The following is a 72,089-nucleotide window of genomic DNA, read 5'->3' as shown; positions in this document are numbered from 1 at the left end:
AATCAACCACTTTCTTTTATAACTTGTTGCAAGATTACCTTGCACACGTACAAACAAATAACAGAAAAGCTACAGACGCTTCAGTGAACAACCAAAAGGCGGGCGTAGGCATTTTCTCGCTTCCGCTTGGCTGGTCATTCTCCTTGAGCCTGCCAGATTTGACACCCGTTTTTGAAGCCGAGCTTTTAGCAGTGTAAGTGAGGTTACTACAACAGACTCCCTTTCGGTCTGTACTTCACTTACAGCTTCATCCGATTCGGCAACACTAAAGACGTTTCTAACATTAGTTCGCCCACAGTTGAGTTCTCTAGAACTATTATGGGCACCTGGCCACTGTGTCTTACATTCAAATGAAATGGCACACTCATTAGCGCGAGTATACTGTAGTGCACCTAAAATGCTGGTTCTTCCAGTAGTGGCGCAGATAACAGCATTAGACATAGAAAATATTCAATTCATAGAGATGTCAATGAATCAATAACATGGTCAGAATATCATCACCTAAAATTTTCGTGGAAAATACAGTTTTGCCCATCAAGACAGTCAGAAGTAGTGGTCACGAGATTATGCTGCCGTGTACCTCCATTAAACTAATATTTACACAGGACTGGTCTGACGTTATCGCCTCTGTGTCCGTACTGCCAAGAAATAGATATCACTATTTTTTGGTATGTCGGCGATACAAATTGTTAAGAAAAAGACATCCAGAACTTCCGCTTGCTAAATTAGGGTTAGTGGTGTCATCAGAAATCATACCATCTTTCGGTGCGTCAATTATAGGAGTCAGCCACAGGGATGTGTTTGATGTCGTTTGCGGTTGCAAACAATTAACAAAACAAATAACTTTTTTATTGTCCTTTGTTTATCTTTCCTTTTTTTCATCGAATATGTAACACTTCAAAAGAATAGGTAATCGTTTCGGCACGCAATTATTGGCCGAACCCCCAGTGTGGTTATGAGCCATAATATGAGGTCATCATCATCATCAACTTGCGCTGAAGGAGAAGTCATGCCACCAGCCTGAGCTGCCTGGTGTCACTTTAGAACCCCGTCTACCACAAGGCCAGTGTTCCTGCCTGAGCTGGTAGAGCAGGTTCGTTGTTTCTCTGCCTGAACCGGCGCGTTGGACTGCTTTGCGAGCATCCGACGTTGGCATGTTCCAGTGCAGACGGGCCTTCCAAACGGTGTACCGTGTGGTGGGCAGACGTCCCGACCCAGCTGTCACGACCCAGCTGTCACGAAAGTTGCTCGTCGTGTGCCGGGCCTCCATCCTGGCCTCCATCCCTAGCGCCAACCGCTGCTACAGATTCATCATTGCAGCTGCTTGTGCCGTGTATATGTGGTACCGACACGAGAACAGACATCATCCTACAGTGACGCTGTGCGTGGCTGTCTAAGCGACAAACAGCCATGATGTGAATGGCGTGTGTTATCGTGTACGTTGCCCTAGTCCCGTCCCCGTGTCATTAAAGCCTTGTTGTGTTCATTGTGTCATCCCTGTTTGTTTGGGGCAGGGGCCCATATCATCATCAGGATGGGTCAACTAGGTAGTTCGTGGTCGAATGAGTAGCGCATCAGGCTGATGTGCTGAGGTAACAGGGCTCGAAACTAAACATCGAACCAACTTAGGTCACTGAGTATGCGGCAATGTGTACATACGTGCCTCTGTTCAACGAACCTCTTTCCCAACGACAAGGGTTGCTGCAGAGGCGAGACTAGGTAGGTATCGCTGTTCGACGAAACTCTTAACGCCGACTTAAGAGCACTGGTTATGTGCCGCTCGGTCTGTGCTGAGGGAACAAAGTACGAAACCAACCGTTGTACTACTGCGAACAAGCCGTAGCTTCAGTCGGCTGCAACAGCTCGATGATGAAGACAACTCCGTCGGCAAGCAGCGATGCGCGTTAGCTTCTTGGAGTTTGGCTTTACTTCTAAGCATACGAAAAACCGCCTGCTTCTTGGCCAATCCCCCTTAGTGGGTATGCGCCACTGTCTGGGACACAAGACAAGACAAGACAATCCCCCGTAGTGTGTAAGCGTCATGGAATAATGAAGAATCAAGCAAGCAAGCAAGGCATCGCGCGATGCCAACCGACATGTTTTGCCAGAAGAATGATCTTGCCGCCGAGAAAATGAACAAGGAAAGCGGCATAGTCGCTTTGCCGTGCTGGACTGATGTGTCTTTGCCACATTGGCCATTCGGCAAAGCAGTAACCGGAGCTCAAATAGGAGGAAGAACACTGTCCGCAAGCGGCGCGGAACCAATGGCATAGTTACTGGCAACGGGAGGGCAGCGACACGCGCCACTACCACTGGATTCCCAGCATCCATGCCATCCCTGATTGGTTCCCGCCGACCAAACTTCTTGGGCATTTATTTGCTGGACATGGGCATCTCATGTCTCACACCGATTCCACCTTCGTGCTTCCAATTTGTGCGCGTGCGGCGCGGCGTGCGACGATGTGTCGCACTATTTCATCTCCTGCCCCCGCATGGCGCACATAGTGCGTCAATTAAGTGACGAGGCACGCGTTCAGTCTCTGTCACCCGATTGTTACTACGCCCTGTTGACTTCTCGACCTTCGCAGGCCCTTCTCTTGCAGCTTGCGCATCTCGCCATCCTTTCTGTCTCTTCTTTTACCCTTACCACTTTTCCAGATGGCTCCTGATTCCACTCTTTAGCTTCATTTTTACTTCTCTTTTTCCACCTCATCTTCCTTTGGCATGTTGGTTAGTGTCGCCTGCACTATTTTAACCTACTATTGGCCGGGTTTTCCCGTGTTAGCTGACTGGCTGCATGCTTCATCTTTCTCATTTACTTTCTTCTCCTGTCCTTCTTATATAATTTTTCTCCCTTTTCCTGGTCATACTGTTGTCTCCTCGTAACCACTGGCCGTTACTCATGCTTTATATCTAGCCATGAATGCAGACCAAGGCGTCGGCTCGATCGACCTACCTGGACGTTTCCTGCCGGAGCGCTTTTCCTCCAATTCCAGTTGGGATAGCTTACGGTTCCCCTTTTCATTTATATTTAATTGGCCTTTCTGCATGCTGTGCCTCTCTGGTGGTGCGGGCTTCCCCATTTTATTTTTTGTTTATTTTTATTGTTTCGGGACATACCAAAGCAAGCAGCAGCGCGAACTTGTTATACCGAGGTTTCGGTTTTCGAACCAACCTAATTCGCCCTCAGGGGGCGTTGTGGTAGTTCTCCAGAGCCTATTTAAGTGGCCGCTCTCTGAATAAAAATGTTCAGTTCGGTACCTGCCTGCGTGTATGTGCTTCAGGCCACCGTCCCGGCGTGCCCAACGTGCCCGGCGTGGCGTTCATGGAGGCCACATCGACATAACGGTTTGGCGACGAGGATTTACCCTTCCGTGCGGGCTGCACATCGTCGACTGCTGTCATGATGCCCAGATTTACCGATTAACCATTTTGCTGCAGCGGACGCCAGATCCTACGCTGCAAGTGTTGCACCTGCGCAACGGCTTCCGTCTCCGTTTGTGACATAACAGTTTGGCCACGAGGGCAGTCGACTTCCATCGAGCCCAGATGTAAGTGAGGACTCACAGTGTTGCTTGCAACGATAACTACGTACTCATAACTGCTTCCTACTACCTTTATTCCGATCATGCTCCTCACAAACTTTCATTCTTAACGAGTTGCTTCGACGCTACTGCTTTCCTGTTTCGTTGCCATCGCGGCGTCATCTGCCTCACTTCGTCTCCGTTCTCTTGCCTCCTTCCTTCACCATGAATGCTGCAATACCCCCCCCCCCCCCACACACACACACACACACTACATTCTTGTCATGTCCCGGCACGCCGGCGATTCCCTGGCCTAAACGGCGACGCGTTTTACAAGTCTATGTCGACGCCGCCGCCAGGGATGCCATGCCGGAACACAAGAAAGCGTTACTTCTTGACGCTTTAGGGTGTAGGGCGTCAGCATTTATTTCCGAGTGTTCGAAGAACGGACGCGGGCAGGCGCTGAAGAGGGAACCGGCGACACCGAGGCAATTGCGGCAGCCAACGTGCAAAGGAGCCAAGTAGACCTCAATACAAGTAGGTGACTCAGGTAAAGTTCGATCATATAGGACAGGTATGACGAAGTACAAAGTTCATAGGACCCTTTCAAATAAAAAAATAAGTCGGAACTCGTTCATAATTAGTGATGGAAAAGTGTGAAATGCTTGAAAGTTACTGCGAATACTAACCAGTACAGAGAATAACCCATGCGACCCGTACAAATATTATTGCTACGCAGGGTTAGCTCACTATTTTGGCTACCCACTCTCGGATCAACAGCCTGTCACTTCGCCTGACGTAGCGCCTCCAATTAATTTCTAACAGTCCTGTGATACTAGCAGTGAAACTATAGCATCTCATTATGATACTCAAACTAAATAACGAGAAGAAAGGGGGTTAACCAAGGGACCCGATTTTTATTAGTCATATCATAAGAAGCCAACAAACTGACACCAAGGATAACATAGGGAAAATTAATTGTGCTTAATAAATGAAATAAAGAAACGATAAATTTATGGGAATGAAAGTGGATTAAAAAAAGGAAAGTTGCCGCAGATGGAGAACGATCCCACAATCTGCGCATTTCGCGTGAGATGCTCTACCAATTGAGCTACCGGGGCCCGTTTCTCAATCCACTTTCTTGGGTATTAATGTTTCCTAGTAGAACCCTGGAAGTGTTCGCCGGCGCCACCACTCACAGGCCTAGGCGGCGGATGTGGAACAGCCTTTCTGCCGCAGGCGTCACGAGAACGTGATCTTTTTTGGTGAAGGCAACCGGTCAATAAACCCACACATGCTATCTGAAGGCATCAATGTTGCCGGATTCGAGACTCTCGATATGTACTAAACGAGAAAACAGGGGGTTAACCGAGGGACCCAATTTTTATTAGTTAAACATCAACTAAAGAAAGCACAGCATACCCTGAAAGTGTTTTACTACTTTTAGAGCCCACGGCAACTACATCGCGCGACGAGGAGGGGGAACATAACGGGTCTGCGATGTCAGCCGAAAGCGGCAACCCAAATACATGTGATCCATGTACTTCTCTTAGCACGGAAGTCTCTATTGGTTCCCCTGAGCAGGACGCTGCCAGGGCTTCAACGACAGCTCCCTCCCCTCCACCGGCTGCAAACCGGCCAATGTGGATAACCGTCCTAAACGCCCAGCACGCCAGCCGAAGCCTCCAGCATGAACCAAAGACTATCCAGTGTAGTTCCATGACTAGGCCCACAAGCCGGCTAAGCGCCCATATCGAAGCGTGCGTTGTATACTTTCTGTATTGCTGCAACGTTTATTCGTTTCCTTTTTTTTCATTTTTGGTAAAGGTGTTTCCTGAACTTTACATTAAATGTGCTATCTGTATGCTGTGATTTTCACTTGTTTGTTTCTTGTTTTTTTTATTATTATTATTTCTTGGTGAATGTGTCTTTTGAACTTTTATATTCAATGGACAATAACCTCTCTGGCTACCATGATCACAAACTTAGTGTTCCTGACGGTTCTGCTGAGTGATGTAAAGACAGATGATAGTCAATGTATAATGAGTTTTTACAGAGTAAGCTGTAGTAGCGGCGCTGGGATAGAACTCTGCACCGCAGCCAGAAACTCCACGGGGAGTTCATGAGAGCAGCACAACACGCACACGGACATACGATCGAACTTGCACTGTCGAACTCTGTTTAGTGCGGAGCTGCCTTTTCTCATTACTTTATTCACTGCTTTCCTTTCGCGCTAGGTCCGCGCACCGTACCTTTTTCCTCCTCCTCTCTCTCTAAACATCTCGCCACATCCGGCGCACTGGGCGCCCGCTGACTTCTCCCCCTTCTTTAGCAGAAATACATTAGATCTTGTTATTGAAAAGCTGTGTCCGGCTCGTTCACCACGGCTGTACACTATTATGTACTCATTCCAATGGCCGTTTTCGTTTTCAATGTTGTCCGCTGCCGCCACCACCGCTGTCCGTCGCAGCTATCGCCAAGCTCCTACCCAGTATGGGGGATAGGCCAAAGAATGGTTGCATTGTCTACAGGAAGAAAATAGTCACACGCCGGCGCCATACACCCATGAAATACATGTTGCATACCTAATTAACTTAGACAAGCTAGGCGACTGTCACCGCACCGTCTCAAAAGGGATGCCAATAAATCATCATCACCTCCATTAGCACCGCAGCCTCGATACCTATGTTTACACTTCGGTACACTTTATGGCACGTCCTCGCAAGCTACAAACCGCTACTGAAGAAGCGAATCGTACAACGCGCGCGGCTACAACCATGCAGTGATATCCTGTTTCGGTTTCGTGATCGTTGTGATCGCTAGCGCCACTGAACGCCGAACGCTGTAAGTGTACCCTGCTGTGTTTACCTTTCCTTTTTACTGGAATAAGATCAGTCTTTGTCTGATTCCCGACGTGAGCAGTACGTCTGCTCTTCAGGGGCACTTCGCATCCCGGCCGTTAGGCCTCACGCTATAGGTCGCGCATCCGGCCGCCCTTTCCAAGCAACACCTCACAGGCAGCGTCGGGCTCAGCAGACCACTGTGCAGAGAGCAGCACAAGCCATAGGTCGACGCGGACGGCGAGCTACCACTGGTGGCACAACTGTGGAGTTCTGGTTCGCCTTCAACCGTCTCCAGGTGAGTTGCCGAGCTCAGGAAGACTTTTTCATCCCTGCGTCGACATTTGCCATCTCGTAGGCCACCACAATTGACGTGGCCACCATAAAAGATACTGACCCGCATAGCGAGTGGAGAGGTGGGTGACGAAGGCATCGACGTGGACATCCAACCACGCGGGGGTCACGACTAAGTCCCGTGCCAAGCTGTGCCCTGCTGAAGAGGACCATCCCCTCCCTGAGGTGTGGAAGCCACGGCAATGATCAGAGGACGTCCTGATCAAGTACAGACGCTGGGACGCTGAGGATCACCGCATCGAACACATCCCTACCCATGCCGTGCGCAGCGACATCAAACTGCAATCAGACTGGTCTATCACCCAGCCAAACTTTAACACCATAAGTTTCGTGAACACGGGATTTTACAAGTTCAAACACCCCATCCGCCACCAGGTGATCGGAATGGACCAGATGTTTTGGCCCCGATCCAGTATGTAGCCTCTGAGCGCATCTTCCAGGGGTGGCACCTTATTCATTCTCGATCATGCATCCCCGTTGACGCATTCCTGAAAGGGGTTCGCGGATAGCAAATGAATAAAGGAAAATGCAGCTACATCCAGTCGCTTTTCGGTGGCGGAGTCTGCAGCCCGGCAGAAGCAAGCGCTATCTTGACAATAGCAGTGGGAGGCCAACTACTACCCCCGTGACAGGCGAAATGATGCTATACCGCCGGCAGGCACGGGCATGCTGGGAGCCGCAGATTACGACGTGGCCTTGGGTAAAGCTGCTTTCAACACGTGCCCCAACCCGATGATTGACTTGTTCCGGTTCAAGTACTAAGACAGCGTGCCCCGAGAGCTCGCCCCATTCATGGTCACCGAGCAGGCCATGGCGAGCCCAGACTACTTGAAGGGTAGTGAGCGAGCCAGCCCATCAGACAGGTTCTACGCGCCCTACATCTACGGAGGAGAGGGACCTTACAACTACGTGGACTACGTCAACATCGTAGACGTGATTGAGAAGAACAGGCTTATGCACCACTCAAACTGTTATGCCCTGACGTCCTACAAGAGCGGCGAGCTTGAACATGGTGCTACACGACCGGGATGGGTCCCAGTAATTGTGGTCCGAGGCAGCGACGACTGGGGTCAAGAGCGCCTGATGCTCGACATGGGGTTCATGACCCTACCCATTCGTCTCCACTGTGTAGTCGGGTTGACAAACTTGCACCAGCCATGAGGTGACACCACTGCTATATGATGCCCCCCACGCTTCGATGTCACTGCTGTTCGACGGCGTGAATGAGCGTTCAGCTGGCGTGCGCAGATCCTTGAGACTCTTCGGGACGATCGGCGGTTTCGCAGCATCTGTGGTTTTCTCTGGCGCTGATGCTCGACGTCGCGGTGGAGTGATTTCACGCCAAATACAATGCCCTCTCTAAAAAAAAACCTTCGCAGTGTTACGGTACGTGGTGAGGGCCCGAAGTCATGGTGGACACCCCAGTTAGGCGAGGCGCATGATGGCATGATGAGTTTTTCTTTTTACGGAAGCACCGATGCTCTTCGACCCTTTATGATCTTAAATCGTTCCTGACGAGCAGCTGGGTGGCGTTTCGAGCGCACGCTGGGGACGTATCGGCCCGCCGTTCGATAGGAAGCCCGCAGGGTTCTACGAACACCCCTCTACTATGAAATATAGTCATTCCCTCCCTTCTCTACTTGCATCTTCCAGAGCACGCGCACATCCAAACGTATCAGATGACACTACTGTCCTTTCCGCCTCATCGCGATTTCAACTACAGGTTCTAGCCGAATCTGTGCGCACCTTGGTTTGTAATTGGGCCCGTCAAAACAAGGTCAAAATTAGTCAGGTCATTTGTCTTCTTCAACAATAGGGAGACTGGCTCATCCAAATGGCCTCCGTCCATTCAATTAGACAGCGCCTTCCTAAAACACAATGACCGCATCATGATGACAAACTGAACTTCCACACCCATGTTGATTCTCTCAAGACTAAAGACGAGGTATTGGTCACGCGAACGCTCAATTTTATTCGCATGCATTTCACGATGCATCCAGTGATCTTACGCCGTTTATACAGACAGGTTCTCGCACCTGCAATTGCATACGCGTCCCCCCGTCTAGTGGCCCGCTTTCCCAATGACGCATTTTACCACCCGCGAGCTGTCTGTACACCGCTCCATTCTTATTGCTTTAACGGGAGCCTGTCATGCCACTAGAACATCGGCGCTCACGTTCTGGCTAACTTTCCACTGCTTACGGTGGAATTCGACAGACTAAGTGCAGAATTCTCCCTGTTCCCGCTTAGACAGGTAACACGCTATGGCCAGAACATTGCGCCCGGACGATATCGAACCCCCATTCGATCACTAGTCGCACCAGCCACGAGAAACCTGCTAATTTCAGTTCGAGCACATCAGCCTGCTTTGGCTACTCGAATTCCTCGCGTTCCCGGCTACTATCTTTACACCGACGGCGCCTAATCCACAAGCACTGCGGTGGGTGCGGCTTTCGTCGCGTTCGACACGCACTGTCTTTTCTCCGCAAGTTTCGGGTGACGCATACTACTAGCGCTTACAGTGCTGAAGTCATTGCCTTCGTTGAGGTGCTTGCATTCGTGTACTTTTTGGCAAATTACATACTCCGTCAGCGCGAAGTGCAGTGCAAGTACTGGATGCTCTCGATCAAGTGTTTGCAACTGTCGAGTAAGCCCCATGGCTCACCAGCAGCCTCCTTCTTAATCGCGCAACGACCACTGGGCCTTTGGTCGTCACAGGTGTCATCAACGCAGATCACCAGCTATGGAACTCCACTTTGGTGTTGCGGTGCTTCACACCACCCAGTCATCACTTCCTCTTTTCTTCTTTTTATTCCCCTTTCCCTCATCCGAGCGCACGGTAACATACTGGACGCTCGTCTGGTTGACCTTCTTGCCTTTCCTCTCTTTACTCTCTCTCTCTCTCTCTGAGCGCCACAACAGATATACACATTTATACCGATTGCCTGTCATTTCTGACCGCCCTTTCTACCCTCCGCGTCACCTGACGTGCATGTCTGGCCATGTAATACGATGCTTCTCGCGCGCGCCCTCGAGGGGATCGGATTTACCTGTGTCACGTCCCAGGCCACAGGGGCGTACTTGGTAACGAGCGCGGAGACCGCGGACTTACTTAGCCAAAGCCGCGCCTCGGTGGAATCTGTGCGTTCACCCTTCTTTCAAGTCGCACGTAACCAGTGGCACAGTTCTTGGCAACGCGAAGGAAGGAGCCCCACCCTTTATAACTGGAACACACAGCATATACGAAATCGCAGGTAGGTTTCCAGCCTAATCGTCTCCTGGTTCACCTTGTGCGCGTGCGGCGTGCCTTGCATAGACGAGCCGCGCTACTTCATCTCGTGCCCGCGCACATGCTTATGTCGTGTGTCAGTTGCGCGCAGCCGCACATGCACTAATCCCTCTCACCCGATAACTACCCGGCGTTGCTCACCACTAGGAAATCGCGCGCCCTGCTCCTGCAAATTGTGCATATTATTCTTCTCTCTGTCCCTCCCTCTCCTTCTCCTGTCTCTTCCGTTTTCCCAGACGCGCACTAACTCCTCTCGCGCTATTCTCATTTCACCTTCTCACATTACTTTCGCATATTAGTTTCGCGCCTACTCCACTGTTTAACCCAACTGTCGCGGGGGCTTCCCCTTGCGAGATGATGATGATGATGATGATGAATAAGAAGAAGACGCCTCAACCAATGGCACAAACCCACTATGGGGGATAGGCCACGAATCGGGTGGTAATATGATTGAAAAATAAAATAAGTTAGTTAATAAATAAATAACACAAAAAAGCGAAATAAATGAATAATCCAAGATACAAAATAAACTGTTAACAGATGAGATAAAGTAGTGATCAATACGACAGTCGGCCTTGCCGTGATAGGAATACTAACAAAAACTTGTTACTGCAATGCATAAAGTAAAGGATGTACTTAAACATGAGCAAGTTAAATTTTGATTAGTAATATTAGTAAGATTTTTAACTGTGAATTTGTGCTTTTACTTTTTAAATTTTCTAAATTGAAGTAGAAGTAAATCAATTGTGGAAACTGCGAATATTATTAAGGTAGACTTTTTGTGTCGCATAGGAAATTATAAATGGCTAGGCAAACGCACCTGTGGCTGCATCCTAATACCGTTTCTCCAAGGAAGAATATAACAGCACTGCTTAAAGGCAATCCTATATTTTGAAGCGCAATATCTAGACATCGTTTTCGATGAGTAGAAAACCGCCCACACGATAACGAAAAATGATCCATGGATTCCGGCTCCTTGCAGAGGTAGCATAAAGGGGGCACCGCCAGACCACATCTGTGCAAGTAAAAAGTGTTGGAATACGGCAACGCAGTCTTGTAAATGAAATTTCGAATTGCCGGTTACGACACCATCGTCGGTTCCAAGAATAATTTAGAAGCATAAAATCTGTAGATTTTGCTGATGACAGGGCTTTCTTGCCTTCGGTCAAAGAAAACTGCCTATATCTAGCTGCATTATGTGCACAGTTGCTGGCAGGACAGATATGACCGGCCCTGTTAAAGAAGCTCGTGCTAAGCAGTCGGCTATTTTATTAATATGAATGTCTCGCTGGCCTGGGACCCATACTGAATGAACTAAACTTAAGCGAGGCGGAGCCAATGTGTAAAACGTGCTCAATGCTGTCGACTTTGTAGACGCTCTAAGTGTGCTGCATACGGATATGAGAACCAGTGACGATAACTTTTGTAGTATGAAGGGGTAATTTCCGCTAGGCAAGAACGATTGCCCGAAGTTCGGCCTGAAAAATTTATGTGCAATCTGGTAGGCGAAGTGAAAAAGACCAATCGAGGGATGGTGAGTAGATTCGCACGCCTGCCTTCTCTTCACACGAAGAAGCATCAGTCGCTATTACATTTATTGGGAAACGGGCCAAATATACTTGTCAACGGTCATTCAAATATGCTGGGGGCAGAAATTTCGCATTGTTCGGGGAATGGTGCTAACTGCATACCTCATTCTCATCGTTCCTTTTCTTCTTTTCCTACACTCTGCCTTCCTTTTTCACTACCTTCCCCGGTCGTTTTTCTGCTGTCACCTTCTACTTGCATTTCTTAGTGACAATCGATTCGGCCTGTGCCTCTTACGCAGGGTACCCTCCTAAGAAGGCACTTACCTGGATGTCTTCTGCCACGCCCGCTGTATGAAAACCCAAGATGCGAAACTACATCTGGCCTACTGGAACCAGGAGGGTGCAGCTACACGCATGGGTCGGTTTTCGGAGCCACCTGCTCCTTCTCACGCAACAATAAAGGGGCAGCACCGTGATGACCGCATATCACCGCCAAAGCTTTCATCTTTTATTTCTAAATGGCAACTCCTGTTCTTTCGATTTATAATTGGTTTCTGCCCATTACACCGATAGGGGATATGAGTCACATCTAATTTTACTTTCGGCCATTGCGCCGCTTCGCGGAGTCTGTACGTATGTTCAAGCAACGGTAATATATGTCGGCGTGGCCGCTCCTGATTGGTGTATTGTGTGACCTGTGCAAAGAAACTGTTGGGAAACAGGCGTCTGCGCTTGTTCCCGCTCGGTACTTGTATGCGGTTGGAACGTTCTTGCCAGCTTGCCCAGGCCAGCCTTTCAGTCTGTGTCGAGCATGACCCAACATTGGCCAAAGCCAGTCCTGTTCGCAACCGCTGATTAAACCTGTTCCAGTGCGCGCCATGACCACCAAGCGGCACTGCTGCTGCTTGGCCGGGGATGCGTAGTCACCGAGTGAGTTATTCGACGCGTCATCAGGTGCTACGCTTTTCACGACCATACGCTTGTTGTGTTTTTGTGATCTCTATGACAACGAACGCGACATTCTTCAGAGGGTGTTACTAAGATTCTCGGAACATGACCCCATGCGTCGCAGGCTTACAAAGCGACGCGGGCACTGCTACACTGCTACAAAGCGACTGGCCTCCATGACTAATAGGCGTGCAGTTATGGACATCCGCATGTACTCATGCCGATAGTGCCTTCTTCCCTCTCTCTCCTTTCTTTTCTTCCCTTACACTCTTTCTCCTGTGGAGGGTAGCAAACCGGACGTGCGTCTGGTTGACCTCCCTACCTTTCCTTCCTTTTAATCATCCTCATCCTACGCTTGTTTCGGCATAGGACGCAACCGACCGTGCGGACGACGGTGGTCGCGACGGACTGTTTGGTACCGTAAGCGTCACTGACAGATATCCGAACCTTTTCTACGACGTTACTCTTCATTGAAGTCCTCTTGATTGTCATATATAAGAGGCATGCGGAGCAGAAAGGAAGAAGAGGACGATGTGCACCTATCGGTCCGAACGGCACGAGCCCTCGACGCGGGTGACCCGAGCGGGGATCGAGCGAGAAGCGGCGCCGAGCTGGGAATTATCGACGTGACTTTGGACCAAGAAGGTTGTAGCGTTAGCATCGCACTGTTGACGGGAGCCATGGACGTTCGGTCAAGTCCGTGACGCTGGCGGTCCAGGGCGGGGCCGTCGGCCTCGGCGACGTTCGAGCGAGGCTCCTTAGACTTGTTGCAGCCTCTCACGGCACTGCCGGACACTCCAGGAAGGATCCCCCTACATAGGCAGACCAGCACGTACGATAGTCACCGGGGCGTCTCGTCGGCACTCGAAGTAGAGGCGGAACCCGGAGTTAAGCTTAGCCGGTGAGGCCGGGGGGCCACGTCACCGACAAAGTTCGGGACACCGGCATCAGAGACGGACGAGTTGACTGGCCAACACCAAGGCAGCAACGTTTACGGAGTCGGCGAGAACAGACTTGATGAAGATCCCACACGCTTCGGATTCGGAAGATACGTGCGACGACAAAAGTCAGTAAGAACGGTCCTTTCTAGTAGTGTCGCAGCCATAGGCTAGGGTGGCCTGACTACCAGGGCCTAACGTAGCCGGTAATAAGGCCATGCTTAGTGATCATTAAGTAAGTTGCATAAGTGTTAGTATTTCTTCATTGTGTTTTAGTTTGAGTGAGTTTTGAGTTTGTGGTAGATTGCAATTGAAATGTGTTTGCTGTGCTGCTCTACGACCCCGAACCCCATCTCTCGTGGCATCCGCACGCCCCCGAGATCCGTGACACAAGACAAGTGGCGAGCCTGCCATGATCCGTTCCAGGATACGTTCCAGGATTTATTTCAATATACGTTCCCGGAGTCTATTCCGGCCTTGTCACTTTCTTGGTGGTTTAGGGATGGAGTGGGAACTTTTGGCGGCAATAGCTAAAGATTTAAACCTGTCGAAGGACGAGACGATGACGTTCTTCGGGTATGCTCAGCAAGAAAATGAAGAACAACACGAACGAACGCGCGAAGAGCACAAAAGAGAAAAATAAACTTTGGAGCTGAAGATAAAACTAGCAGAGATGGGCGCGGGCTTTCGTGATGGCACGAGTACACCTGGATCGGCGTCATTCGAGTCACCTTCTTGCAGGCCCTAGAAAAGTGATGACACCTTTCGATGAGCGGAGGGATGACCTGGATGCTTACTTGCATCGGTTTTAAAGGATAGCAGTCGGGCAAGGCTGGGAGAGGAGCGAGTGGGCTAACGCTTTAAGCCTGTGCTTAGTAGGCGAGGCTCTGAGTGTCTTTGGGCGTATGCCAGAAGAGGAGTCATCAGACTATGACAAGGTGAATAAAAATTTATGGCAGAGATTCAGGTTGACCGCAGAAGGGTTCCGGGAGAAGTTTAATTCACGTAAGCCAGAATATTCAGAAACCGGCAAGCAGTGCGCGTGTCCTCTAACAAATTATTTTGAGAGGTGGATAGAGCTGTCCAACATAGACAAAAAGTATGAAGAGGTTCGTGACAAAGCCGTGTATGAACAATTTCCTCCCAGGTGTAGAAGCAGTTTGGCAATATTCCTTAAAAAGAGAAAACTACAAACTGTGGAGCAGATGTCAGAACAAACAGATTAGTTCGTAGAGGCACAAGAATTAAGAAATTTGGGAAAGGGCGACAAAGATGCGCATACGACAGCAGTAGGAGAGATGAGAAGCAGGGCAAATTAGTAGACAAAGCGGACCGCAGAGATTTTTTCTATTTAACCGGTTAGGTCATTTAGCGGTGAACTGCTGAGTGAGAGGTAATCGCGAAGAAGCATTGGTGGTTTGCCAATTGTGCCAAAAGAAAGGTCACAAAGCAGACGAATGCAAGACTCGATCCGTGGATAAGACGGCATGTATAATGAGGTCAAGAGAGGAAAGACAGGAAAGGCGCTCCTAGGAAAGATGCCCATTGATGAGCAGTCATTTCACGGAGTGGCGATTGATATTGCTACGGAACAGTGTTTACAATGACGAAGAGGCGAGCAGTGAGAAGACGACGACGACGATTGGAGGCTAGCGCGGGCTGTTGCCTCTTGGCCAAGTGCGGCGTATTCCTTTATAAATAAACTTGTATATAGCTTTTCGTCTACGTCTTCCTACGTAACATATCTGGTGGAGGTGGATGTTCCCTGTATTTCGTAACGGAGCTTCGCAAAGGACGGTACGTCGAACCTTCCTTCATGACTCCCGGCGATGACAACTCGACTCAGCCGGCTTCGACACCTGCTGCCACTTCGACGACCTACATTACGCTCCCCGCTCCCCGTAATCCTGGCGTATTCTCGGGCAAGGATGGGAAAGACGTCGATGACTGGATCAGCCTGTACTAACACGTTAGCCGCAATAACCGGTGGAACCCTACTATCATGCTCGCCAACGTAGTCTTTTTACCTCGGTGGCACACCTCGAATTTGGTTTCGGACGCACGAAGATGAGCTCACCAGTTGGGATTCGCTTAAGCAAAAGCTCCGAGACTTGTTCGGCAACCCATACGGTCACCAACATGCCATGCAGAAGGCGTTATCCGGCGTGTGCAGACGTCAACGGCGCCCTAGGTCACGTACATTCAGAATGTCTTGGCTCTGTGCCGCAAAGTTGACGCACACATGACTGAGTCCGACAAGGTCTCCCACATCATCAAAGGCATTGCCGATGACGCCTTCAACTTGCCCGTTTTCAAAAACGTGGCCACAGTGGATGCAGTTATAAAAGAGTGCCGCCGCCTGAAACTCGCTAAAAGCCGACGTACTGACCAGCAGTTTGCCCGTCTGCCCAACACCCCAGCCGCATTTTGCTGTGCCGACGCTCCCCATCCCACCAACACAGGCGATGTTACCCGGATCGTCCGGCGTGAGATCGAGGCCGCCTCTCTGGCTGCCTTCGACTCCACCCCCCCCCCTCCCCAACGCACCTGCAGTCACTGTTTCCCTGATCCAGGCAGTTGTCCGCCAGGAATTCGCAAACATGGGTTTTCACACCATCTGCTCGGCCCATCGCCCTGATAACCACCCGGCTTCATCGATTCCGCCCCATCCCGCATCTTATTACTCACCACGTTTCCGCAACCCATCTGAATGGCGCACTGCTGACGACAAGCCCATTTGTTTTCACTGCCATCGAATCGGGCACATTTCTCGGCAGTGTCGCAGTCGCTGGAGTTCCCCGACCCGGTCTTCTTATACTGACTACTCTCGCCCTTTAGGTGGCCCTTCTCGTCCTATGTCGCACGCTCCGATAATGCCGCCACTGATTCTCCTGCGCCGAACCGCCCATATTCTCGTTCGCCTTCGACCCAACGGCGACAATCTCGCTCTCCCCAGGCCCGTCGCTCCTTTTCGGCGACTCCCTTCGGACGCCGTTCCCAGCCGGAAAACTAGACGATGCAGCGCCTCGAGGTGACGCTCCATTGCTCCCTACGTCGACAAATACTCTACTGACGTTGCCCACTCATCTGAACCTTCTTGACGTGCAAATCGACGGTGTTTCTGTATCTGCTCGTATAGACACTGGGGCGCATTTATCGGTAATGACCTTCGCAACCGCCTGAACAAAATAATCACGCCCGCCACCACGCCTGTAGTCCATGTCGCCGATGGCGGAACAGCCCCCGTAATTGGTATGTGTGCCGCCCGCGTCTCCTTCGCCGTTCGCTCTACTAGCGTGCTATTTACAGTGATCGCCCACTGTCCCCACGACATCATCCTCGGCTTAGACTTCCTCTCCGCACGTTCTCCTCTCATTCATTGTCCCGCCAGTACTCTCCGCCTTGACCTGCCCGTTCTGGATCCCGCTGAACCACACCCCAGTCGCCTCAGTTCCATCGACTTCATTTGCTTGCCACCTTCGGCACTGACTTACGTTAACTTAGTGTCATCCCCACCAGTGCCCGACGGTCACTACATTGCGGCTCCTATGCAAGACGTCCTACTCACACACGGGATCACAGTACCTCATACAGTTTTTGTCTATTACGGCGAATTGCGTCTGCCTGCCAGTGGTCAATTTTGGCTTGACGACACAAGTGCTGCCACGCGGGATGTCTCTGGCCCAGCTTTGCTCATTAGAGGATTACTCGGTAGCATCTATTGCAGAAGACGGCAATTCAGCTGATCCTCCTCTACCATCGCAGTCGGCAAGTTGTACCATCGCCGACTTACAGAAAATGATTGCGCCCGACATGCCGTCCGAGCACGCTCGTGAGCTCTACCGCGTTCTGTTTTCCTACCACGATATTTTAGACTTTAACAATCGTCCTTTGGCCAAAACTACAGCTGTTAAACATCGCATTAATGCCGGCGATGCCCCTCCTATTCATCGCCGCCCCTATCCAGTGTCACTGGCTGAGCGTCAAGTTATTCACGCAGAAGTTCGCAAAATGCTTGCCAGGAGTAAGCTATAACACAGAAAACATCAGACCTATTTCTCTTACTTCTAATATGGCCAAGCTCATAAAGAGGGTGTTACATTGCAGAATTACTATCTGGATGACGGATAATTTAATATTAAGTCCAAATCAAATAGGCTTCAGAGTTAATTGCTCAATATAGTGTGCCCATGCTGATTTAGAGAGCCGCGTCCAACTTGCCTGGAAAGGAGAGAATATTCTGCTTTGGTGAAATTGGATATAGCTAAAGCTTATGACAGCGTTGAACATTCAATTTTACTGGATATTCTACAGCATCGTAATTTCCCAAATTATATTACCGCGTGGTTGGTAGAATTTTTGCGATCAAGAGAATTTTATTGCTTCAAGGACGGATGTTCATCGTCTAAATTCAGACAGACTCGCGGTGTTCCACAAGGAGCGGTCCTATCCCCAATATTATTTAACATATTAATGAGCTCCATCCCCACTTGCTAGGATGTGCACATTTACGTGTATGCAGCTAACATTGCATTATTTGCGGCCGACACTGACATTAATACTTTATACCAAAAATTACAAAGATACATGAGTACGCTAGAGGTATGGCTTCAGACAATTTGTAGATCATTAAATGTAAGCAAAAGCGCAATTTTAGTGTTCCCTCTCATGGATCTGGTTTCAATTTCTATACCACATAAGCAAGAACCAATTCCAGAGGTGGAGTCTCTAAAATATTTGGGAATCACATAATAGAACACCCAACTGGAGTCCACACATAGAAAGTGTAGCGAGTAAGGCACAACGTACTTTAGGTATTCTGCGCAGAATGAGTAACAGACAATATGGACTACGTAGGGATTCACTGTTGATGATTTATAAAATGTATATGCGTCCCATATTTGAATTTGGGCGTCTCGTTCTCAGGCGGCCCTGCTTATAAAATAAAGTTCTGGTTCTTTTCGAGCGTGAGGCCCTACGCCTGTGTCTGGGACTCCCCAGGTTTGTGGCTAATAATGTTATCTATCAAGAAGCGCGCCTTCCAACATTGCCCTGCAGATTTCGCATCTTAACAATTCAAGCATTTCTGAAATTTTACAGCTTGCTACTTAGACGATCTGAATACGCCTTTACTAATGATCCAAATTCCTTCTTCCTTACTCATTGGCCTCGCTTTCACACTCCACAGATTATATTTGTACAAAAAAAATTTAGACAGCCTGAATGCGAACATTCGAGAGGTAATCCCGTCAATCGAATCAAATCAGAACATTACGATAGATTTTGATGAAATTTTCCCCCCAAACTCTAAGTTTCAACATCCACTTTTTTAAGTAGCCTGTTGCAAGATTACCTAGCAGACGTACAAACAAATAACATAATAGCTACAGACGCTTCAGTGAACAACGAAAAGGCGGGCGTAGGCATTTTCTCGATTCCTCTTGGCTGGTCATTCTCCTTGAGACTGCCAGACTTTACACGCGTTTTTGAAGCCGAACTTTTTAGCAGTGATTTTAGCGCTTCGGAAACTCCCTTCAAACTCAATAAGTGCGGTTATTATAACAGATTCTCTTTCGGTCTGTACTTCGCTCACAGCTTCATCCAATTCGGAAACTCTAAAGACGTTCCTAACATTAGTTCCTCCACAGTTGAATTCTCTAAAACTATTATGTGTACCTGGCCACTGTGGCTTACATTCAAATTAAATGGCAGACTCACTAGCGCGAACATCTCTGAGTGGACCTATAATGCCGGTTATTCCAGTAGTGACGTACATAACAGCAATTAGATATAGAAAATATTCCAATTCGTGGAGATGTCAATCAATTAATAACAACATGGACAGAATATCAGCACCTAAAATTTCCGTGGGAAATCCAGTGGTGCCCATCAAGACAATCAGTAGTGATAGCGAGAGTACGCTGCCGCGTCCCGCAATTAAACCTATATTTACACAGGACTGGTCTGACACTATCGCCTCTGTGTCCATACTGCCAAAAAATAGAATCATTAGATCACTACTTTTTGGTATGTCGGCTATACAAATTGTTAAGAAAAAGGCCTCTAGAACTTCCGCTTGCTAAATTAGGCTTAATGTTATCATCAGAAATCATACTATCTTTCTGTGCGTCAATTATAGGGGTCAGCCACAGGGAAGTGTTTGATGCCGTTTGCGGTTACGTACAATCAACAAAACGAATAAATTTTTATTGTTCCTTTGTAATGTAATTTATTAGTTTTTGTAGGTTTCCTTATTTTTCTTTCTTATTTTTTTTTCATCTAATAAGTAACACTTCAAAATAATAGGTGATCGTTTCGGCACGCAATTCTTGGCCAATCCCCCAGTGTGGGTACGAGCCATAATATGAGGCCATCATCATCATCATCTTCTTCATCATCAGAGACCCTCGAACAGCGTGATGGTATTCGGACGCAAGTGAGAGCCGAAGAAGCCAGCGTGCGCCGGGAGCGGGAGTAAGCGGTCGGGACTGCCTAGCCCCCGGAGCTAGGGCGAGGTCCCACCGCGTGACTGGAGTGAGCTGTCGAGCCACGGGCTCGAGCTTCCAGATTACCACAGGCAGAACCTGGAGTGCCTAACCTTCTGAGCCAGTTCAAGGTCCCATCGCGTGACAACCTAGAGATGGCTCAAGGAGCGACCAATGCCTTCCGTCGACGACGGCTTGGCGCTCTTCACCTACGCGACCATGTGCCAGAACTGTTGGTGAGCCGCACCACGCTGTCAATCTACTGTCCTATTTTATTCAGACACACCGAACAACTATAGGATTAAAATAGCCGTCACTTGGATTAATGAGAACTGCGTTTGTTATAAGCAGTGTAGAGTTATGCTTTTGTTTTTTTTTTCTATCCTTTGTTTATGTGTGTTTTCTTTCCACTTTCCATGTGTAAATACTGTAAGCATTTATGCTGACTACATCTTCATCTGTACAAAGTCATCATCAATCGTCGGCTCGTGTTCGTTTTTGCATCGGCGCCATTTTTCCTTCTTGGAATAAAACGTCGTCTCGACCATGGTATTTCAAGTGGTGGAGGCGCTTTAAGATCCCTTCGACCTCAGTCCACTTCAATATCTCTCCCTGGAGCTACGTTCGGGACGCCGCTTACGCCAAGAGGCCGCCACGTCGCAAGACCAGAACGCAGCGTCCACCATCTCGGTCTACACCCACTCCTAGCCCTTCCAACCACCGGTATCGCGATCCTGAAATCTTCTCTGGCTTGCCTGGTCAGCGAATACAGCAAACAACGTACCATTTCACGTCTCTCAAGTAGCCATAACATGGTTCCTGAATCACGAGAGAGACTTCCGTGATTGGCCGTCTTTCAGGGAGCAGCTACGGCGGATTTTTGGCACACCCACGGTTCGTTCGGAAGTTGCGAAAAAGAGGCTGCCTGAGCGCGTCCAGCATTATGGCGAGTCGTATACCTCGTACATTGAGGACATCCTCGCGCTTTGCCGTCGTGTCGACAATGCCATGACAGAAACTGACCGCGTGAGACACCTTCAAACGGTATAGGATCTACTGCCCTCAACGCACTCGCCGCTCAAAACCCTTCGACAGAGTCGTAAGTCGTCTCCGTCTGTCAGCGCCTCGACGCCCTGCAATCAATCCACTTGCAAGCGGACTTTTCCGACAACCCACTGGTAAACAGTATTGAGCTCCGGTCTATCATTCCAGCCATAATTCACGAGGAATTACAGTTGCATGGTTCACCCCCTTGCAGCAGCGCTCACGTCCAAGCTGCTTCTACTGACCTGCGCGGCATTATTAAGGAGGAATAGGCCTCCCAGCAGAACGCCCACCATACCAACTCTTATTTTTGTCCACAACCGGCTTCTTACGCCCAGGTTGCTGCGATGCCAGCCGCGCCATCTCCAATCACACCATCTGCGCCTGTTCCCGATCACCTGGCACCTTTAGTCACCGAGCACCGAACCCGCCTTACTAGCCTGCCTGGCGTTCGTCGAGGCCTATCTACTATTACTGCGGCTTTCGAGGACATATCACCCGGTTTTGCCGACGCCGCCAGCAAGACGAACGTCGTGGTTACGCTGCCTTGGAACGCGATGAGCCAGCTCCTCGCGTCTACCGCACTTATGACGATAATCCACCCGTTCGCCGACTTCCATCTCCGGCCGACTTCTCCAACACCGCACACAACACATGTGCCTCGAGACGCCGCTCCTCATCGCCGCTCCGACGTTCTGTTTCGCCACTTCGACCTGTCTCCCTACTCCATGTCCAGCGACCGGAAAACTAACCAGTGCAGTTTTTGGAGGGAAAACTGCATCGCCGCGAAGTGCTCCACGTCCTCCTGAACGTCCTTCGAACATGTTATTGGTGTCTGTGGAGGGTGTGCCTTTGTTAGCTCTGATTGACACGTAGCCGATTCTTTTGGCCAGGTCTTTCCACGAGCATAGCTAGATATGTTGCCTCGTGCAAGCTTTCCCAACACCGTAAGCGACCTACTACTGCTTCGGTCGGGACGCTACAACCACTTCCTTGTCCAGCAGAACCCTTTTCTGTCATCGGCATTAAACTTTTCGGGCCACTCCCACCTACTCCAGACGGCAACAGATGGATCGTCACTGCTGTTGACCACTTGACCCGGTACGCTGAAACAGCCTCAATACGTTCAGGAGCTGCCTCAGAAGTAGCGGCATTCTTCTTGCAGGCTATCTACTTACGTCACGGGGAGCCTCACGTTCTTTTCAGCGACCGAGGCATTTCTTTCAAGCACTCTTAAGTTCTGCATGCGTCCAACACCGTGCACAAGACAACGTATAGCTACGACCCTCAAACGAACGGCCTAATAGAGCGATTTCATCGCACGCTGTGCGACATGCTATCCATGTACATTCAACCTAACCATCGTAACTGGGATGCGATTCTCCCATTTGTAACATTTGCATACAACACGTCTGTTCAACGGACCACTGGATACTCTCCGTTTTCCATAGTATACGGCCGCCACCCAACCTCATCACTCGACGTTTCTTTCTCCTCTGGCCCTGTCAACGCTTCACCATTCATTTGCGACCAGCTTGTGTCTCGTCTTGCCCAATGTCGTCGTCGCGCCCGTATGAACACTGAAGCCAGGCAAGACGATCACAAACATCGGTACGATGCCTCTCACCGCGTCGTTTCCTACCGCCCTGGTGACGATGTGCTCCTATGGGCACCTGCACGAACACCCGGTTTATGTGAAAAGCTTGAGTCTCGATATATTGGCCCTACAAAGTCATAGAGCAGACCTCGCCGGTGAACTATCGCGTTAGACCTGTTGATGCCCCAACTGACCAGTGCTGCCCCGGAACAGAGATCGTGCACGTTTCCCGCCTGAAGCCCTTTCATCTCCGTTCCACTGTCTAATGTGCGGCCAGGCTGGCCGCTTTCGTCCACGGGGGAAATTAGTCAACATCAATCATCGGCTCGTGTTCGTTTTTGCATCGACGCCATTTTTCCTTCTTGGAATAAAGCGTCGTCTCGACCATATATTCTTCTTTCACTCCTGAAATCAAACGCTCTCATCCTTCATTTGAATAGAAAACATGGATAGCGATATTATTTTAAGTCACTTTCCATAAACGAACCGTGACAGAGACCGACTCTCTCTGAGCAGCCAACATAAATTAATGGGAATCAGTTTAGACTCAAAGCTCACGTTTATTCCCCATATTCAAAATCTGAAATTAAGATGTCTGAAAACAATGAACCTTCTTAAGCTTCTGTCACGCACTACATGGAGTAGTGATAGAAAGTGCCTACTGAACTTATACAACAGTCTTGTCCGCTCCCGTCCCGATTACGGAGCAATAATTTACAATTCTTCAACACCAAGTGCATTAAAAATCCTAGACTCCGTCCACCATCTGGGTATCCGTCTCGCGGCCGGTGCTCTCAGGACAAGTCCAATCCAGAGCCTCTACGTAGAGTCAAATCAGTGGTCACTTCATCTGCAGCGGTCATATGGCAGTTTTACATATTTTGTTAGTACAAGCGAACATTGAACATCTTTGAACATTGAACACTCCCAAACGTGAATAACATCCTAAGTAAATACTACCCGATTCTCACCAGCAACCAGAAACTTAAGAAGATTTTTCCCGACCCTCCCAGAGTAGCCTACAGACGCAACACTAATTTTAAAGATGTTCTTGTGCACGCCAAACTACAGAAAAAGAAGAAGTTGGGAACCAATCCCTGTGGTCGCCCCAGGTGCTCTACATGCAAACACATTCAATCCACTACTACAGTAAAAAGTACAGCGTCGAATTACACACACAAAGTAACTTCGGCTTTCACCTGCACATCAAGCAATGTAGTCTACTGTCTAGAATGCGCCGCTTGTAGCAAACAATACATAGGTGAGACCGGACAACAAATCAATACAAGACTCAATGGTCACCGCGCGGACACAAAACACAATTTACCCAAAGCAGTAGCCAGCCACTTTAATGAACATGGACATATGTTTGACAAAGCAAGGCTCTATATACTACAAACAAATTTCCGTTCCCCTCGCGAAAGGAAGTACACGGAATCATACCTCATACACAAGTTTAATTGCCTACACCCGACAGGAATTAATTTGGCACGCGGCAACTTAGAATCTTTAAAAGCTGTAACTTAAATCTGAAACTCTCAGATCATCAACCAATACACAAAACACATTAGGCCACCAGCCAACTTTAATTCTTAACCTCACCTACTCTTTCATTTCGGAGGAAAAGGGGGGAGAGGGGGAGAGAGGAAGGGAAAAAGAAAGAAAAAAAAATTTCCTGCCTACTACTCAATTTAATGTACTCTTTCAGGATTTTACGTCTATACCAAGTGTACTACGATCCCCTTCTTCCATGTACACTTGCCCGCGCCCGCTTCTGCACGCGTCGCCCTCCTGTTTGCTATACCGATTTCGCCCCCCCCTTCCCCCTTACCCCTTTTTTAGTCCTTTTTTTTTGAAACCCCCTCGACAACACATTCCGAAGTCAATATGCCTTTTTCGGCGCCTCAACCATCGCCTTCTGGATGCCGCCGTAACGACACCTACGTTAAGCGCGTGGGGCAGTGCCCCTTGAAAGACCATGCCGCTGCCTTTCAGTCACCCCACCATTGCACCGCAGACTCCCCGTCGCCACTTTAACTATTTCAAAATTACTCGACCTATTGCTTGACCGGCCGTTCTAATGCCTCAAAAACATGCCGCCAACGACTCCCCCGGATTACCTCCTAACCCTTCGCATCCCCAACACGCTCCCAAGCCCCCGTATTTCTTAAAGATTTCATTTTTCTCTTTCTTTTTCTTTCACCCCCCCCCCCTTTGTTGTGTCTTGGTACGGCCCTGGCACCCCCCTGCTTTTTTTTTCTCCTTCTTTTCCCCTTTTTTCTGCTTCTATTTCTTTTCTTTCCTCCCCGCGTGCCCACTCTCACGCTCTTGTCCCTTCGTCTTGAGAATGAGGCTCACAGACGTCGGACGGCAGCGCCTGTTCCCTCTTGTAATCTCTCTCTTTAAAACCAGCCGCCAGCGACAACACCCGCACGTGACGTCACTGCACTAACCCTTTAAAACTAACACGCCGAGGATGACGAGGCCGCCTTTGACGAAGATAGGTCCACCTATAGAAAAGTTGGCCAGCCTGTCTGAGGTACTTCAACCCTGTTTTAAAAAAAATTTTTAAAAAAGTTTATACCACAGTTGAACATCTTTGTTATTCAACCATAAACGATATCGCCGCCGCTACGCTCTTCGATAACCGACCTGCAGTGAGGAAGTCGTTTGCTTTGCGTGTGAGGAACCTAATTGAGGAAATGGGTGTTCCACTTTTTGAGCATTGTCCTACGACTCAAGCGAAACTGTTACCGCCATGGCAGTGGCAGCTCATAGACTGTGATATGCCGTCTGTAGATGTCACGAAACATGCGCCAGAGGCACATATTAAAATGCATTTTCTAGAACTCCAGTGTAAGTACTTTTCCACTGAGTTTTACACAGACGTTTCCAAGTCACATGCAGGGGTTTCTTTCGCAGCCATCGGCCCGTCTTTCTCGGAATACAGTACACTGCGCCCGGAAACTAGTATATTTACGGTCGAAGCCCATGCACGATTTTCGGCAATGAAGCATATAATGAAATCAAAACTTCGACAAATATCCTATCTACAGACTCCCTAAACGTCATAAAAGCCTTGAAGTCACTCTATAAAGACAAAATCCTTGTACTTATTGACATTTACTCCGTACTGTGTAGAGAGTACATATCTAACCAGCATATTATATGCTGGGTGCCTGGCCATAAAGGCATTATGGTGATGTTCTAGCAGACCAAATGGCCACATCAGTTGCATCGCAAGCTACTCTTACCGCTGCGGTCCTTGCTACAGATCTGAAGCTTCCCTTAAGAAGAAATTGCGGAACCAATGGCAACGCTTGTGGGACACGGAAACAAATAAAAATTGGAGGACGCTTAAGCTTCGCCTTCAAGAGTGGAACGCGATAGCGTTCCCGTCGACCCACCAATGGGTGTAAGACAATGCGCTACGGCGCAGCGATCACTTACGAGGCGCCCCGCATCGGACTTTGCGCCCACCTATTACGCGGTGAGCGTCGAGCAACGCAGCGTTTGGCGCGGCAACGAAACCTGCGCCTGAGCGAACGGAACGAACCAAAGAACTCGGTGTTTCGGAGGGGGAAACGATCTACGCCAGCCTAACGTCGTGATCGGCACGAGCAGAGAGATAGATAGTAATCTAAATGAAGGAACGGCGCTTGATTCTGCAACCCGTGTGGGAGCACGGCGAAGCGTCGTCAGGGGAGAGGGAGTCGGGGCCGCGACGTGCCTGGCACCGGTCACCGCACAGCTCCACTGCACGCGTGGCGCGCCACCGGTCGGGGCAGCGCCGTGCATGGAGAGGAGGGGGTCTTCTGTGTTTGCCGGAAGATGGCTCTGCCTGTGCGGTAAGCGCAGAAAAAATGTAGCGGAAACGTACTTCGCTACTCGTACAACTACGACTTCTGTAAGTTACATGCTCATAATTACCGATATACACCGCAGTATAACTTTCTACGGCACGTTTCTAAGGCAACACCGCATTCACTAGAAGCGCTTTTGTACCGCTTTCAAGAATCGAACTCGTGGCTGAGTCATTTTCTTGAACTTGAGAGTGTGCGGGGCCTGTGGCAGTCTCGCACCGGCTGGCAGTCCTGCGACCAGGTACTTTGGTCGAAGCACTATGCAGGTTGCAACAGAATTTAAAGCGGCTGCTAAAGGGAAACTCACTGTCACCGACGCCAATGTTGGCAAGATCAACAGACAGCAACAGTCGTGGGTTTTCGGTGGAGAAAATCAATGAGATGGGACTGCTTGTCCACGTCGAGGACCTCGATAAAGTCCGGCATGTAATCAAGGATTTCTCAGGGATCGGGCAGGCCGATAAATGTGTCTTGGTTGATATCAAGAAAACTTATATCAAGATAACCCTCGAACACAAGCTGGAAGCCGGCACAGCAGCCACCGAAGGAAAATATGACACATCCGTCACGGTGCTGGGAGCCCGTTAGTCTACAGACTTTATGCGTCAGCTTACGAATCTGCTCCTTGACGAACTGAAATGACTTGTGCTGGAGTGATTTGACTGGCTACTTTTACTTTTAAAGGCTGCTCAGAAATTGTTTTGTACGCGATCTTGTGATCTGTAAACCTTTGTGGTTGACTGTACTATACTTTGAACGCATGAGCTGTGGTCTGAAGATTAAAGTGTGTGACATCAAAAAAAAAACTCGTGGCTGAGTGGTAGCGTCTCCGTCTCACACTCCAGAGACCCTGGTTCGATTCCCACCTAGCCCATCTTAAAAAGTTGCTTTTTATTTATGAAGTGCCTGCCGTGATTTATCGCTCACGGCCAACGCCGTGGACGCCGACGACACCGGCTTTTCTGCGACACGAGCTCCTTAACGCTATCGCGTTAATAGGCTGCACCTAATCCAACCACTATCAGGTTTCTGGCCCTCCGCAACATAGTCACGCCGAACAGATGTCCTATTCTGTCGTCTCAGACTAGGAGACCACATTTGGCCCCCATATTTTCTACTTACTGGAAATGAACCCCCAACATGTGGTGGATGCGGGGAGAGGTTGACCGTCCTCCATGTCCTACTGGAGTGTCAGGAAGCCGAAGCTTAGATGATGATGATGACAAAATGTATTTATTAAGGGATGGCGCGAAGGCCTATAATGGGGAATAGGAAGGGGAGGGAGGAGGCGTATTCAGAGCCGTCCTAGAAGCTGCGCGTCCTTGGCAAAAGCCAAGAGTAAGTCCAGAATGGCCCTATCGGAATCCATCGAGCCAGTTGCCGGTCTGATCCACTCCTCGTAGGACGACACTCGCACCGCCCTCAGGTGGTGGTCCCGCTGTTGAGCGTGTCGCTGGCACTCCCAAAACAGATGGGCTGCGGATGGCCGTGTAACCATGTCGCAGTCAGGGCGCCTGTGTGGCGTCTGGAGCGCTTCGTGGTCCGCGGAGGCTGTGGGATGGCCGGGTTCCTGCGATGGAAGGGAGTTGGGAGACGGAGATGGAGGGCGTCTTTCCCGGCGTGGCCGGTACTGTCGCCACCGCTGCAGCACATCCGGTGTGAGGACGAAGCCGGAACGGAGCCTATGCAGCAGCACCTGCCCCGACCTGGGAAGACCCGCTGGAAGTGGGTCTGAGTCTGAGGGCACACTCGCACGGAGTTCCCTCTTGCGTCGGTTGGCTGCCGCTCTCAGAGCTCTGTCTGGGTCATACGGGGCTGCATTTGTCGTGTTGCTTGCGCTGGTTGTATAAAGAAACATTTTCCTCTGGCATACCGCTATTGTATCCCACATCACCAGGCTATGTTTCTTGGCAAAGAACCGCTTTTTAACACTAAAGCAGTCCTCGGCTTCTTGAATGATGTTGTCCAACATGTTATTTAGTCCCATAGATTCATAGCGTTTCCTCTCTTCAGAGGATGCCACTGAAGTGAGTTTCCTCACTTCAGAGGATGCCAGTATTGTATAGTACATGCCTCCAGGCCTTTGTGTCTCAATGGCTTTGGTGAGGCCGTAGTGTTGTCGCCAGTCATTGCATCTGACATGTTTAGTATAGCATATCATTTTTCGCAATATACTTTAAAGCCGATAGTACACGTCATTAGTCATCGCCATAATCTTATTACAAGTAGATTTTATGCATTTTACAGCGACTATTTTAGGCCCCTTTACAGCCATGTCACATCAACTCCATAGAATCCATCACTTCACTGCGAAGTGATTAACACTGACATGGTGCTCTTTTGCCATACCTGGCCCTTGCGCCACTACAAACCACACATTCATTCATTCATTCATTTCTTGTTCGCTTATCGAGAAGTGCCACAAGCTAGCTTGGGGTTTACCCCATTTGAAATGATATACGGGAAGGCAGTTAGAGGACCAATAACCATTCTGTGCTAGAACTCCGAAACCAATTGAAGGCAACCTGCAAATTGGCCCACGCGAAGTATGCGCAAGCGAAACAGGTACAGAAGAAATATTACGACCGCAAAGCAACGCACCGAAAGTTAGAACCGGGAGACAAGACAAGGGTGTTGGTACTACTGCCCAGAGATAATAAGATGCTTATGCAATGGAAGGGATCTTTTACGGTTCCCCAAAAGAAACATGAGTTGGACTACGAGATATCAGTTCAGGACCATAAGAAGGTGTTCCGCATCAACGTGTTGAAAAAGTGTGGAGAGAAAGTAGATATAGAAAATGGAAGAACGAGGAGAGGACTAGAGTTTCCATGGTGATTGCCGAAGAGAAGGACCACGGGGAAGTACACATTTATATCGATAAGACGACGGGGGTAGAGAGTGTTGTGTTGAACCCATCCTTAGCGGCAACACAAGTAGAGAAGTTGAGAGGGTTCATTCACAAGTTCGAGGAAGTGTTTTCAGAGCTCCCCGGGCGGACAGAAGTAGCTCGGTGCGAGCTAAAGTGTTCAACAGAGGAACCAGTGCATGTAAAGCAATATCCGCTACCCCTTGCAATGCAAGGGGTGGCGGATATTGTCAGTAATCAAAGTGTGTCCGCCTTAAAGAAATCACTTAATCTCCCTTCACTTGACATGCGCAGGAAATTATCATGGTTGACCTTCTTCCATAGCCTTTACCACAGCAACATTGCATTCGCAAGAAGTGATTGAAAGTGAGATAGACGAGCTGTTGAGTCAATGAATCATAGAAAGGGCTAATTCTCCTTATAACGCGCCTTTAGTGGTGGTGAAGAAAGCTGAGAGTTCTAATATAGTGTGCATTGACTTCAGACGTCTGAACAACGTATTGAAAACAGACGCAGAACCAATCCCCAGAATGGACGTGGTAGTAGCGAGAGTGGCAAATAAGAGATATTTCTCAAAACTTGATTTCTCTGAAGGATACCGACAGACTCCTATAAAAGAATCGTCCAACGAAAAGACAGCTTTCTCGTGCTCAGAAGGACTATTTCCATTTAAGTACATGCCATTCGGTCTAAAGACAGCGGCAGCAGTGTTCACAAGACTGATGAGACGAGGTCCTACATGGTGTGCCGCACGTTGAACACTATATTGACGACATACTGGTTGCCACTCATACGTGTGATGAATATCTTCAGGCCCTGTAAAAGCTACTAACGAGAGTAATGGACGCGGGCTTGACGATAAAGCCAACCAAATGTGAGCTAGGGTACAACGCCGTGGAATTTTGAGGGCACAAATTGGGAACGGGACACGTCGAGCTCAAGGAGGTTACCCTAGACAAGATACATGCAGTGGGCACGCCTACGACAAAGAAACAAGTACAATCGCTCTTGGGACTTACAGGATTTTATAGAGAATTTATCCCACAGTACGCTGAAGTAGCTGGACCACTGATAGAGTTGATGAAAAAGTGGGCAAACAACGTAGTGCAGTTGGGTGAACATCAACAAAGAGCCTTTGCAATACTAAAGAATAGCTTAGCACATTCGGCGGTTCTGTTAGCACCAGACATATGAAAGGAGTCTGTGCGACGCACTGATGCCTCTGATAAGGCATTAGGTGCAGTACTCCTGCAAGAGAAAGACGAGAGACTCCATCTGGTAGTTTTTGCTTGAAGGCGACTTAACAATGCGGAACGTAATTACTCAACCGTAGAGAAGTAATGTCTCGCCCTTGTATGAGCAATAAACAAATTCCACATCTATTTATTTGGCAAACAATTTAGGGTGCAAACGGACCACCAGCCCCTCGAGTTTTTGAGCAAAGCTAAGCTAGTGGGCATGGAGTGGGCATGGAAGTACTGCAGTGATGCAGCCGCCTCAATCGCCATTCTGCTTTATCCTGCAGGCTTTGATAACTGTTACCACGTGGGTCCAGCAAAGCAGCGCAGGAACCGAGCTACTGTCTCCACGATGTGACACCGTGTTCGCCCTTGGACTGCCATCACGAACTTTTGCCTGTTGGGATGGGCCCGCTTCACTTCTTCGCCAGTACCAGCCTGTACTCACCATAACCTAGTCTTCCACATCGCCGTATGCATCGCAAGAGGGCTTCTTAAGCAGCTGGCCCCCTCCGCCCCCGCTTAGTGGGCATGGAAGTACTGCAGTGATGCAGCCGCCTCAATCGCTATTCTGCTTTATCGTGCAGGTGGTTTCTTCTCCTTCGCTGAACTGTAAAAGGTCCAGCAATCGTTGTTTGCTAGCACTTCCATGCCCACAAGTGTTATTCTCTCTTGGTTGCGAGTGTGTAAATGTAACAAGGTTATTGTGACTTGCCGGCGATGTGGAGTTGAACCCTGGGCCGCCGAGGGAGGAGCCAAGCAAAGAGCAGAAAGAACTTCTTTCTTTGATAAAATTACTTCACAAGAACGTTGATGCAAAGCACAATGAAGTTATGGCATCTCTAAACGCTGTCAAAGAAGCGCAGAATTCACTTGAGGAAAAAATTTGCGACATTCACAACAGGCTTTCTCTGGTAGAAGACACTATGCGCTTGACTGGAGCAAACGCGAGCTTGGGCGTGTCATCGCAACTGGCAAGTTTAACCGAACGTCTTAACGAGCCTGAAGATCGCTCCTGCCGAGATAATATTATATTACATGGCACTGAAGACAGTGTTGCCGAAACATGGGCCTAGTGTGAAGAAAAGGTTTGTAAAATCCTTAATACAGCGTTAAAGCTTAACCTGGGTACCGATGACGAACGCAAATCTCGTGCTCACAGGCTGGGGAAATTCACTCCGGGAAAGTGCCGGCCTGTCATAATCAAACTTGCGTCTTCGAAGTTACGTGAGGGCATTCCGGCCGCAAGAGCCAAACTGAGGGCTTGTGACGTGTCGGTTAGTGAAGACTTCAGCAAGGCTGCAAGAAGTGTGCGCTAAAAGCTTTTTGAATACGGAAAAGCTAGCAAGGAGCAGTTCACGGTACGTTACAACAAACTATATATACACAAAAAGTACTTTGTCTACTCGCGAGCAACCGATAGTATTTGTGAACTAGAATCTGGCAGTGCCGTAATTTCAAACGAGTTCTCGTCCGCTTCTACGTCTGCAGGTCGTGCCACTTCCTGGTCCTAACACAACAAACGTTACGCTGTCTGTTCCACGAAACATATCCTTGCTGCTTTCAAATGTACGAAGCATAACCAATAAGGGAGACACTTTATCGGCTATCATTGATCCATGCTCTGCTGACGTTTTGGCACTTACAGAAACGTGACTTTCTCCCGAAATAGCCAGTAGTTAACTATTTGACTGCAATAAAAATACATCATCTATCGATGTGATCGTCACACCGGAAAAGGGGGAGGTGTTCTTATAGCAGTAGCCGATAACCTAGCGTCACATATGATACCACTGAATTCTTCCTTAGAGCTTGTTTGTGTGAACATCCCTTTCCGTCATCAAAGCGCTCTTTTTTGTGTGTGTTACAGGCCGCCCGACGCGACACATGATTTTTGTGAATTATTGCGTGGCGTGTTGAACTCATTAGTCCTACAATTCCGGCGTGTTTTTTTTTGTTTCTGTCAGAAGACTTTAACTTTTCTAAATTTGATTGGTCAGGTACCAGCCCTACGAACACTGAGACGACCGTTGAGAATAAAGTATTTGTTCATTTATGTTCAGATTTCAATTTCACCCAACTAGTCACCAAACCAACAAGAGTAGGCCTTAAATCTGCTAACGTGTTGGATTTTATCCTGACCACGACACCAAACTTAGTGCACTCACTGACTTATTTCCCTGGTCTTAGCGACCATTGCTGCCTTGCATTTAACTTAAACGTCGACATTTCACCCCGAACTACTATTACCAACACAATAAGACACTACAAGAAAGGGGACTATACAGCAATAAATAAGGAACTGAAACAGTTCATCGATAATTAAATGCCTGGCTTCTACGACAGGTCATTCAAGCAGAAATGGACCCTCTTTAGAAACAAAGTCGCTTCATTGATCGACAGGCACGTACCACTATAAGCTATATCCAAAAAGCAGCGAGTGCCATGGTTTACAACAAACCTAAAAAGGCTTCTTAAGAAAAATCACCTCTTCCGTTCCGCAAAGCTCGGCAGCAGTGTTTGTCATTGGCACGCTTATCGCGCAGCTTTTTCCGCATATCCCTCTTCCATCAAAAACGCCAGGAGGGACTATGTCAACATTACGCTTCCCTCGCTATTGTCTACTGACCCGTCCAAGTTTTGGAAAAGCGTTAAACCAATGAAGGTCACTGTATTAACACTTACTGATTCCGATGGGCGTGCACTGCGCAACGAAGAATGCTGTTCCATTTTTAACGACGTTTTTTCGCGATGTTTTTTCCGATTCACGAGCGATTTCGGTGCCGCAGCTATGCGACAGCAGGTTTTTTCCAATGGATTTTCCCGTGATTGAATTTGAAGGAGTCATTAATTTAATCCGCAAACTCGGGCTGTCGTCTGCCTGCGAACGGATGAGATAAACGCGAAATTTCTGAAAAACACTGAAGTGTACTCTTCCATAATTTTGTCACATTTTCATGCAGTCTCTCCAGTGCTCTACTTTGCCACCTGATTGGAAGGTGGGGAAGGTGATTCCCGTCTTTAAATCCGGTAACCAACACTCTGCCTTAAACTACCGACCAATTTCTTTAACAAGTATCCCCTGTAAAATGCTGGAGCATGTAATGTATTCTAACCTTATAACATTTCTTGAAACCAACTCATTCTTCAGCAGGTTCCAACACGGCTTTCGTAAGCACCACTCGTGCGAAATTCAGCTTCTGTCTTTTGCGCATGATGTCATCTTACCGCTAGATAATAGAATTCCGGTTGATTGTATGCTTACAGACTTCGCAAAAGCTTTTGATAAAGTGTCGCACCAATTATTACTACTGAAGTTCAGCACGCTGAATTTCGACCCCAATATTCTCAAATGGATAGAATGCTTTCTGACTAACCGCACGCAGTACGTAACCGCTAATGATCGTTGCTCACATTCCTGTGCAGTTAAATCTGGCGTTCCGCAAGGCTCAGTTTTAGGTCCTTTGCTCTTTTCAATATATATAAATGACCTTCCGCGTAACATCACGTCAACCATAAAACTGTTTGCAGACGACTTTGTCATGTACCGTAGAATAAGTAACGAAAACGGCAACTACCTTCTTCAAGCTGACCTTAATCGCCTCTCTGACTGGTGTAATACTTGGCTAATGACCCTTAACGTAAATAAATGCAAAAGGTATGGCAATCTCGCGTTCTAACACTTCTGGACCTTCTACGTACACCTTGAACGGAACTAAATTAGAGCAGGTTAGTACTTACAAATATCTTGGTGTTTACATGTCGAACGATTTATCATAGCACTCTCACATTAACTACATTACTAATGTAAGGAAGAAGTGCGCCGTGCCGAGCTCCGCAGCCGGATCGCCAGCGCTACTGAAGTGGGGCTCGGGCTAGACGCTGTTCCTGGTGTGACTGGCTAAGCCTACGCTGTTGCGTCTTCTTGTTTGCGTCCTTCGTGTCGTCCACAGCCGGGTCGGACTTCTTTGCCATAATTGGTGGAAGTTTGATGGGTCTCCTGCGATCCTCGAATTGCGCAGCCGGACTCTCCCTGCCATCATGACCACCGAAAGCACCACGAGCTTACCACCACCTGCTCCCCAGTCTACCGTATGCCCCGGCACGTTCCGCCAGCGGGACCCCTCTATCTTCAGCGGCCCTGACGACCACGACGTTGATGACTGGCTTTCAACATACGAACGCGTCAGTCGGAACAACAAATGGGATGACATCACGAAATTGACCACCGTCCCTTTCTACCTCACCGGAATTGCCCACTTGTGGTTTCGGAACCACGAAAGCGAAGTCGCAAGCTGGACGGTGTTCAAGAGAAAGTTCAGCGAGGTCTTCGGCCACACTGCTGTTCAAAAGCTTCGTGCCGAATAGCGTCTGCAGTCGCGCTCTCAGCAGCCTGCTGAGAACTTTACCAGTTGCATCGAAGATGTCATCGATCTCTGTAAACGCGTCGATGCATCCATGACTGAGGGCAATAACATCAAGCATATCATGAAGGGTATCAACGAGGACGCGTTTCAGATGCTCATTTCAAAGAGCCCCTCTACTGTTACCCAAGTTATTGAACTGTGCCAAAGCTATGACGAGCTCCGCCGTCAACGCCTTCTCCCCCGCCGTCCTATTCCCCATCAGGAATCGTTGTCCGGCTTGACCTCTCCTTTTCCATATGCCACCCTCCTCTCGCAAATCAAGGCTTTCGTCCGGGAAGAAGTTGCTCGCCAGCTCTCCCTCATCTCAAACCCACCGGAGTCAAGTTCGTCCCTTAGTCCGACCCTACGACACGTTATAGAAGAACAAGTGTCCGAGGTCCTTCCTCTGGAACGGGCGCCTCAACTCACCGCCCCATTGACTTACGCCGACGCCGACGCCGTCGCACGACCACGACCACCGACCTTCCGGGCTCCGCCTCCGATGCCTAACCCTGTTTTTACCCCCACGCCGCCACGACCTCCAGTCCATCGAATAATTAATCCCTGGCGTACAGCGGACAATCGGCCCATCTGCTATTCGTGCGGTATTCCCGGTCACATTGCACGCCTGTGCCGCCGCCGCCGTCCACTTCATCCACGTGACGACCCACGCACAGCCGCGTACGACCATCCGTTGCCTTACGCTCCTGACCGCGATTTACCGCTTCCCCGCCCGTCAAGTTTCTAACCGCCGTTCTCCTTCTTCTCGTCGTCGCTCGCCCTCCCCGATACGTCGACGTCCCTCTCCTGCTGACACGGAAAACTAAGTGGCGCAGTTCCTCAGGCAAGAACTGCGTCATCGCCGCAACGCTTAAGCCCTCTTCTTTCGCCGCCTAACGTTATTGATGTCGCTGTTGAAGATGTCTCTGTGCTTGCCCTCATTGACACAGGTGCCGCCATATCTGTAATTGCCGAAAAACTTTGCCGCTCAATACGAAAGGTCACAACGCCTTTCTTCGGTCCTTTACTCCACACGGCCACAGCACAGTACGTCCAGCCAGGGCTGCGTGCACCGCCAGACTTGAAATTCAAGGAATGCTCTACGCAGTCGAGTTCGTTGTTCTTCCCCACTGTTCCGACGATATTATTTTAGGTTGGGATTTTCTCTCCCGTCACCAAGCTGTCATTGATTGCTCCCGTGCAGAAGTCGCCTTCTCTTCGCTTGGCAATGCCATATCTGATGACGTTTCGCTTTCCTGCACCAAGTTGTCCCTCACTGACGACATCCAAATACCTCCACACGCATCCGTTCTGGCACCTGTATTCTGTTCCGTTGCCTCCGACGCTACCGTACTCTTCACACCTTCGACTGCTTTCGTTCATCGCCACCTCTCACCACTACCAACTGCGCTGCTTGGCCTTCAAGCTGGCGCGACTCACCTTCCTGTGTACAATTACTTCCCATTCCCGATTACGTTGCTTCGCGGTGAATCTCTCGGCACTGTGGAGCCTTACGACACCATTACCACGTTGCAACTTCCTATTGGATCGTCGGAGGTCAACACACCCTCTACTGTAGTCCCGTGACTGCCACATCGCCTGAAGACGTTTTCAACCATGTCATCGACAATAATTTAAACCCCAAGCAACGCCATGACCTTCTTCGTCTCCTCGAGAAATTTCGCCCTGCTTTTGACAGCCATACCACTTCTCTGGGCCGAACGACGACTGTATGTCACTGGATTGACACCGGTTCTCACTCACCGCTACGGCAGCGACCATACCGCGTATCGTCGACCGAACGGCGCGTCATTGATGAGCAAGTAGGTGACATGCTAAAGCGTGGTGTCATTGAACCATCCGAGAGCCCATGGGCATCGCCAGTAGTTTTAGTTAAAAAGAAAGATGGCTCGATCCGCTTTTGTGCGAATTACCGTCGCCTAAACAAAATAACCCGAAAGGATGTTTATCCATTGCCGCGGATCGACGATGCCCTAGACTGTTTACAAGGCACACAGTTCTTTTCCTCCCTGGATCTGCGCTCTGGTTATTGGCAGGAGCCTATGGCTGCAGACGATAAGCCTAAAACTGCTTTCATCACAGCAGATGGCCTATACGAATTTCGTGTGATGCCATTCGGACTTTGCAACGCGCCCGCGACTTTTGAGCGGATGATGGACACTATCATCCGAGGCCTCAAATGGAACACGTGCTTGTGTTATTTGGATGATGTAGTAGTGTTTGCACCAGATTTTCCTACTCACCTTCATCGCTTGGAGCAGGTTCTACGCTGTCTCAGTGACGCTGGCCTCCAACTAAACCTGAAAAAATGTCACTTTGGCCCACGCAAGCTGAAAATTCTCGGACATGTTGTGTCGAAGGACGGCGTTCTCCCTGATGCCGCTAAGCTCCGTGCTGTTACACAATTCCCGAGGCCAACGTCACTAAAAGACTTGCGCAGTTTCACTGGCCTCTGCTCGTACTTCCGCCGCTTTATTCGACATTTTGCTTCGATTATGGCACCACTGACAGAGCTTCTTCGAGGAGACCCCAATCTTTCCTCATGGTCCCCGGCTTGCGATGATGCCTTTGCGACGCTACGTCGCCTGCTCACAACACCACTGATACTACGCCATTTCGATCCAACTGCTCCCACGGAAATCCATACGGATGCTAGCGGTGTTGGTCTTGGCGCTCTGCTCGCCCAGCGAAAGCCCGGCTGCCAAGAATATGTTGTTTCTTACGCGAGCCGCACTCTGACGAAAGCTGAAGCCAACTATTCCATCACGGAAAAAGAATGTCTCGCGATCGTCTGGGCCATCACAAAATTTCGCCCATACCTGTACGGCCGGTCCTTCGATGTTGTTGCTGGTTCGATGTTGTTGCGATGCACTTTGCTGGTTGTCGTCTCTCAAGGATCCTTGCGGCCGCCTAGCCCAGTGGGCACTGAGGTTACAAGAGTACGATATCCGGGTTGTCTACCGCTCAGGCAAGAAGCACGCCGATGCCGATGCTCTTTAGCGCTCGCCTGTCCACGCCGACATTGTCAGTGTGTCTGTCCTAGACGACCCACTTCTCCCAGTCGCTTCTGTCGACATGGCTTTGGAGCAGCGCAAGGACTCCTGGATTTCATCTTTGATAGATTGCATCTCTAATTCACTTACACGCCCACCATCCCGAGCGTTACGCCGACAAGCTTCGCACTTCGCCATCCGCGACGGAATTGTCTATCGCCGTAACTACAGTTCCAACGGCCGCAAATGGCTGCTTGTAATACCTCGGCAGCTCCGCATTGATGTATGCGCCGCTTTCCACGCCGACCCTCAGTGCGCACACGCTGGTCTCTTCAAGACCTACACCAGACTACGTCATAGGTTTTCTTAGGGTGGTATGTACAATTTATGCAAAAGTACATTAGCTCTTGCACAGAATGTCAACGCCGGAAGCCTGATCCTTTTCAAAGAAGAAGAATTTTATTTGTTCACTCAAGAAAATAAAATCACAGTAACAAGATATACAGAAGGAGGTTCCAAAGCGCAAGGCTGTAGGGGGACCTCTTGCCGCCCTTCTGGACCAATGCAACCTTTGCCGTGCCCTTCGCGACCCTTTTACCGGGTTGGCATAGACCTCTACGGGCCTCTGCCATACACAGCTGCTGGCAATCGCTGGGTCATTGTAGCTGTGGACCATCTCACGAGGTATGCAGAAACGGCCGCTCTGCCAGCCGCGACGGCTCGTGACGTTGCCTCCTTCCTCCTTCAACGCTTCGTTCTACGTCATGGCGCTCCCCGCCAACTCCTGAGCGACCGTGGCCACGTATTTCTCGCCGATGTCATTCAAGAACTTCTCGCTGAATGCCGCATTATTCATCGCTGTACCACCGCATATCACCCGCAAACAAACAGATTGACAGAGCGCTTTAACCGAACTCTTGGCGACATGCTTTCGATGTATGTCGCCTTCAACCACACCAACTGAGACTTCATCCTTCCCTATGTCACGTACGCCTACAACACGGCACCCCAGTCAACGACGGGCTTTTCTCCTTTTTTTTTCTTCTATATGGCTGCGAACCATCATTTCCCATTGAGACTATTCTCCCTTACCGCCCCGACTTATCAGAGGGTACACCGGTTTCCCAAGCCACCCGGTATGCAGAAGAATGTAGGCAACTAGCTCGCTCCCTTACAACGCAAGAACAAGCGCTACAGAAATTTCGTCATGACGACGGGCGCCCCCACCACCAGTTTTCGCATGACGCTCTTGTTTGGTTGTGGGTGCCTCCTACTTCGACACAAGGTGTCTCCTCCAAGTTTGTATCCTGATACCATGGACCTTACCGGGTTCTACGCCAAACTTCCCCGGTGAACTACGTTATCGAACCTCTGACGCCCCCTACGAACCTGCGTCGCCGAGGCCGCGAAATTGTGCACGTAGATCGGCTCAAGCCGTATCACGAGCCCTTCGTCCTCACGACGCCTTAGGCCTCCTGTGCGGCTCCGTCTTCAGCGAGGGGGGAAGTTGTAAGGAAGAAGAAGTGCGCCGTGTCGAGCTCCGCAGCCGGATCGCCAGCGCTACTGAAGTGGGGCTCGGGCTAGACACTGTTCCTGGTGTGACTGGCTAAGCCTACGCTGTTGCGTCTTCTTGTCCGCATCCTTCGTGTCGTCCACAGCCATGTCGGACTTCTTTGCCATACTAACAATGCTTGTCGTACGCTTGGTTACCTTCGGCGAAACTTTCGCCAAGCGCCACCACACCTTAACTACAGCTATATCAAGCATTAATTCGTCCAAAGCTCGAGTACGCTTCAGCCTTCTGGGATCCAGCTCAATCAACGCTAATTGACACCTTAGAATCGGTCCAGAACCGTTCTGCTCGATTTATACTCAATAATTTTGCTCGTACTGCCAGTGTCACCTTAATTAAATCCACTCTTAACCTTCCAGACCTAGTGATGAGAAGAACGATTTCACGCCTCTTGCTCTTTCATAAAATTTTCTTTCATAATCAAGTACTTCGACAGGAACTCATCTCAGAACCTCCTTACTTTTCATCACGTGTTGACGACCCAAATAAAGCAGCCGTCCCTTTGTGCCGCACTAATCTCTTTTTGCATTCCTTTCTTCCGAAGACAAGTAGAGAGTGGAATCACCTTCCCCCTCCATCGCTGCCACTGAGGACCAAACGTTGTTCAAGTCTGCAGTTACTCAACACTTACTGATGTAGCTGCAAACTGTTGTTTTTTCCTGTAAAATCCTTTTATTCTTTTGTATTTGCAGTGTACCCACCTCCTCTGTAACGCCCTCTGGGTCTTGAGGGTATACTAATAAATAAAAAATAACTAATGGCAGAATAATGAGATGGAGCCTCATCTTGTAAGAGTACTGCTTCCATATATAGTACGTTAAAGGACGACAGAATCTGGGGCGGACTTCATGAGTAGGGCGATAGAGTGATGAAGTACAAGAGTATCACGCGGACGGAGCAAGTGTACGTATGTGAAGTGGTGGGAACAATGAACTTGCAAACGTTGTGAACAGTACATGCGGTGAAATGTGCGTGACAGTCTGGTGATCTGTTAAAAGACACGACGACGCAAGAAAAAGCACCCAAGTCACAGCGGGAGAGTCAAATTCGCGACCAAGAAGACCGACAGAAGGTAGATTTTTCAAAAGAAAAACTCCTGAATAGGGGACCCATGTCATATGTAGGAGGCACGCAGAGCGGAAAGGAAGAGGACGATGTGCACGTATCGGTCCGAACGGCACGAGCCCTCGAGGCGGGGGACCCGAGCGGGGATCGAGGGAGAAGCGGCGCCGAGCTGTGAATTATCGACGTGAATCTGGGCCAAGAAGGTTGTAGCGTCAGCATCGCACTGGCGACCGGAGCCATGGAGGTTCGGTCAAATCCGTGACGCTGGCGGTCCAGAGTGTGTCCGTCGACCTCGGCGACGTCCGAGTGAGGCTCCTTGGACCTGTTGCAGCCTCTCACGGCAATGCCGGGCACTCCAGGAAGGATCGCCCTTCAGAGGCTGACCAGCACGTACGATAGTCCGTGGGGCGTCTCGTCGGCATTCGAAGTAGCGGCGGAATCCGGAGTTAAGCCTAACCGGTGAGGCCAGGGGGCCACGTCACCAACGGAGTTCGGGACACCAGCGTCAGAGACGGACGAGTTGACTGGCCGACACCAAGGCAACGACGTTTACGGAGTCGGCGAGAACACCGACTATGATGAAGATCTGACACGCTTCGGACTCGCAAGATACGCGCGACGACAAAAGTCAGTAAGAACGGTCTTTCTAATACTGTCGCAGCCATAAGCTAGGTTGACCTGATTTTCGCATAACAAACGCCAAGGACTAACGTGGCCAGTAATAATGACGTTTAGTGATTACTAAGTAGGTTGCCTGAGTGTTAGTATTTCATCATTGTGTTTTAGTTTGAGCGAGTTTTATTTTGAGTTTGGTGTAGAGCGTAATTAAAAGTGTTTGCGGTACTGCTCTACGTCTCCCAACCCCATCTCACATGTCGCCTTGAAGAATTCCGCTTGTTGAAACGTTGGCTCCTGCTTCAAACTGGTTCTCGTTTTGCTCATCGTCTTGAATTTCCATCTCCCGCCTTCCCCGTGTTAACCCCATCGCTCGTAACATCCGCACGCCCCCTGATCGGTGACACACGACATTGATAGAAGTACACAACTCCTAAAGAAAGAAGACTCGTTGCGAAACTAAAGAGTATTTCTGCTGTTTACGTGCATTGAAGCGCTCTCCTCTTGTTTTCTTGCTTTTAATCTTTTATTGCAATGAACTTTGTGTTCGTACCGCAAGCTGTCTTCCAGCATTCATTGTGTTAAACCAAGCCAACTTACCAGGCATATACACACCTGTGACACCACCTCACAACTGACCCTACAGTACACGTCATTAAACATCTACATTCCTACAGCACAACACCTACGGTCAATCTCTTCTACGTCTCTGGTCATGGAAACACCTTAGGGAAGGATAGGCTGACACAGCCACAGCAAGCCTCAGTAAATGGTAAATTCCGCTAATGCTACTTAACCGTCAGTTGAATGAGTACAGAACTATATTTTACCTAAGAACACTCTCACAACCTACATGGACAAAAGCACGCGCACTGAACTTCAAATGTATATATAGCCCCTCTTCAACACCTTTTTTCCACCTCGAAAGCCACTAATCAACCCCATAGAACCCATGGTCGTTTCCCATTTAATCTCCACAGATTTTGTTTCCCCCATTAAACACCTCTATTTGTGGTTTATCATCTCGGACTTGGAGCGCCAGGTTCCTCGGTCTCCTATCAGGTCAGTCCACCCATCACAGCCGGCGTGCTATCTGCGGAAGTCATTTCCAGCTACTCAAATCATTGATTTGAATAGCTAGCGCCCGTCGCTATGTAGAGCGACTGACACATGCGGCATTAAAGCATTGTACGCACACACACTGCATTATTAAGGCGAAAGCCTGTCTAGGCTCATGGTGAAGTTTGTGTCAGCAGACCTGACCACCGGAGTGTCCGCCGAAGCGTGATCACGCCATATGAAGACAGATTGACCAATGACCAATATGTACAGTGACGGCTTGTAACAAGCACAATTATAAATTACTAGAAATGTCTTGTAATGAGTAGTAATGACTAAAATGACTACTAATGACTTCTAATGACTACGAAATGACCAATATGTCTAACGACGGCTTGTAATGACCACAATTGATCACATATGACTAAAAATCCTTACTAGTGAGCAGTAATGACTAATAATCGCTGAAATGACTTGCAATGACTAGTAATGTCTATGAAATTACCAATATGTCTAACGACAACTTGTAACGACAATTGATTAGAAATGACTAAAAATGCATAGTAATGACCAGTAATGACTACTAATGACTGAAAAGACTTGTAATGACTACTAATCACTACGATATTACCAATGTCTAACGGCGAATGGCAACCACTACAATTGATTAGAAATGACTAAAAATACTTGTAATGACCAGTAACGAATAATAATGTTGAAAGGACTTGTAATGACTACTGGTGAATATAATATGACAAACATGTCTGACGACGGCTTGTAATGACAACTGATTACAAATGACTAAAAATGCTTAGTAGTGAGCAGTAATGACTAATAATGACTGAAATTACTTGTAATTACCAGTAATTAATACTAATGGCCAATATGTCTAACGACGAGTTGTAACGACTACAATTGATTGCAAATGACTAAAAATGTGTACTAATGAGGCGAATGATAGGAGCCGGAAGAGTAGGCTTTCGCCGTTCACCTCTTAAGATAGATCCTATGAGACCCTGTAATTTTTCAATTATATCCGTAAACTTTCAACATAGCTAACCTGTTAAAAGATACCTGAATTATATAACACTGACTCAATATAATGCAGCCATGAAAGATAAAGAGATCGCTGCTAATTCAGCTGTGCCGCAATACCTCATCTTTTAATTCTCCTGCTGGTTCATCACCTAATGTCGTCTAAATATGCATGTTAATTGCCCTACGATACCCTATGATACAGTGAACTACGGTGGAGAATGCCTCGGAAGGTCCGACAGCCGGACTCCCCCAGTACATTTATCAAGTTAGTCTGGCAATGGCACTGTTTCAGTAATGAAGAAAACACTTGCTTTGCCCGGTCTTTCCTCCTACCATAAATGCTCCCATTCATGCTTGTTTCACAGTGTTTGCCATTCTTACGCTGTCCTCAAAGATGATCTTTTACCTCACCCTATGTGCGGCTCGTCTCGCTTGAATCAAAACTTCAAGGATTTTGTACCGCCCTGTCGAACTATACGACGCTTCTTTCATACAGAGATTCAGCGGCGAGTGAAACCCACTTCCTGCATCTGTCACCGTTATCAACGACCACAAAATTTTCCGAACTGCTGTTCACCACGCATTTTCTTCATCGCACTCCTCTTGTTCAGTTTCGCGCACTGCACAATTAAATAGCTAGCTAAATAGAACGTTAGCTGGTGTCCCAGCTAACGTTCGCCAAGGTGTTCAGTGAAAAAAAGATATTTGAGAAACACGCGCAATAACTGCGGTGTTCGGTCGTTGTTCGGTCGTCAGACCTGTGAGCACCGAATAACGTAGGCGTTATAATTTTATATTGCACCATGATTTTTATAATTGTTTTTCTTGAACAGCTTGGCTACCGTTAGCTGAGACACGGTATATGTATACACTCTCCTCGTAGTGCGTACAGGCCCTGGAAGTACTTGGAATAAATAAATTTTGGGCATTAATTGTGCACTTCATCGTTTGTATATTATCATCATGATGTGTGTACCCTCCTTCAACGTGCGGGTAGTCGCATCATCATAGTGGACTGTGCCGAGGGATCTTCGCTGCTTCTCTCAGCCTCAATTAAAGTCGGCCATTACTGTGACGTCACAAGTGGTGGGGGAGCTTCTTGATCCCCCGTCCTCTGCACGCTTGGCATATCCTCTGGAGCTCCGTTGAGGTCGCCGCTTGTGCCGACTGTCCGCCAGCATATCGCAGGACGAGCAGCCTGGCGCTTCTACCGTAACCATCTCGACACCGCAAGCCGCACCTTCTCTGTGACCAGCAGCGTGAGTCCCATCTGTTCACTGGTCTTCGCGGTGAAGATGTTGAGGACTGGCTGGACAATTACGAGCGCGTAAGCTCTGCAAATCGGTGGGATGATCTACTCAAGTTCCGCCATGTCTCGTTCTATCTGACGGGTGTGGCGAAGATCTGATTTTTCAACCATGAGATTGATTTCTCCGATTGGACCACCTTAAGCGGCAGCTTCGACAAGTGTTTGGAACGCTGGCGGTTCACTCCGCCCTTGCGAAGAAAACTCTTGGTGCTCGCAAACAACACTGGTGAGTCCTACGCATCGTACATCGAGGATGCGTTTGCACTCTGTCGCCGTGTCAGTTATGCTATGGCTGAATCGGACAGGGTACGCCATATTCTTAAAGGTATTGGGACTGTGGCCTTCAACGCGCTCGCCGTGAGCAACCCGGCTTCCGTCGCTGACATCGTCTCGACGTTCCAGCACCTCGACGAGCTCGAGTCCGTACGCTTGCAGTCAGACTGCGAATACCGTTCTACGGCGGACCCTGACCTGCGTGTAATGATTCGGGCGATTATCCGCGAGGAACTTCAGTCACATGGCTTTTCATCTCCGTTGGTCCTCGCTCCTCAACCTTCTGATGCAGCGTCGCGCGACGTCATCAAGGAGGAGCTCGCGTCCATGAATTGCTCTGCGCATGTTGGCACTCCTGGTACTCGCTCCCTACCAACATACGCTCAGGTTGCTACCGCACCTCCAAGTGGCGTCCGTTCAACGTTGTCTCTACCCACATACGCTCAGGTTGGTGTCGCTCCTCCAGCCAATGTCCCCTCAATACCACTTGAGCCTTCATCGCCCATCTGACCGCACTATCTGCCAGCGTATCGAGCGGCTCCTACTATACCCGCCTTGGCGACCAACTCGTCCTATATGCTATTACTGTGGTTATCGCGGCCACATATCATGTTTTTGCCGCAAGCGCCAACAAGATGAGCGTCGCGGGTACGACATGAGTGAACGCGATGCGTATTATGGTGGGGCCACTTCTCAAAACCGGCGTTACGCGTCCCCTCCGCACCGTTCCACCTCTTCGCCTGCAACAACCGAGACACCGAATGGTTATCGCAGCACCAGATGCCGCTAACCTTAGCCGTTCCGCCGCACCTCATCACAGCTCCGGCCTGCCACGTTCACCTCCTACCGTCGCCAGGAAAACTAAGTAATGCAGTTTTCGGTTGGAGGAAAAACTGCACTTACCGACAGGACTATAATTCCTCCAGCGTGCCCTTGTAATATGATGTCTGTGTTCGTTGAGGGTGTGCAAGTTTAAGCTTTGGTAGACACTGGTGCCACTCTATCTGTTATGCATGCTGATTTGTGTGAGCGTTTCAGGAAAGTTACAACGCCTTACGATGGACCACTGCTGGTTGCAGCTCAAGGGGACTCTATCCACCCTTACGCGTTTTGTACTGTGCGTGTCATGATTGACGGCATTATCCACCACATAAGAGTGTGCTGTGCTGTCGCCATGCTCGCAACAGCTCATTTTAGGATGGGATTTCCTTGCCTCTGCTCCTGCTGCTGTATGTTGCGGGCAACCTGTCGTACATATGACCGACACCGATTATTCGCTTGGCGATGAAAAATACAAGCCACTTCGTCTGCTCGCTGCAGAAGATACCGTGCTAGCTCCACGCTGTCAGCAAATTCTGACCATCACGCCCGACATAATCGACCATGGAGATGCGTTAGTATTACCTTCTGCGCATTGTTTCACAAAGGGGATAACCATTGTATCAGGACTAGTTAGATTTGACAATGGGTCTGCGCTTCTCGCCGCAAGGAAAACAACAACCGAGAAAATTATCCTTCCTGCAGGCGCCAATTTGGCTTGCGTTGTTGATTCCGAGCCTCTCTGTGTCGTTCCCCTGAAAGTGGCTTCCCCTGAAATCACTTACGCTGGACATTGATTGATTGATTGATTCTTTATTGATTTATTACATATACATGTGATGGGAGGCGAAGGGAAAAGCCATTCAAGGATGGCTTGAGGGAGCCCCCACGCTGGCAAAGACAACAGCCGTCGTACACTTTTACAAAACCATCATATTAAGCACAACATTGCCAGAAACCTTGACAAAACCATAAAATTAAACACATTGGTTACGGTCCTACGTAACTCCCTCCTTCTCCCTCTACCTCCGCTCTTGCAGCCCTAATCAAGCCCCGACTTGATACCCTCGGAGACGCAACAGTTACTTAGTTTGTTGAAAAGGCATGAAACTTCATTCGACGCCCATTCTTCGACATTGGGTCAGACTTCCGTCAGATTGCATCGCATTCAGACAGACGACATCGTACGTCGCCGGCCGTATCGGGTGTCCCTAGCTGAGCGCAAAATTATTGAGGAAAACGTCGTCGACATGCTGCGACGTGAGATAATCGGCCCCTCTGCTAGCCCTTGGTCATCTCCCATTGTTTTGGTCCGAAAGAAAGATGGCTCCGTGCGATGTTGTGTCGATTACTAAGCGCTCAACAAGATTACGCGCAAGGATGCCTCGCATTGACCACGCCCTCGATTCGCTGCAAGGTACCGAGTACATCTCCAGCCTGGATCTGCGTTCAGGTTACTGGCAAATTCTCATGCATGAAGACGACAAAGACAGCATTTTCAACTCCAGATGGCCTTTAAGAGTTCAACGTCATGCCCTTCGGTCTCTGCAATGCTCCCGCAACTTTTGAGCGCATGATTGACACTATTCTGCGCGGCCTGAAGTGAAAAACATGCTTGTGCTATCTGGACGATATCGTTATTTCTTCATAGACATTTTCCCAGCACCTGCAATATCTGGACGAGGTCCTCACATGCCTCGCTAACACTGGTCTTCAGCTCAACACCAAGAAGTGCCGTTATTCAAGCAAGACGATCAAGGTATTAGGTCACATGCTGAGAAACGATGGTATTCGACTTGATCCTGACAAAATTACGGCGGTGCTTTGCTTTCCTCGACCAGAAAAGACCAGCGAACTACCCAGCTTCCTTGGCGTCGCTTCCTAATTTCGCCGATTTATGCGTGACTTCGCCCTACAGCTCCTCCTTTACACAACCAACTTCGTTCTGGTGCTCCCTTCGTGTCGTCACCGGAATGTGAATCTGCCTTTGACCAGATGAAGGGCGCACTCACATCTGAACCTGTCCTGTGTCATTTTGATGAGACTCCACCCACAATCGTGCACACGTACGCTAGCGGCCATGTAATTGGTGCTGTTCTCATCCAGCGAGACACCTCTTTGCGTGAGAGAGTCATGGCATATGCAAGCCGCGTACTCACACCTGCCGAGAACTATACCGTCACCGAGCAGGAATACCCAGCTGTCGTTAGGTCCGTCCAGAAGTTCCGCCCTTATCTCCAGGGCCGCCATTTTCCCATCGTTACGGACCATCACGCCTTATGTTGACTCTCCACACTCAAAAACTTGTCAAGACGTCTTGTTCACTGCATTCTTCGTCTGCAAGAATATGACTTTGAAATCATCTAGAAGTCTGGTAAAAAGCGCCAAGACGCAGACGCTCTTTCTCGCTGCCCGCTTCCTACAGCCGCACTCATCAATGACTACGCAACCACCTCCAGGGACGCAATCCCTGACGTCTCTTCTACGACGATTTTGTCCTTCGCGACTCTTGACCATCTCACTTCGGGTGATCAGGAATCATTTTTGTCTCAACAGCTCGCTGATGCGTACTGTCGACATATAGACCGCCTTCGTGGAGCTTCGCGCCCGCCTAACGCCAGGCTCCGTCGACAGCTGACATAATTCAAGCTGCAAAGCGCTGTGCTGTACCGCCATATCCATAATCCTGACGGACAACGCTGGGTGCCCGTGGTGCCTCACTGCCTTCGTACTCATGTCCTTCAGGCCTCTTATGACGATTTGACTGCTGGCCACCTTGGCATCCAGAAAATTTACGACCGCATAAGAGGAAGTCGCTTCTACTGGCCTGGCCTGTCTACCAGTGTGGCGAGAAACGTCTCTTCCTGCGCCATTTGTCAGCGTCGAAAGCGGCCAACATCAGCTCCTGCCGGGCTGCTACTACCGGTCTCGTGTCCTGCGGAACGATTCGAGGTTGTTGGCATTCATCTCTATGGGCCACTTCCCATGACTCCAGCCGGTAGTCGATGGATTGTTACAGCCGTCGACCACCTCACGCGCTGTGCCGAAATAGCTTGTATCAGCTCTACATCCGCTTCTGAAGTAGCTACCTTCATTATACGATCCATAATCCTGCATCACGGCGCCCCTCGTGTCCTTCTGAGCGACCAGAACTAGTAGGCGAAGTGCTCCAGCCTCTGGCACAACTCACAAGACTACTTCAGGTTACCATCCTCAGACCAACGGCCTCATTAAGCGGTTTTATCGTACGCTCTCTGACATGATAGCCGCCTACATATAACTAGATCACAGAAATTGGCACGCAATTTTGCCATTCGTCCCCGTCGCGTATAACACCGCCGTTCAACGCACAACCGGTTACTCGCCATACTACCTTGTTTATGGAAGTTCGCCCAGTTCCTTTCTCGACGTTTCTTTCCTTTCTGCCCCTGTCAATCCATCTTCATCTTCTTGCGAAGAATATGTTTCCCGCCTCGACCGTAGTCGCCAGCGTGCCCGCTTCAACACCGAGCCAGACAACAGGACCGCAAGGATCATTATGACGCATCTCATCGCTTAGTTTTCTACCAGTCCGGCGATGAAAAGCTGCTATGGACACCAGTTCACACTCCTGGGTTGTGCGAGTAGTTTCAGACCCGCTATATTGGCCCATACATGGTCCTGCAAATAACTTCCCCCGTTAATTATCGTGTGAACCCTGTTGTTCTCTCAACTGACCGCCGTTGCCGCTCTACCAAAGTGGTCCACGTTTCTTCTACGAAGCCCTTCACGCGGAGTTCCCAGTAGCTTTAGGCTGCGGCCAGGACGGCCGCTCTCACGCGGGGGAAATTAGTGAGGGCATTTAGTGAGGGCATTTATTATTATAATCATCATGTGTGTGTCCTTCTTCAATGCGCGGGTAGTCGCAACGCCATAGTAGACTGTGCCGAGAGTCCACTGCGTGTCCCAGGCTCAATAAATGTCGGCCCTTAATGTGAAGTCACAAAATAAATAAACAACAAAATATTAAACTCGGTTAAATTCCCATACCTATCCCTCCCCTAACCCGCACGCATCTCACACCTGTCCAATACCTTCGCTCTCGGTCTACCTTTTTCTAACTTATCTGATATCCGTAAAAACATTCGAGGCATTTTAGACTAGGATATATTCTATTCGGTATGTGGTAATTCGAATGTAACGACTGTAATATACAGTGCTACCTTGCACAAACATACGACTGTACATTACTCCGAAGCCGACATTAATGCAGACATTTTAAGATGAAAAAGTCTCGCTACGGCCTCATCCTAAGCCCGAAGTCTAAGATTATGTTTAAGGCTGATGCTCTTGGTATTTATCCTAAGCCCGAAGTCTAAGATTATGTTTAAGGCTGATGCTCTTGGTATTTATGTGCCCAGTATATAACATTGAAGCCTTTTGTCTGGGATAGTATTACTATCCTTTCTAATGACAATTTTTTTCAGGCTTCAATAAATAAATGTGTTTGATGTAATGTACCCCCTTGCTCTAATGCTTCGAAACAACGAACTTTTCTATACCTCATATGTGACACTATTCTCTCTTGGAGTCTACAGGAGATGCCCAAACGCTGACAGACGCTCACCGAATATGAGGCCCGACAGTTAGTTCATTCTCCAGCTCCTGCTTGCGTCACGCTACCTCTTGGAGCAGAAAGTTACACGCAGGAACTTGAGGCTGGCAAATCTGCTATTGAATGAGCGAATGGACCTCAAAGTTGTCGATTTCGGGCTTTCAACTTGCGTCCAATACGCAGAGAGGAGGAAGAACACCATGTGCGGAACTCTGGACTTGATGGACCCGGAGGTGATCGCTCGTAAAACCTACAGCTTCGGGGTCGACGTATGGTATATCAGATGTGTGGCGTGACGGTCTTAAAAATATTATACGGAGTCTCTATTTCATGCGATGGCGCAAAGGGGACGACTGGTCATTCAATGAATGGGAAACCAGTGCCAGTTCGTGTTCCAGAGCAGGGAGGACGGCTCATTCGTTTAGCTTTAGTAATATGTCTGCAAAGCATTAATTAACTCGCCATCCAAGGGCCGGCAATCAGAGGAGGATAATGTAGGTGCCGTCAGTTTAGTACTGTTTTCCAGTTCACTGGCGTAACCCGTGACTATCACTGCACTGCAGAATTCACGGGGAGCAAAGTCTGTTTTAACCATTGGCCATACCAAACTTTTTTTGCGTCTAAGAAGAAGGGAGTCGGCATACCCCGCACCTCAAAAGTGGCTACCACTCTCGTTGAGGCAAGAGCGTGACGCCTGCCGCTCCTCTTCCTGCAACAGAGGCTACGGCACATCGACCGGCTCCACCATGCGGCAGACGGTCAAGCCCTCCTGACCCACCTATGTTCCCGGCCAGCATCACAGATGGGACGGCTGTGCGGCCTCTGTGAGACGGTCATAGGGGACACGCCAGCCAACGCTGCTCAACCTCCCCCACCACAGTGACTACCAGTCCCCATCATCACGGACCTGCCAGGCCTTTCCAAAAGGCGCTCCCCAGCAAGTGCCCTCCAGCAGACGGCTGCGTCTTTCCTTCGGCAAAGGGTCGGAGATCATCCCCATATATTCGTCAACGTATCGGTGATGCCAGACACAGGCACATCGGCATCAGCCTGCGTTGCACCTGCTCTGCGGAGGAGCAAGCTGTGGCGCCTTCCTGCACATGCAAGCTCCACTGCAGCGGAGGTAGCAGGTCTCCATCTTGCTATCGATCTACTTGCAGAGGAGCTGCCACAGACACCAGCAGCCATCTTCTGTGATACCAAGGCGGTCCTCCTCTGCCTGCAGAGGCCTGAAAGAGCTAGCCTCGGGGACACCCTGCTCTCGTCTAGGATGTGTGCTCTACAGGAGGCCGGCTGCTCGGTGTAGCTGCACTGACTACCGCCGCACGCTGGGAACCCTGGCAACGAGGAGACCAACTATCTTGGGAAGAGTGCCCACCACTGACTGGGCAGCCCCTCCCAGTATTGCCGTAACGGCGGGTGACTTCACGAGGCACAGGCTACGACGGCACCTCATCGCTCGCCACGAGGACAAGCGGGTATACCAGGGTCGACCTCCATGGCAGCTTACACAGCGTGGCCTCCTAGGCAGGGAGACCTCGCTGTTCCTGCGCCTGACGGTGGGCTGCTACTAGACAGCGGCTCGCCGCCACCGTCTAGGGAACACCACCTCCCCAGTCTGTGCCTCCTGTGGGGGTCCAGAGACTCTGAAGCACCTTCTGCTGGCCTGCACAGCTTACCTCTAGCATCGAGCCACCACCAGCAGGAGTTCCGCCGCCTGGGGCGGCCTTCTGCACGGAAGGAAGACATCCTCTTCCCTGGTCGCAACCAGTTACCAGCCCTCCTCAGAGTCGTCGAGTACCTCGACTCGTCGGGGCTCTTGGCGAGACTTTTAGACTTTCTGCAAATATGGATAGCCGTAAGGCTATCCGTATCCAATCTACTCAATATTTCCATTCCTGACCTGCCCCCAACCATTTAGTACCTGCTGATAGCCCCCCCCCCCCCGTGGTATATCACCAGACCACCCTTCCCGTTGGACCCACTAGACCCTTCCTGCCGGTTTGCTCTGCCGCTGCCATGGCGACACCTTTACCTTGCTCCCTCCTATCTCATTTGCTCCCACTCTCTCGTGCTCCCGCAAGGGCTACAGAACATAGCGTCAACCTCTCCCATCCCCTCCGCAACGATGGACTTCTGTCTGCCTATGATGACCGCTTCATGCGCATGAGCTCGCGCCGGCAAGTTCCAACCCAAGACGTTACTCACTTTGTGTGCGAAAAGTAGGAAACATTCCCAGGACTTCTCCAAACCATGACAGGAGGACAAAGACTCAGTGCCAATCATTGATTCAATCGCTGCTACAGGCAAGAATTGTGCGTTTGTAATATGCAATGCCACACTGTACCAGCATTATTACTGGCACAAGGACCATTCAGAGCAACGTCACTTTCTAGTACGGCGGCAGCGTTTCACCTTCGCCCGTCGTGCGTGTCGCAATACTGTGAAGTGCGATCTCGAAGCCCTCAAGCTTAGACGTCATCAAAAACTAGCCCACCTCAATGTCCACAAGTGAAAACTGCTGTGAGCTTCCGCAACGTACAAAAATCTATAAATTGATCAGAACACCAGAGCACGCGAAAGAGATGACTTGCTCTGCGCTCCGTTGATGTGTCTGAGAAAGTGAAAAAAATATATATAAGCACTGTGACATCACATTCGATATATGAGGTACTCTTTTAGCTCACGCATGCACAGCGACTAAGCGACTACATTGATCGCGGAGACATCTGGGAGTTTATGGAACCGTCAAAGCTGCTAGGATAAGCGTACAAGCGAAATGGGTAGTTTGTCTTCGTTTTCGCGCAAACATCGGTTTTATTGTTTTTTTTTTTCAATTTGATAATGTGTACTGACGCGCAGGTGCCGTTCAAAACCAAGCGCTCGAATGATGGCAAGCCTATCAAGGACCAAAAAAAAATTTTAAAGAGATCGAAGTGCTTTACAAATTCTACCACATCAAAGGTACATAGCAAACCTGCAAAACGTTCAGCCATGGCTCATAGCCTGCTCGCTTCAATTGAGCACTTTGGTACAGTACAGACAAATACGCAAAAAGTAAAGCTCTGCATGAAATCGAATACGTCTAAACAAACAGGTAAGGAGGGAACACCGCACCGGAGTTTCGATTCGCCTTAAGCTCATGGTAGACGCCGGGGTTATTTTAACCGATGAATTGGTTGCTGCATTTAGCAAATCTATCAATTTAGTTTACAAATTTCCCTGTTATGAAAGAGAGTGAAGACAGGAAAAAATGTGTCATGACCCTTTGTCATTGCTCAGAAACTAATGCTACAGAGCAGTGACATAGGGCTTGGCGTCAAGTTCCTGGCTTCCGCCTGTTGCGGTTTTGAACGAAACAAAGGCCATATTAAAACAAACAAACAAAATTTAATGTTCAAACAAAACACTATTATTGTTCAAGAACTTTAGGGTGATTCCTAACTGTCTTCAATCAGAAATTTTGCGCGCCTTTCATGAAATTTCGCGAGCCATTTATGGTACCCTATAACGAGGGCAGATTTCCCTACGAGCCACGTCCCACAAAATACAAGAACGTTTCTGGTGGACTAAAATGTAAGGCAAAGTCCACAAAGTCCACTATTATGTCACCAGTTGCGAAGTGAGTCAACCGTATAAGCAGCCGCCAAGCTGCCAGGCTGGATTTCTAACACCCATTCCACTTCTACAAACTATATTTCAACAGCGTCCATCGGCTATATAGGCCATCTACCAATTTAACAAAGCAGGAAACCGCTTCATCGTTGTCACTTCACCATGCCACACAAGCAATGTCACTGTGAAATATCTGCCGAAGCACGCCGAAGTGGTCGCCTTGCCACATCTCGCGCACAGAGGACTCATCGGTTTCCTGAAGCTGACATTGAAAGTCGGGAGACATGGTCTGGCAAAAATATGTGCGCTACCACACTCCACAGCCGCAAACAAAGTACCTGGGCATGGCAGGGGCGCAAGAGCATCACACGTCCCCATTTCATAGGCAGGAAAACGGCCTCGCAGAGCGAGCCAAACAAAGCGTCCAGGCACGTCTCGCTCCATTACGAAAATAGGGAAATGGGAGAAGTGAGCTGGGACGTTCACCTTGAGTCAGCTGCTCACGACGTTACCACAGCGCTGCAAACGTCTACCGGGACGACGCCATATGAAACCTCGGCTGAAAGCTGTCCTCAATCTAGACACTCCCGTTACCGTCACCCGCTCCCACGACTGAGCGTTCGCCTATATCTAAAAAAAAAATCAAACAGCAGCGAACATAAGAGTCTCACAAGTGCAAGAAAAACCGAAGCGCTACTACGACGCCGCCGTTGACCTGCCCAGGGGTATCACATCGGTACGGGTGTAAAGGGGGAGCAAGTTCGCCAGACAAGTCTTTCAGAATTACTGAGCGCATAGCAGGGCACAACTGGCGCGCCAGCACCTCAGTTCCAGGCTTCGGTTCCGATGGCAATAAAACAAACAGCTTCGCCGTGCATATGTTCCGCCTCAAGAAGTGCTCCGGTGGTCGAACTGTACTGTCATTTTACAGCGAAACTATCTATGGATAGAATCCCGGGACCTCGTGGCGCAACGTCGACGAAAAATACCAGCATCATCTGTGGCTCATCATAACCCCAAATGCAATGGCTCATGGCCGCCCCGTAAGGCATAGGCTACAAGCACTCAGAAACGCGAAGCTAAACGTGCACAAATTCTTTGGAATTACGAAAACGACATACAGAACAGCATACGTTTCAATAAAGAACAAGCTCAAAACAAGCATCGGAACCGCATGATTGATTATAAGGCTATCCGGCGCATACATGCAATGCGAAGCACTTAGCGATCCCCGCTACATTTCCCGGTGAAGACTACTGTTGCACAAGCTGCCACGGCGACGGCAGCTTGACTGTAGCATACGAAACCGAGAGTTACGTAATCACACTTTCGTACGTAAAATAACAACCCTCCTAGCAGTTGATTTATGTTGTGACACTGCCAATTTTTTTTTTTCTCCAGGTCCGCAGTGCGGACGAGTGTGAAGACGAAATGCACTGGACAGCACGTGGAGGAGGAAGAAGAGCGAATAAAATAGGCGATGATAAAATTATATTTACTGTATATTGTAAAGAATAAAGTACACAAAGCAGCGCAGGATAGGAGGAGGTGGATAACACGACGAGACAGAAGTAAACCAGGCGATCACAGGAACAACAATACGGAAAAACAATAGGACACAGCCTCTTGTTTCCATGACAATGGCGCCGCCAACATTTCGACAAGGGGACGTGTCGAAACGTTGGCCTAGAGCGATATTTCTTACTCAACTACTACTCATCATTGTTAATAGGCTAGTCTATTATTCAGAACAAGAGTAGCAGAGGGCCCAACACAGAATATTGGGATGCCTGTTGAGCAGGTGCTAAAGGCAACTGGAAGTATAACGGAAACAAAGAGCTAAGCATTAATGAAATCACGTATCCAGTTAACAATGTTACAGTCAATGTTTACAAAGCTTAGTATATAAACTAAAAGGAAATCAACAACCTTATCAAAACAACCTACGAAGTCCGGAAATACACAATCAGTTGGCAAAACCAGAGTCAGAGGACAAATGGAGATCATTACTGAACACTACTTGGCAAGTTTCACACAAGATAGCTCTCGGAATCTATGTTGAACTGTCGTAAAAAATATATTGGTATCCAGAAAATTTACAGGAAGGCGAGTGTGATATACTCTATAATTTTACACGTCAGGTAGCGAGATTTCGCGGTACTTACCTTGCTAGAATGGTCATTCGACTTGCTGCTCTGAAACCACCTTGCCGGTAAGTAAGTCGTTTTGGAGGAATGCTTGACTAAGTTACTGGGAAAATACGTATTCTGATACGATTGAAGAGTAATCCATCATATCTAAAAACGTCGATGTACGGGATGCCGTCCTGCCGCTTCAGGAGGAATATGTCAAGTATTGACAAGTGTACGAATTTACGCCGAACCAATGAATATTTAGTCCATCAATGGAAGTTAGGCGCTCGAAAATGGTAAGGTGGTGGAGTCTGTTGGATTCTTAAAAAAAATGCAGAAAAATATTCAATAAATAACAATGCTCACGCACGGCCTAGCGAAATCGATAACGTTAGCGTTTCTTAAACGGTTGCGTCGAACGGTTTTCCAAAACTATTTCAAACTCTTTTATAGCATCGACGAGAGTCCTGTGTTAAAAAAAAATTACCTACATGTAATTTGCTTAGCAAGTAACTGTGGCTGTCTCGTAACATTCCCAGAAGGTGGCGCATTGTGATGAGCGAGTGTCTTGAAACAGTTTTTTTTTTTTTCAACGGGCAAGCTTGTCGAGACGCATGTTTTACCAGCGTGCATTGCTGCTAGCATAAAGCCTTCTCATTGGGATAAATCAATTCGGAAGCTCAATTAGACTGTTCCTAAATAAGAACCATGATATAATTATAAATTTTGTCACTTACCAATAAACGATGAAATCGAAGTTTCGATGCCTGTACGGGAGCCTCGTTCACAATACGCAAATGAAACGGCCGTCGCTAAAACAAATTATGTAGACTTGAACATGTGACGATGTGACTACGCATAGATGAGGCGAAGATCACCGTCTATTCTGGGAAGGTTGTTGAATGACTATTTTGAATGATTAGTGATTCTAGAAGACGCCGTGATGACACATTTCAGTCTGTCGCCTAGATGGTTGCGCAGTCCCAATAAATGGTCCGTCCAGATGATCCCACGGGCTCTGCTAAGACGCTTGTCGACATGTTTCTCTTGTGAACAAAGTTCTTCACGGGCACAGAAAGGTAATTTCGTCGTTTTTTGATCAGTGACGTTTAAAAGTGTTACATTATGACTTTACCTGGCCGCAAGGTTCTCCGGCAAACCCTTGACTAAAGAAGAAGCAGTTCTGTTTAATTATGGGATTACGTTATGTCGGAAAGAAGAGATCTAAAGATGAGTGCAAGTAAAATCACTTTTTTGTAGTCTCTGGTCAACTTAGAATGGCAATGTTCACGGTGACAATGATGCTCTTTTTGAGGACTGGATTATGTCGTGATCATGCAGTATGTGTATATTTCTACAGTCAGAGATAGGTCACTTTTCAACAAACTGGAATAACTGCTACAATAGGGGAATAAGATAAATGCATATTAGCCCCAACTTCCCCCATGCCCATCTGAGTTCTGATACTGACAGATCAAATCAGATGGTGAACAGACTCACTGCGGCCTTCATTTCGCGCCGTCAGTTCATTTCGCGCGTCTTTGAGCAGTTAGAGTGGCACTGACGATGTCAAAACCAGGCTCCTTTACCAAGCAAGATGTTGACAAATATGTAGGAATTATTCCTGTAAGACGAAAAACGAGCTATAATTATCCAAGTGTTGAGACGCATAAGCTTTTGCATAGAATGAAGCGACTTTGGAATCACATTCGGGAGTCGAGTGTTTGCACACGCAGATTTGGTGACGGGCACGAAAAATCCACAGAACCATAGCCGTAAACAGTAATAGATGCCCACTTAACAGTAAAGAATCCTCAATGCACAGGTAAGACATCACTGGGCGACGTTTCTATACGACCACGGCAAAGAACCATAGCGCAATGAATGAGGCACCTTTAAGTTATGCAAGTGTGCCACCTTCAATACATATATGAAAATTGTATCCGTTGCGCTCGAATAAGATATCTGGACTATCTGCATGATGTTATGTCGTCGACAGCGGCCCGGGCGGCGGTGGAGGCAGCCCATTCAATTACGCCACTGGTCACGCACTTCAGGCCGAAGCGCAATTAAGTAGCTAGACGAACTGGTTCAGCGTCGCCAAGCTCGTTCCGCAAAGCGCCATAATATCTGTGAAGCCGCAGCTCTTGAGAAGTATATGGCACACGATTCGGTGATGCCCCGCGATTCCTGCCCGCCACGACCACCGTGGCTTTATCAGAAAGTTACGGACAATCGGCCTCTGACTCGCATACACGCACGACCCGTTGGCCACCTTAGTGAGTCGAGTATAACAGCAAATAGCTCATCAACTACGAGTGCGAGCTCTTCCCGCAGACATGTAGCGTATGTCGACGCTAGTGTGAGTGATGATCACGTCACCACGGCTATCGCTTGTCGGGAAATATTGATAGAAATAGCAACCTGCTCGTATGCTTGCTCCCCTGCCTGGCCGTCGACACAGGCGGAGCTCTTGGCAATCAGAGACGCAATATCCATCCTCTGTCCGCTCCTTTTGCCGTCTAGTAGGCACATTGACATCTTCACCGATTCCTCAGCTGCCACTCGTTGTCTGCGGCATGTTCTGAATTCCGACGTTTTGGCACAGGAGATTCAGGACACAGTTGAGCAGTTACCCGTTACAGTACGTGTACAATGGATACGTCGAAATGCATGTCCCACACAAGCGTTAGTGGATGCAGGAAGTCATAACAAAGCTTCTCGTCCACTTCAATCGGCCCCTACCTCTCCGGAGACAAGGCTCCTCACGGAAAAAGAATACCTTCGGCGCGCTACGCGAGCACTTCTCCCACCGTGTGGCACCGACCTCCCTGGCGGCCTAGCGCGCTGGGAAGAGGTCTTGCTACGAAAGTTACGCCTCCGTGTCGCGCTTACCCCCACGGTAACCTTGTCGTCACCAGCACAGTACCGTGCCTCTATCAGCGATTCCTGCCCCTTCTGTCCCGCTCCTGTCTGCGAGGTGGACACTGGGCACCTCCTCTGAACTTGCCCCTCTCTACACGCCCTCCGCCAGAAACACCTGCTTCGCTGTGGACCACCCCCAGGTCGGCCGCTGGTTGTAGACAGTTGCATCTTGAGGCCCCACCAACGGACACTGCTGGACTTCCTCCGAGAATCCAGCGTGTACCTACACGTGTAAATAAGTCGTTATGCCAGAAGGCACGCTATCGCAATAAAAAACCTCGTACAATCCCCGCTTAATCATGGTGACATCTGTATAAATAGGCATGCCACCAGGTGACGCCAACAGCGCTTGTTCACTGCTGCTTGGGGCGTCCCTGTCGGTGCATGCATGGACACCACATCATCCCCTCCTAGAAAAGAAGAGAACGTAACTGTAAACGGTAGCTGCACACAACAGGGCAACTTTGTACACACTGCAAGAAAGTACACACTGCAAAGTGCACACCACACAAAAAAAGTACAGTGTCATCTGGTAACGTAGTGTCCGGACAGATTCCATCCCTTCCGGCGTTTTTTCGCCAGTCCATAGAAGTCCTCTGCAAAAGCCGCAGGTGGTTCACGTATTCGCAAGTCGGAGACCCAGGCCCACTAGTTCGACTTCTAGCCGACGCTCGAAACGCCGAACAAGTAGAAGCAGCGTCCTGTGGTTCACGTAATAATTTGGACGCTAGGGAGCGGTGTCCATCGGCAGAAGCATGGCATATGAGTGCATAAACCCGTCGCCTCAGAAATCTGCGTCGTGCGCGACCACAACGCGTCTGCAGACGTCCGGCACAGCAGAAATCCACAGGAGCGATATCTGGCTTCGTTTGTATGTCGCCCTACAAGTCCGGCAGCGCAGTGAACTGTGTCGCCTCTTCCCCCCCACCCCTATCGAGAGAATATGGTTGGGGGTACCTCGAAGCAAGTAATGGAGGCGTACACATAGTATTCTTCGGAGAAGTAGGCATCGAAACAGTATGCTTCAAGGACATAGGCATAGGAGTAGACATTGGGGTGGGCGTCGTAGGACCAAGGCTCAGGAGAGACGGCGCCGCAGGAGACAGCGTCGGAGGACTAAGCGTAGTCGAGTGGGACCCGGATGCGTCTCCTCGGGAAGCTCAGTACTCGTAGGGGCCCTTGTACACGACACGCTGAGGACAGTAGGCATCTCTCGCGTGTCGGTGTCTTGCATTCCCGACTATGTCATTTCTTGATGCCACTGCACTGGAGCGGCAAACGGATTTTATGTGCCCACATTTTCCACAGTTGAAACAAATTGCATCTCGAGATGGACAGGTCGGTGAAGTTGCGAGATGATACCTGGAACCACGGCGGTAGCAGGTGGTTGATGGTTGCTCCTGGGAACACGTTTTCAGTGTATCATATGTGATACAGTGGGCATTCGTCGTAAACATCGCCGTCCGTATCACATATGATACGAATTGTGTTCGGCTACACATACATCTGTTACAACTTCTTCTTCCCAGGGTTCAGGACATCATAGCCTGCATGCCTTCAGGTGACGACACCGACTTTGGTGACCTCCAGACAGTGCACCCAGGCTTGCTACAGATGATAGTGACACCTCTGATCAGTCCTCTGAAGAGGATGAAGACGATGAAGAGGTGAAGCTCGCGCTTGCACAAGTCACGCTCTACGCGCCCAACGTTCGTGCTACGAAGAAGGCAGCAGGGAAGCACGAAGCTATAGCTAACGATTGTCCAGGCGTCCTGCTCGTTCGCTGCGGCTTGCCACTTGGCCAGGTTTTGGGTATTAGGCTTTACTAATCTTATTTCTTGAGCTCTCACTAATTCTAACGCCACCTTCTTCCTAGGCTGATGTCTAAAAACTCCCCAGGCAGGGGCTTGTCCCCATGGGCGGCCTCTATTCCAACGGATGAATTACCTCTAGATTTGTTCATCCGCAGTGGTGTGAGCAACATCCCGGTGGCTCTGGTTCCTTCAAATGGAGGCTTTATACGTCTAACCAACCCCCAGGCGATCCAGAAATCCCTGCAAGCTGCTACCTCTTGATACCAGACCATCACGGAAGTGAGGCAGTGAGGCCGAGGAGGTATCGTGTGTCGATCGCCAGACCAGTCCTGTGTCGCGGATTTGCTAAAGTGCTCATAATTCGCGTCATTGCCGGTGAGTGCCTTCATCCCTGCTCACCTCGCCTGCACTCAGGGAATAGTCAGAGGTGTCGATGCTGATCTTTCTCCCGCTGAAACACTTGAGAGATTGTCTGGGACTTGAGTAATTGCTGTTTACCGATGCAATCGAGTGGTAGACAATAAGCGGGTCCCAATAGAATCAGTGATTGCAACTTTTGCTGAAACTTCCTGCCCGTCAGAGCTAAAGGTATGGCCCCTTGTGTTCAGAGTTTAACCCCTGGCGTCGCGTCCGATTCAATGCCGCAATTGCTGGCGATACGGCCATAGTATGGCAGGGTGTAAATCAAGACAACGTTGTTGCGCATGTGAGGGAGAACACGCTCAAAGTGATTGTAATGCCCAAGAAGAGCGATGCTGTCTCTGTGATGGAAATCATCCAGCCAATTATTTAAACTGTTCTGTTAGGGCTCAACAATTACAGGTGATTGAAATAATTGATCGTCGACGCTGCTCTAGGATGGAGGCCATAAACATTATGAAAGAAAGGGCATCTGGCTATGCGGGGATAATAGGCAGACAAAATCTTACCACGGACCGATCACTTACTGCAACTATAGAGGCCGCTGTGGAAAAGGCAGTTACAAAAGCTATGGAAAGGTTGGCAATGAGCTTTCGTGAATGTATCTCACAAGCCGTTTCTAGTCATTTGTCTCATTTGATGCAAACTACCTGCCCAGCTCCTGTACCAACGCAAACAGTTGATCCTGAGCACCAAGCTAACCATGAAAGATCAGATGCCAATCCTTGCAATAATGATATTGGACTTTCAACTCCCTCTTCCGCAGGCACTATAACTTGTAATCTGATTAATACAGATTTGGCGATGACAGAGGTAGAACAAAATGCTCGAGCATATAAAAGAACCATGTCTTCTATTAGTGAAGACACCCCCTGGTCCTCACTCAAAAGCTAAGAAAAGTCAGCCCAGTGTTGTGCTAAAGGATAAAATTCTACAGAAAGCAGTTTCGACTGCGGCACTTTCCAAAAAATAGGATCACTAATACCCCTGTCACACTGGGAGATTTAATGTCATTCGAACCGAATGGCATTAGCATCGAATGACATTATTCAGCTGCTACACAGCGATATTTAATGTCATTAGCACCGAATGACTTCCGCAATCGAATGAGTTCGAGAAACTCATTTGGCTTCTCACTTCGAAGCGAATGTGTACTCTCAACCCCAGAATCACAGCAAAACACGACAGAGCGTTTGCAAATTGAAAGCCGTACTCGTAAAGAAATAATAAGCTTAAAATATTTTAATGAACTTGTTACATTAAAGAGACAAAATATGTACGGCAGGCTGTCGCAAAATGTTATACTCTCCAGCTCAGCAGCGTCCGGCCGCCGACACTCTGCTCGACGGCCATATTGGAAACAGTCGGTCGCCTCGTTGTGTGTTTCGTTCAAGCAGGCGTAAGGAGCAGCGGGACAAGCAATGGCAGCGGGACGGGCACATTGGAGCCACGCGGACACGTTTACATTAATTAGAATCTGGGAGGACAACCTAAGCGATCTGCGTCGTGCCAAAAGGAATCAGAAAGTGTATGCGCACATTGTGGAAGAGCTTCTTAAAGCCGGCGTTGAAAAGAGTCTCAAAGAAACAAAAACGAAGATTGAAAACCTTGGAAACAAATACAGGCAAGTACGATTTTTATTTTTGACGCTGTGCATGTTCGTTGAATAAGAAAGGAATAACTGGAATATATCGGGCGAAATAGCGTCCCAGGTTGTTTTCTAGAGCGGACGCCAGTATCATCACTTGGCGTTGTCGAAAGAGCTAATAGACGCGGCGCACTTTTCTTTCACGCAGCGCATACCTTCATCGGACGCATTGTGTATCTTTTAGCATACTGGACCAGCAGGCATACAACAATCCGCTTTGAATTGAGGATGCTAAGTTGGATGAGGCAGAGATAGATTGTGAAGACAAGTTTTAAAAAATTAACATCTAACACATACTTAAGTTGGGGACGCCCCGAAATGTGATACACCAGTCCTTCGGGACGCATAGAGAAATGCGGGGCGCGTTTTGGATCGTGTCCGCTCGGGATTAAAAGTGCCCCGTGTCACTGGTATTTTTCGTGCTGCGACGACTTTTATTTTCAAATAGCAAAATGTAAGCGAGTATCTCGGTGCGCGTCAGGGAACAGCTAATTTCAAGCAGCAACATCTTTTCGCTACGTTGACCTTCCGAGTGTGTGCTGTATCTGTATTGTACTGCTACTGCTATTTGGGTGTGTTGTATGAACCTATGGCACAAAATATGAACTTGATAACCGACAATGCAGTTGAAACGTGGCTTTGCTTTATTTCTGTTGCAGAGACATCAATAAAAAAAAGGGCACGGGCTGTGGCCAAATAACGTGGCCCTTTTATTGGGATACACACAAATTTCTCCAGGCACTGCCTATTAATGATGACAGCCTGCTGCATGACAGTGTCTGCAACAGCAGCAGCACAGTGGAACAGGTAAGTGCAATGCATATTGTACAATACTTTCTAATAAATTTTTGCAACAGTCATGTCTTCAAGCATGCGAAATTTTTTATATCATAATTGGCGCTAAGCAAAACTATTTCTGTTTCAAGGTGCTTCCATTGCTATTGTCTGCACAACAAACTTTGGAGGGACATACCAGAAATGAATATTTGAAACATTTGCAGCACCCTTAATATTAAAGTTTATTAATCTGTGAAATGTTTCACGTGTGCAGCTTTATGTATATGAAATCATCGGAAGTTTCTCAGGAACATTTGGGTAACAATGAATTGCATTTTTATTGTATTCTTTCTTTTCAGCTCATCACGAGCATGGAATGTGGAAATGAGTTTGGCAGCGACGAGCAGGACGCCTCGGTGGGTGATGCGGCCCTTGTAGACGCCGAAGCTCTGTCGTCAACACAGGGCTCGGCTACCGCCAGTGAAAACCCGTCGCCTCTGGTGTCCATGTCCGACAGCGAGGGCTCGCAAGCGCCAACACCACCAGCAGCTCGCAGGAGAGCCGAAAGACAGGCCCTGAAGAAACGGCAGCCCTCCCAGCAGTTGCTGTTGACACAAGTTGTCGAGGAGCAGCGGCAGCTTCGTCTCAGTTTGGAGAAATCGAAAGAAAAGGAGCTTCACATGCGCGAGCGGCAACTGAAGCTCGATGAAGCTGCTGCCGAGCGGGAAGAACGCTCGATAGCGGCGTTAGGAAAAAATTGTTGGAAAATAGTGATATTTTGAAATAAACTGTTTTCCATTTTCTCCATTTGCTTCAAGCGATCGCTTCAACTGACGCCAAACACTCCTTCAGGCATGCTAGAAAACAAACTCTGAAGTATGCTTCCTACTGCGAGGTTTCAGTTCATTGTGTTTTGTTGTGCCCGTTTCCAGAAATATTGAGCAAGGGCAGCTCTCACTTCATGACCTGTCGCAGTGGATGCAGTGGTGGTATGTGATGGTTGCTCATACAGAGCATCAAATGCAGTGGCTTCATTTTCCCACTGCTGCTCCACAGTGTCTCTCAGACCTTCACAAATATTGTGTAAAATACACGATGCCCTAATTGCATGCTTTGCATTGGGCAAGGTGCATTCCATCCTCTTCATGATAAACCTAAAGCGAGCTTTCAGCCTTCCAAATGCATTCTCAACAATGCGTCTCGTCCTTGACAGGTTGTAGTTGAAAGCAGCTTCGTGTGTGTCGGGCAAGGCATTTGAGAATGGCTTCAGGAGGTTAGTAGTGAGTGGGAATGCCTGGTCACACAGAATAATTGGTTTCACCTCAACATCTTCAATCAGAGCTACGGGCAATGAGAAGTATGCGCCCTCAACCAATGTAGACAATCTCGACCTTGCATACACGTTGGCGTCGTGGCATCTGCCTGGAGCTCCAATATTTATGTACCGAAATCGGTACATATGGTCCACCATCGCCAGAAGTATGATGCTGTACCTGCACAGAAAGCAATACATAAATATGATTATGCACTTCAGTGCATACTGCATTGCAATTTTCTGACCAAATGGTAGAAGTCATTTGTGTCCATAGTGCTGCTGAAGAGACCAACGCTACTAAGCAGCAATAGTTTGTGCCATGCTAACAAAAAATATGCTCTACAAGAAATGTAATGAAGCAACCTCTCGCAAGTCAAATTTATAAAACTTTGATAACAAACAAGAACGAAAGACTGAAAATTATAATCTTTCAATTTCATACGCAGTTTTCTCTGGACAGTAAAACGCCCATAAGAAGTTTAATATTTCCCAAACTATAGACACAAGATCCAAGTTGTGTTCGTGAAATGGTGTTATAAAAGTAAAAAAAACCTTTGCGTAGTGCTTACCATCCTTTATAGTTGTGGTAATCCACGGCGTTCTCCTTCGGTGGCGACACACAAAAGTGGCAGCCGTCAAGAGCGCCAGTACCCTGACGAAAGCCACTCAGAGCAAAAAATTCCCTGATGTGCTGTTTCAATTCTTGGCGGCGGATCATGTGAAGCCATTCCCCTTCAAGCTGATCAATTACAGCCTTGCAGAATTCTCTGCACAGCACGTTCACTGTTGACCTGCCGATGCCAAAAAGGTGCGCGATGGTTCTGTCCTCTGCACTGGAACACAATCTGTACAGTCCCACCGCCACTCGCTTTTCCACGGAGATCGGCTTCCTCAATCGTGTCGTTTGGCGCTCCAAGACGGATCTGCACGATTCCACCAAATACCTGAACGTAGGCGGCGATACACGGAAAGCTTGCTTGAAGTGATTTTCACCAAGGATCGGCAAAGTGTCTTCAAACCAGCGCTCATTTCTTTGAAATGTCCAACGCTCTCGGTGAACAATGGAACAACTGGCCATCACAGCCGCAACAGTGAACGAGTTCGCTTGAATACGCTGCTCAATTTCATCACTCCGTCTTGATTGTGCGTCTATTAGAACGTCTAATCGCTTCCTCTTATTATTACGCCTTGCTCGCAATGCAAAGTGCGCAGCAACTAATCGCTTCACCTGCTGCAACTTAGCGTCGTCCTCCAGTGTCGCCATGTCAGCCATTTTGTTTTCAATTTATCGGCTACTCAGGCGGCTAAGTCTTGTTTTGGCTTATACTTGCCGCACAGTCTGAAATAGAACAACTTTTTCTACACGCAGTACTAAAATATATTTTTTTCGGTGAAGCGACGTTCCAAAATGTATTTTAAAATAAATGCATTGCTTATGAGCACTTTACTCCTTCCTTGTTCTACTTTAGTCGCCCCGTATTTTTCGGAATGATCGCCATTGACATCGCCACCGAATGACATTAATTTTTCGAGTGTAGCACCTCCGCGGGCGAATGACATTCGTTGCACCGAATGCCATTCGGTTCGAATGACATTAAGTCTCCTAGTGTGACAGGGGTATAAAAGTGCTTCAGTGCAACTGCCGCTCCTTATATTCTTCTTCAGTAGATTTAACTTGTCTAACTTATCAACTTAGTCCTGATTTAATTATGTTACAAGAAACATGGCTAAATCCTGAGAAATCTTTTCAAATGAAATTCTACAGATCATTTCGATTAGACCGTCCTACAAGAGGTGGCGGATTAATTACATTTATCTCATCTAAAATTTGCCATAAGGCTAAAATTTCATTTCAACTTTCTACTCCAGAGTGTGAAATCCTAGCGATAGAGCTGGTTCTCCCGGGATGTTGTCCTTTTACCGTAGTAAATGCACATGTTCCATCTGGCGTACAGGATACTAGCACACTGGATAGTGTTATTAACTCTTGTGGACGTGACATTGTAATCTCAGGTTGTTTCAATTGTCACCATATCTCATGTGGTTTAAGAACAGATTTGGGCAGCACCCGATTGTGGAACTGGTCGTTGGACAATCGACTCACGTGTGTAAACTCCGGATCTATAACGTTTGTTAGAGGCCGATCTTACTCTTCACTAGATCTTACATTCTCTGGCCCGAGTCTCTCCGTAACTTCTTGGTCGACTATTGATTGTTCGACAAGCAGTGATCACCTTCCAATAGTATTTCACGTTGCACGTCCGGTAACATTTATAAGTGACCAGGTTCGAAATTTCATAAATTACGACATTTTTAAAAAATGCTTACGAAATGTTCTTTCATATCTGTCTGATGCGCCTACAGAACAAAAAACCATGATTATCTGTTCGCGCTTTGGAAAGTTCTCAAAAAAGGCTCAATTTGAGATTAGATTGAATAAAAGAAATTCTTACAGTCCTTGGTGGAATGAAGAATGCACTCGAGACTACAGAAAGAGAAAATCTGCTTAGATTATGGGGTTTTACGTGCCAAAACCACTTTCTGATTATGAGGCACGCCGTAGTGGAGGACTCCTGAAATTTCGACCACCTGGGGTTCTTTAACGTGCACCTAAATCTAAGTACACGGGTGTTTTCGCATTTCGCCCCCATCGAAATGCGGCCGCCGTGGCCGGGATTCAATCCCGCGACCTCGTGCTCAGCAGCCTAACACCATAGCCACTGAGTAACCGCGGCGGGTAGAAAAGCTGCTTGGAAAAAATTATTGCATAACCAGAGGCCCCAAAATTGGAGTGCCTATAAATTTTTTCGAGCTGTCTTTAAACATACAGTTTCTAAAGCCAAAGATGAATTCGACTGTAAGCATTTTAATTTCTTATCTAACAATAAAAATAAGCGTGCATTGTTCCCTTTTCTCCGCGGTAGAAAAGTTCTTCCGCGTTAAATTAATATTGACTCTATAATCTTAAGTAGCGATGAAATGAAACAATCACTAGAATAAATCGCGAAGGGATTAAAAATTAGATTTTTTTCTTTCTTGCCAAGTTGTTCTCGCTTACGAAGGGCATCAGATGATTTTACAGAAATCTCCATGTTAGAATTGGTTGAAATCGTGGAGCGACTTCCAGATTCAGCTCCTGGTGTGGATGGGGTAACATCTACTATGATCAGAATTTTATTTAAGGAAGCTTCTGATGACCTTTTAGCTATTGTAAATTACTCAATTCGTTTCTCATGGATTCCGTCTGCGTGGAAAATAGCTAAAATTATCCCTATTCTTAAAAATCATGGGGAAGAATATACAATAGATAACATTAGGCCAATTGCGCTAACTTCAAATTTGGTTAAATTAATTGAAAGAATTCTATATGCCCGCATGATTAAATTTATACAGAACAAGGGCTCGCTTAGCCCCTGCCAAATTGAATTCCGACAATCATGTTCAGTTTGGCATGCTCACGTGGACCTAGAAAGTATAATTAGTACGGCGACAAAGGCAAATAAATGCTCTTGTGACATTAGACATTTCCAAAGCCTACGACAGTGTAGAACGCTTAATTTTATTAGATATCTAGAAATCTAGATTTTACAAATTATTTTTCAAACTGGATTGGTGAATTTTTAAATGGAAGAACATTTTACTGCAGTCTGAGAGGCGTTTCCTCGAGTATATATAATCAATCACGAGGTGTTCCTCAAGGAGCTGTCACTTCACCATTACTATTTAATATTCTGATGTGTTCCATTCCTCTTCATCAAGATGTACAAACATACGTATACGCGGATGACATTGCTTTCTTCGCATCAGACAGTGATATTCACTCTCTATATTATCGACTACAAAACTAACCACCTCAACGCCATAGAAACCTGGTTAAACAAAATTCGCCTATCACTTAACGTTAGAAAATGCTCGATATTGGCTTTCCCTCTTAACAATCCCGTTAATATATCGATATCCTATCGCCTCAAGACTATACCTCAAGTGGAGTCGGTGAAATACTTAGGTGTAATATATGACGGTTCCCTCAACTGGCTCGGCCATAGTGACCATATAGTTAAAGAAGGAGTGCGAGCAGTTGGTATGCTACGTAAGCTGTGCAACAGTCGGTCCGGAATGCGGAGAGATCCACTTTTAATGATATACAAAATGTATGTGCGGCCCATTTTAGAATTTGGATGTGTTTTATTTTCTGGTGCTCCAGCTTATAAATTACGTCCCCTTGTTCTACTTGAGCAGGAAGCCCTACGACTGTGTTGCGGATTACCGAAATATGTTGCCAATAACATATTACACCAAGAAGTCAGGTTGCCCTCAGAATTGTGTAGATTTCGGTTACTGACGGTGTTTGTTAAAATTGTATGAATCCCCTATTACAACACTGAAATGCATATTCATTTCCCAGCCTGCACTTTTCTTCGGAGTACACTGGCATCGTTTTCATACACCATAGGTGGTCTTTGTACAAACATTGACAAATCCCTTAAGTGAACTTACAAATTATATATGATGACAACTACCCAAATAATGCAAAACATCTCTCTTATAATATATTGAACGGCTTATTACAGGACCATTTATTGAGTTTATCTATAAGTACGGTCATTGCGAAGAGACGCCTCACAGTGTGAAGAAAAATCTGGAATTGGCATTTTCTCTCTCGCTCTAGACTGGTCAGTTGCAATTAGGATTCCAGACTTCTATTCCGTATTTCTGGCTGAGTTTCTAGCTGTAGTCCTAGCCTTACGCAAACTAAATTTGTCAATATCGGCGGCAGTAAGAATAACAGATTCTTTATCCTTATGTTCCTCGCTCACAGCAAATGGTGTCACTAACCTTTTACGTACATTTCATTTTCTAGTTCCTGCCCACATAAATTTAATTAGATTGCTTTGGGTGCCTAGACATAAAGGATTAGTCATGAACGAAATGGCTGACAGTCTCGCGAGAGCGGCCCTCAGTGGCCCTGTATTAGCATGACTTCCTACAATAGCTTACGTGACGACTACTAGATTCAGGAGATATACAATTACTCAAGGCTTTTTCAACCCAGCTGTAGGTAATTTTTCAGAATATCGACACCTCCTATTCCCTTGGCCCTAAAATTCCTTTCACACCAGAAAAACTGAAGTCATCTTTACCCGATCAGGATGTCGAATACCAAAATTAAACTTCTATCGTCACAGTGCTGGTCTGGTGTCCTCCCCTCTGTGCCCAGTCTGTGGAGAAGATGAAACAATCGATCATTTTTTTCACATTCTGCCACCGTTTCATTTCTCTAAGAAAAAATCTAGAATCAAGATTTACACAGCTTGGTTTGAGCTTTTTAATTATAAATATCCTTTCTCTAGGAGCCTCCTCTCTTGGAAAGTGCCAGAGGGATATTTGCTCAACCGTGGAGGATTTTATAATTGCTACAAAGAGTTTGTCTTGAATTCTTAAACATCTTATTTTTGTTAATTTCCTCCAGTTAGCTTTACCCATTTTAGTTTTTAATAAACATAGCCTAATTTCATCCAAACCTTGGCCAATCCCCCACAGTGGGTGCGCGCCATCGCACAAGGAATACCATACCAAAGTGTGCCGCAAAAAAGAACAAGTTGGCTTGGCAGCAGTGGCTGCCAGTGTCTCTGCCCTATTCGGCGTTCGATCTAGCTCTGCGTTTAGTAAACGAGTTCCTCGATTCTGGCTTCTCCTACTTTGGGGGCGTAGGTAAGGTATCGGGTGGTATTTTCTTTGCCCAGCTTGTAATCTTCCGTTACTCTGTTTCTTTATGTGTTTTTGTGTTAGCCTTGCTTGATGTCTGTATCATCACCAGACTACGGGGCTTCCCCGTGGTCAGCCTCGGTAGCTCCTCATGAGCTGCCGCTTGAGTTTTTTCTTCGCAGTGGAGCCGGCAATGTTTCTGTGGCCATGGTGCCCACCGACGGCGGAACGATCAATATGAAAAATCCAAAGACGATTCAGGGCGAATTGCAAAAGGCCTTACCCCACTTCCGCCAGATCACAGAGGTCCACCAATTCGGCAAAGGGGGTATACTATGCTGCTCACCAGACCAGACCTGTGTGAAAGAACTGCTCAGTTGTACCACCTTCGCTTCACATCCGGTGAGCTGTTTCGTACCGCCACATCTCGTATGCTCTAGAGGCACTGTGCAAGGAGTAGACGTCACTTTAACCCCTGACGAGATTTTAGACATGTTCTCGGTGGCTGGAGTCATTTCCGTTTACCGGTGTAGTCGAGTAATTTACAATAAAAAGATACCAACAGAGTCGGTTATAATTACATGTGCTGGGACGATGCGGCCAATGGAAATTAAAGTCTGGCCCCTAATTTACAAGGTAGAAGCTCTGGCTCCACGCATTCTACAATGCAACAAATGTTGGCGATTTGGTCACAGCGTCAGGGGCTGCAGATCTGCACCCCGCTACCGTACTTGTGGAGACAACCACAATTTTAGTGATTGTTCGTCAACAGAAGAGAAATGTCTCTGTGGTGGTGGTCACCCCGCTAACAACTCGAATTGCCCTGCAAGATCACAGGAAATGCAAATTATATAATGCCATTGAAAGGAGACGTTGCTCACGCCGTGATGCTGTTGTTGAGGTTCAGGGGAGACCTAGGGGATATGCAGGAGTGACAGCCCGTCGGCAAATGTTTGCAGACTCAGCCCTTTCCGATTCTATTGCGACAGCGGTCGAAAAAGCGTTGTTAAAAGCAATGGAACAATTAACATTAAGCTTGTCAGAGACGCTAGCTCAAGTGCTGACTTCACAAATGATTCAGCTGTTCAGTCCTTTAACGAGTTCTAATGCTAGCTCGCAGATCCTTTCACAGACCCTAACATCGAATGCTCAACAGCTAATGGATCCCTTATCAGTTACTGTAGAAGACGCAAACAATGCGAGGCCATGAACTTCAACTCAGCAGACCGACAACAGATGTTTGTCTGGATCAGTGTCGGAAAACTACCAGGATGTAAAAATGGACCTCCCGACGCTCAAACGCACAAGATCACCTAACGATAACTCGTCAGTCTCTGTGCCACACTCAAAAAACAAAAAGTTTGTGAGAGATAGTCTTTCCAAGTCAGTTCTAATTTCAACTCTTCCAGCTCTGTCCCTGAATCAAAACCCACAAAGTAGGTAAAGACAGTATC

The sequence above is a fragment of the Dermacentor albipictus genome, chromosome 4 (genome assembly GCF_038994185.2).
Source record: "Dermacentor albipictus isolate Rhodes 1998 colony chromosome 4, USDA_Dalb.pri_finalv2, whole genome shotgun sequence".
Taxonomy (NCBI): domain Eukaryota; kingdom Metazoa; phylum Arthropoda; class Arachnida; order Ixodida; family Ixodidae; genus Dermacentor; species Dermacentor albipictus.
Note: the sequence above shows the minus strand (reverse complement) of the source record.